Genomic DNA, 53,017 nt, shown 5'->3' with positions numbered 1-53,017 from the left:
GCTAACAAATAATTTTACCATTAGGCTACTAAAAAATTGCCTACCATTAGGCTACTAACAAATAATTTTACCATTAGGCTACTAAAAAATTATTTCTGGGGTGAGTCTATTTGCTATGGTAACCTAGCAACCTGTGTGTGTGTGTGTGTACACGTGTGCGGTGCGTGAGGGAAGATGAGGGTGCATGCGTGTATAAGAAGGGGTTCTTAAGCTTACTACTTAAAGGAGAATTCCGGTGTGATATTGACCTAAAGTGTATTGAAACATGATACCGAGTGTGAACGTATGTCTCATAGCCCATCTCGGCTTGTCCCTTGCACTCCAAAATCTGGCGATTGAAACAGTGATTTATTTGCATGGCTAGCCCGATGCCGAAGCACCACTATTGAAAAAGCTGTTGGTAGCATCGGCTAACTAGCGCCAAATTTTGGAGTGCAGGGGACAAGCCGAGATGGGCTATGAGACATACGTTCACACTCGGTATCATGTTTCAATACACTTTAGGTCAATATCACACTGGAATTCTCCTTTAAAAACATCAAAGCTAAACATTATCGGTATATCACGACATCGCTACAAATACAGTATGTGATTAAAATCAGCCAACATCATTGTAGGCTATAGGCTACGCAGATAGGCTAGATAGCCTACTTTATTGACGCTTGGTGAAACAGCATGGAGTGGATGTTTTCGGTTCAGATGCTTGTGTTCTTTTCCTTTTTGAGTATGTAAAAATCCCAAAACTTTACTTGAAAACTTTAGACATTCTCTGCCATTTATGGACATCTTGACTCCGCCATCGCGCCAGCTAATTTCAGAATGTATCACGATTCACGCGCTAGTGGTGTGCTTCCTGAACAACGGTCCTTGTGGTACAATCAAATCCCTGCGTGTATAGTGCGCGTCATAGGAATTTAACGAGGCTTGGAGGCAGGGTTTTTGCCTCAAGTAATTTTTGTAATCGAGTTATTCGAGTAACTCGATGAATTGTTTCAGCCCTAATGAAAAGTGTACATCAGTTCCTGTATGAAAAGTGTATTGATTCCCAAAGTTCAGTTCCTTGAATGTGTGCGGATATGACTACTGTGTTGAGTCAACAGTGTGGAAAATCTTATCTGGTGTTCGATGAACGAATGAACAAATCTTGGGTTTCTCTGAGACAAATCGTACGGTTGGCCACACCGCTTCCACGATTGTTCTCAGTCTCACTGGGCTGGGCTCGCCATCTGGGATCCGAATCTGATCTGGTCGTTCAAAAAAAACAATCTACACAAAGTGCAGAATAATAAGAATTCTGTTCTATTTTTATTCTTCAACATGAGACCTCATTAACTTCTTTCTTTCTTTTAGAACATCTTCTAATGTGTAACCAATTAGGGGTTTGCACGGCGTGTCATCAGATCTGGACATCGCCATATTGGAGATACTCGCCTCATTAGAAAGCATTAGGCACTGAAGTAAATCCCTAACATCGTCAAGGAAAATGGTTAATTATTGCCGTGTTTTAGGTTGTACCAATAGGTCAGACTGAGAAAAACATCTGGTGTAGGTATCGACTTCCAAACGTTATTAAAAAAAACAGGGAGAAGGGACAATAATGCCAGAAGTTATCAGAGGAAGGGGGGCGCTTGTGGTTGAACTTGGTACTTCGTCTCCCTTACCCAACTCATGGATCTGCGCTGGCAATAATTTCTCGAAATATCGCGCCTTTTCTTGTGGTCCAAGTCCTGCCCTATATGCCTTTGCATCTTAGACGCATTTTGATGAGCTTTTCTGTTGTTTAGACACGCTACAATCACGTAAGATATCCAAGGTGCATAATACTCCATTGTACTTCATTCACTGAGTATCGCCAATATGGCCGCGCGTGCTGGGTTACCATAGTTACCGGCCAGAACGTGACGTTGGTGCAAACCCCTAATAACTAAGGATGCACTTAAGATTACATTGAGATGACTGACTTACATCACAATAAACAATACAAATGAAATATAAGCAAATACATTACTTACAAGCATGTACTTTCAGTACAAATAAACAAATTGCATAAATGAAACAACAATATTATTTTTAACATCATTAAGCAGTGTGCTTATCTATTTTACACTTCCATTTACTAAAACATTTTCCTTTTGAACCTTTTCAAAGACTATTGTAACATATTGCATTGTAACATGACTATGAATTAAATATTACAACTAACTTATTCAAAATATACATGTGAAACTCAAAAGCTATGCATTTCTAATGCATCTGTATTATAACTCATTAGCATCCGCTATTACATCAAACTGAATGCTAAAATGTAAACAAGTTAAGCGCCACGCATCTTGCATGGTTCAAAGTGCTACTAACGGCTGGCTGACTAGGCTACCATGCTGTGCCAGCTAGTTAGGGCGTTAGCTATGATTTAACATTGAGCACAATGACACGGCTTGTACCAAAGTGGCAGGAAACATTAAGATTCTCGTCAGAGATTAAACATTCTATTTAACTATGATATGGCATACCAAGGTTTCATACAAACATTGAGCATTGTCTCACTCATACTCCGATTGTTTTTTATGAATTACATCCTTTCCTAGATGGCTAGTAAGAAACTAGCCAAACGAGCTTTACTCACCGGAGTTCCAATTTGCTGTAAACTCGACAGAATCACTTTTCTTTCTTATTCAAAGTTAAGTTTGAGGTAGACTAATATCTTATGGATATAACTAGATGTAAAGTAATGGCTTTTCAGAAGTATTTCGTTATTATTTATCTTCTAATTCGGGAGCTCTTTCAGGCGCACATTCACAGGAAATATATCGCTGGTAGAGAGAATGTTTGCTAGTAGGACGCTCTAGTCTTCTAACACATAGAGCGCCCTCCATAGGAAGATACATGTAATTGCATCTAGATCAGTAGCCCTAATTATGACCGCTGCTAGCGAAGGGATTGTCAAAGTTTTTTTTTTTTTTTTTCGTCATCTACTTCCTGAATTTTTGGTCAACGATACCCGACACCGAACCACCGGGCCACTCCCCCCCCCCCCCCTCCCACGTGCTGGGCCCCCCAAACCGCAAAAAAGCAGTTTTTCCTAAATAACTACCTGAACCGTGGCACTGAGGATGAAGAATATTTTATGGTATGTTGGTCTCAAGAGCCCACATCAATCTGGCCCATAATCACTCATTTGTGATTTGCACCCCCCCAGTAAAAAATGAAAATGCAATATTATTATGCTTTAATCGCCCCTATCTTCAGTTAAGATGTTCAGAACTGCACCACATTTTATGTGTATGATTGGCCTGCCATTCTCTGGGGGTATGCCAAGTTTCGTAGAATTTCATCCATGGGGGGAGGGGGGGGGGGGTCTAAAAAAAATTAGGTTATGTGTACATTTAGTGACTGTACACTCATTGGCCTGTAGATGGCGGTGCACACATATACACATGCACACACACACAGGCGCCCACATACTATCGGTATTAGAACGGCCGATACATAATTACAAATTCAGTAGGATTAAAAGAAAGCCAAAATAAATATTCATCATCATCATCATGGCTGCATTTCCAGTATTGGCGATAAGTAGTCGTTTGTCCAGTAGATGGCGCGTCGTTGCAGTGAGACGTAATTTTGTTGGAAGTTAAAAGTGGGTTGGAAAAACAATCGAAGCTTCATACAAGGAGTGTAGTTTACAGCAGAGAACGTCTAACAAGGATAGGATGATGTTCACATGAAATGTAATTTCCATTTCTTCTTGAAGCCGAAATAAATCTGAGGATGTTTATCGGACATGCTTGGTTTTACTGCAGGTACGTTAATCTTATAATATCAATAAGGACCTAGGTAATGTTACCGTTAGCGTTGGTTGAGTGATGGAGGCCAATTTGATTGATTGCATTTGTAGAAAACTATAAATGCGGTTATACCAAGCAAATTGATAGCAGCACTGTAATTGTATCTTTCGACTGTCATTTGTTGCACGTGCTACAAAAATCATTCTGTGCAATGGAAGATTTACACCGGTCTGATAGGCTACAGTTTTGCCTATAGGCCTACATGCGAGAGACTGAGACGCCTGTTTATTTTGTTTTAAGTGCGTGCAGGATGTGAGAGGGGAATCGATGTGCTTTGATTCCAGCTTGGTAGTTGTAGTCTGTGAAATTAAGCAGGTGTGTGTGTGAAGTATCCAATGACACCTTCATTTCATTATGGCTGCTTTAGCAACACACCTTAAGCTACTGTGTAGCCTAGTGGGTCCCATTTAGAAGTGGCTACTTCATTCGCGCTTTCCTTGACTTATGGTGCTGCGTGAATTTTATTACAACTTTTCGCCACGATATGGCAGTTTATGTCCGCTTGATAGGCCTACTGTAAGGCGTAAGCCATTGCCTAGATAGCAAACATACACTGGGACGGAACTGGGCCACACCTACCACAACGTCCGGCACGGATCTGCATAATGGACCTGATCCGGCGTCCAAACGCACATCGGTCCAAAATTGGTCTGGATCCGTTTGACGGATCTGGTACCAATAAGGGCTAAGACTGGCCTAGTTCCGTATGGTAGTCTGTGTTAGTGATGTGTTCCAGATCTGTTTATCATATGCAATACGGGTCCGCGTGTGGTACGGACCCGTTTATCAGACATCAGCCGGCTTTATTTGACATGTGAAATGTGATTGGTAATTAGGGCTAATTATCCTGAAAAATCTGTTTGCTACACATTTGCTAACAGGTTCGTTATAGGTTCACCAAGGCTAAAGTTCGTAACGTTTTCCAAACAGCTCAACTGATAAACATAAGCTAGGCTACAAACACAAGGGGGGTAAAAAAAACTTTACACATAAGTGTCTTATTATTTTTTTTATTCAACAACCTGGCTGTAGAAGTGCAATCCCAGACAAAGTTTAAGTCGTGTTAATTCCACTGTTCCCATCGATATTCAGGCTGTCCTCCTCAGTCATCATGGTCAATCTGAAACAACACAAAATAAACATTAGCCATTTATTCCTTTTTGCAAATAGGCTAAGTCACAATTACACTCGTTTTTTTTTATCATCAGTGATCCTGTTAGCGTTATCACTGTTTTTTCCAAAATAGTTATTGTGATGGCTGTTTGCTTAAGTTAAGCTAGTTGTTGTTGCTGGAAAATAATAGTAAAGTTATCAATCGCTCGGTTGCTTGTTGTTGTCTCTGAATAAACCAACAGAGATAAAAAGCAGATAGCCTACTACCTTGAAAAGTTGGGCTGTCCTAGTCCAACCCCAGGCTGGCAAATCATGTCAAAAGATTGATAGTGAGCAAACCAAAGATCCTTGATTAACATTACTGCTTGGACTTCTGCATGCGTGGCAAGAATATGGGGTTGTTTCATAGCACTGTTAGATCTGACACAAACAACAATTGACTACTTTTACCACTGCTAGGTAATAATAAAAATAATGAAACGAACATATGATCAATATTGAGCCAACTATATCTTCTTTTCCAGCCTTACTGTAGAAATGGGCCCATGGGAACATAGTGCACCCCCATGGTTTCTAAATTTGTGCCAAAATACCTTTTTTTTCTTTAGCAGCCAGTTGACAATGAAGTAGGGAAAGGACAGTCAATTTAGCAGAATCAGCACCTTAATTAATATCATTACCACCTGGGTCTGCTGTGAAAAAATGGTCCTTCGGCTCATATCCGTATCACAGGTTTGGGCCAAATCAGTGTTTTGTTTAAACGCATCTCCTGACTTCCAGTTGAGTTGCGGAAATTGGACCTGGGACAAATCTGTAAACCGGTGATAAAACAGCATTGCTAGCAGAGCTGAAACCTGTATCAGGAGTAGACCTGGCCCACAGTCAGATACCGTATGTCCGCTTCAGGCGGATCTAAAGGCTTTTATGCGGATCCGGCCCAAAGGAAATTGCTATCTGGGTGGTTTCCAAAGGAGATTTTATTTCTGTCGCCAGCATAGCCTATTGACAATTTCAATTTATGTTGTAAATAGGCCTACCTTATAAGCCTACCTGTAGCCTAGGGAAGCTAACAGCTTTCTATTAGGATCTAGTTTGTTAGTTACAGTTTTGCATTTAATAGCCAGAGCGTGGATATCTCAATCGGAAAATTAAACAATATCGGGTGCCTATGGACTAGGCTGGGTGAACCCAGCCTGATCTGCCCGCTATTTATTTTTTGATTTCTTAAAAGATTGAGCTTGGTCTGGTGAAAGCCAGACTAGCCATGGACCTCAGTTACACAATGCAAGGGAACATGAATCAGCCTATATTTGCACGAACAATAACGGACAACAGCTCTTCAACTTTGGCCCGTTAAAATGTGTATGGACAGTCTAGCGACGCATTTCATCAAGGCCCATGTCAGTTATTTGCACCACTGGTTAGATGTAAAACAGCATTTCGTTTCAGACTACTGTTACTTTGTGCATTGACAATAAAGTATTACATGAACTAAAGATGACTAAAATCTTATGTAGAAGAAGAAATATTCACAAAAAATCCATCCATCCAAAAATGACCTTTGTTTTTGATAGCTGTTGAAAACGGCATGGAACTGACAGAGATGTTTTTGTTTATAAATAAATAAATAAATAACATTATGCTGATACCTTTTGCTTTTCCCAAATACAATGTAGCCTACAGGTGTAAGTGGCCTTTCATCAATCCAGTTGCAATGGATGAACTGTGATGAACGGCCCTACTTGTGATTGTTTAGAGATTTTAAAGGTTTTATAACAATGCTACATCTTCTTTGGCTATTCTACAGTCTATTCACCTTTTCAGCACCAGTAGGCTACTTTCTGTGCATCCGCACACACACACTCAGGCATGTCAAACAAGCATACACAAAAGTTTCAAGAGTGAGGATGGAGTAAAATATGGAGACAAATTGAAGTGTGATTTATTTTCGCGGAACGGATGTACAGGACTGAGCGGCGGTCATATTTTGTACCGCTATGCGGTACATCTAGTTTCATGAGGGTTACACAGGCATTGTACAACGGGGGCCCCATATCCAGTATTCACAGAATCATCACATATCCAGTTCATAACAACAATTAAATTAGATATAGTCACCTACAAATGAAACAGAGGGTGCTTGTTTTATTGAGCAGGTCTTGCATAGAAGCCATAATAAGGCCATATCTGTGTATTATTTGAAATTTTAGGCTATGGTATGTTCATTTTTTCTTCACACAGGATGTTAGTGTGCCGTGGGACATTTTAAGTGTCAAAAGTGTGCCGTGGCACAAAAAAGGTTGAAAAACACTGCTCTACAGTAATGTAAAGACATTTGTGTCAGAAAGGTCATTTGGACATGGAATGTTGAATACAGCCACAATGCAGTATCACTTTGATGTTGGACTGTAGGCTGTTTAAACTAAAAGGGCCGTTGTGTATCAGGGGGTAGAAATGCTCCTGTTGGTTTAGTTTTAGGTTATTCTATGTCTGTGGTATAGCGTACTGTTCAGCTTAGCTGACATCCTGTTGTGGATATTTCTCCTCAACAATGGACAGGTTCATTGCTCAGGCATTGCTTACAACTTTCTATTCAGTTTCTAAATTTAGAGGCTTTAGATAGAATAGACAAAGTAAGCCGTGGTATTAACTCAGCATGCAGACAGCTGCTGAACAGACAACGTTTGATATATAAAACTGAGAGTATACAGTGCTATACCTATCAGTACATATAGGTACTGCTTGGTACATAGCTAATGAAGTAGTTATTGTTTATGAAGTGGTAATAGCCAAAAACGGCTTACACAGTTACTCAGCTACTGTCAGTGTGGTAAAATTGACCTCAGGAATGACTCATGGGAAGTCATCACCTAACCAACTTTTCTGTAAAGGTAAAGAGTAAAGAGTCAAGACCATATGAATAAAATAAATATGTTGCACACTCAGCAAACGATAAGCAGATGTAAAACCAAAGAGAATGTCCTGTGTGTCTGGTTCATGGCGGTTGAAAACGTTTGATTGGAACATATCCACACACAATTTAGAAAGGCTAAATAAACTTTAACATTATGTTATTACTTGTAAACGTAAAGTTGCCCAGAACCCATACAATATGTACCATCACATTCTACTGAAGATGTTGTCTTCTAAGGTGGCTTACTGAAGAAGAAAAAAACAGGTAACAATTTTATACACAATGATTTTATATATGTATATATTTCATATACTATACACTGATCTGAAAATATTTCCATGCAGATATCTGACAGATGTTCACAAGTGCCACAACATGATTACATGAAAATAGACAAATACAGTTGCACACAACATACCGGTAGGTTTGGTGGAACAAAAACAGGAAAACACCCCAAGATATGCAGCATGCATTTCACTCTGCTTCTGCTTAGCTTACAAAGTACACATTCAATACTCAATATATTTAGCTTGGTGCAGGGCTCCACAAGTGACAGCAGTCCATACAACAATTTAAAGTACACTCAGACGTATTGTACAGTAGACATGTATACAGAAATGATTTTTTAACTATGAAGTAATTTTCTTCAACCTGACAATGATTCACTATTAGAGTAATCAAAGTGATTAACAAACCACCATAACAGAAGTTTACAATATACTGTATGTACCAAACTGTACAGAGTAAATATGAAGGAATGTAATCAATGCTCTCTCATAGGCAGCAAAAAAATACCAAAAATGTCCAGTAGTGATTTCTGTAAGTATACGTATAGATAAGTATAACCGAATGGCAGTGTAAGACTACAGCTAAAGGGTAGAAATACCATCTTCGCCTCTGCCTGCAGAGAAAAACATGGGGGACTCTTCACCCACTGATACAGTGTGTTGCAGTGTAAACATGCTGGACAAACACCACAGTCATGGGTCATCTTCAGCTAAGGGATTCTCAGATGACTTAATGCCCCTCTGTACTCTGAGAATGCCAGAGTGACATTTTGTCATTTAAAAGTTATCTGTGTGAAAATACATTATGAACTATGACAATACCTCTATTAGATCTGTTAGACTCTCCTTGCACTGCTCCAAAACTGACGTTTTATAACTGCAAACTATATTGTAACCGGCTGAAGATTGCTCTTCAAGCCGTTGTCAAGGCATGTTTTTGTGGATTAGCTCCTTTACCACTTACAAATTCATTACTTCACCTTGCTGAATTCCAATCCTGTTGTAGGCCTATCTCTGTTTTTCCACTCTGATGAAATAGGGGAATGGATTGAAAAATCAATGATTATACTGCTTCTGTTATATGAGAGATATGATGACTTTCATGAAAGGAATATCAATATTGTAGAAGGTATAACACATAATCCCGCAACTCATCTCGGCTGAGATGGGAAGGATGAGATGCAGCAAAGCTTCTGCAACTCCGAATTGAATTCACAAAAGGGCAAGAGGAAGGTTAGATGGAGCCACTCCTAGTAAGACTCACATATCTTATCTAGTCAACCAGCTCCTCAGCAGCAGCAGGAGACCCAACGTCAGCCTCGACACACACAGTGTACGTGAGGTGGCTGGAGAGGGAGAGAGGATGGCAGTGTCTGTCAGCTCACTGCACGTAGGCTACTTCCACCCTCTCCTGTCTTTGTTTCTGGGTCCGAACGTTTTAGCAACACAAGCAGGACGTTTCAGATGATGGCCGAGCTGGAGGAGGAAGAGGCGGAGGATGAAGAAGGGTTGGTTGGCGAGGGCAGGTTCCAGAGGACCCACTTGCGTTTGCTCTGCCGTCTCTGGTACAGATAATCTTCCTTTTCCCGCTCTTTCCTTGCCCTCTGATAGTGATCATCCTCCTTCAGATACCAAACGGGTGGCCAGCGATGCTTCTCAAAGTAGTCCAGGTTTTCTAAACGTGCACAATCACCCACATACACACATGGATATTACCAGGTTCTGTCATTTTTTAAATATTGTAGTACTTGGATGTTTTCAGAGTTGTTATCATTTAAAGCATGCCATTGTGTGTGTGTGAATCTGTGTGTGTGTGTGTACCTGCTGACATGGCCCTCATGTCACGTGGGAACTTGCGGCAGACATTATTATAGTTGGTGCAGATGTGGTGAAGGCACCAGTCGGTGAGCTGATAGGCACAATGGAACTGCGGACAGACAAAAAAGTGAACAATCACAAGGCAGCTCTCATTTCGGAGGAGATGCTACCCTGGCCTCACTTGACCCCTCCAGCAGCTGGAATTACTTTCCCCCATCCCGTGATGAAAACAAATACTCTGGTTGCAAGATTTATGGCAGCTTTGCGAGAACATACCATAAAAACCAATAAAAAAGATCCGAAAAGAAAGCCCCTCCTTTCATTAAAGTCTAAACAAACGACAATCTATTAAAACTAGCTCAAAAAGATTCCTTGAAAACATCCCGAGGGAAGCATCCCACCGTTTATGAGAGCTGAACAAATCAATTAAAGCCTTTTTTTCCCAGTGCTCTCTACTCTACTACATGCGAATTTTGTCCCCTGCATCTGATTAAGCCTTGGCCACAACTGAGTAGACAGGGCATGAGTCAGCGCAAGCGGCGAGGCGTGACAAATGAAACCACATGAGCTGTCAAGAGCGCTGCACAAACCCACGAGAGAATTCCCCTCTCCGTCCGCAGAGTTTAGTCATGCAAGGGTTAAAGTATTCAACCAACCTGTGGCATTGGATACCGTGGTGCAGATTCCTAGAGCTGAACTCAGCGCTCGTAAAGCTGCTAAATGATGCCGATGAAATCGCTGGAGTCGACCAAATACCTCAGCTTCCTTATTACAGTCAGTGAGCTCTACACTGTTATAATAAGCCCCGTGTCACACGGCTGCTATTTCCCACAGAAAGCTTAGGTTAAAACTCCTGATCACTAGGACTATTAAAAGAGTGACTATAAACACTCTCTTTGGAAAAATAACAGGATAGGACTGTTACTGTGTAGTCTTAGATAATATCAGATTCACATTGAAAAGGAAAACAATACCCTCCTCCAGAGCGTAGGTAAACATAATCGTCTTACCTGGGCCATCTCCAGGTAGAGCAGTACGTCTCCATCGATGTCCGTTCCAGTGGAGGCGGTCTCTTTCAGAACAGTCACTGTGTAGAGTTCTGTGGGTACAGTCACTAACTCAGTCTATTCTCAATGTACTCCTACAATATCTATTAGCCAAATTAGCATCGGTCATCATTAAAGCGCTTTGGTAACAAGTTACAACTATCAATATTAAGCATCAAACTAGTTATGGAATAGAGGCCATATATTGACTAACGTCCTAATATACTATTGTCGTAAGTGTAAGTTGGTCATAGTGAGCTCAAATGAACATGAGTAAACGAGGAGATGAGGGGGACAGATGATGGCAGGGTGAGATGGGCTTTTGCTGCAAGGTTTACCTGTGAGGGCCACCAGGTGAGGCAGGCAGAGGCGGTTGGCCAGGACGATGAGCTCCATGGCGTCCAGGTCGAGCCTGGAGCAGAAGCGTCCAGTGTACAGGTACTCCAGCACCGCCTGCATGCTGCTGCGCGTGGTGTTGGGGAAGAGCACCTGCAGGCACCAGACGCACAAACACTCTCAGGCACTATTTCACTTCTTTACTCTCATGTGAATACTGTGATGCAGTGTCACAAGCACTGAGTGTGTGAAATTGGATATCTATTCCCATAGCAGCCACAGCTTGTGTCCATGCTTAGGGCTCCTACCAGTCTTTTAACGCTCACATGTAACGCTCACGTGCTTCACTGACACTTTCATAAAATTTACTCATGCAACGTTTTATTACAGACCACAAATTGCACACTGCATCCAATGTGGCTTGCATAACAACATAGCTAGCTTGAGCCATTGTGCTGGTGATTTACTATGAAATGAGCTCCCATACCAACAACAGCAGAACAAAATCATGCAGTGTGAAACAAAACAGCAGTACCCAGCAATGGTAAAATAGACAAATAATTAATTTCTTAAGGGAAATGTCTACTTTATATTGCGATTATTGCCATCAGCATATTATGCAATGTTCAACACTGCTGGGGAGTTTAGTGCTGTTGGCTCTGCATTTTAATGAGAATGTGTGTGTGGTGAATTAAAACTCCTTCGTCACCACCCACCTCCTTGGTGCAGCTCTCCACAAAAGGACCCCCAAACATCGCTGCCATCCAGTCACAGCTGGATATCAGCAGCGGTTTGTGGGCTTGCACTGTGCCATCATCCAGCTTGAACACTACGTCTGCAAAACAAGCGATGCCACAGCAGCTGCAGTCAGTCAGCAACCAGTTCATGTTGCACAACTTCCTTCTGCTTTTTTGCCCCATGTTTACTAAGTGGAAATCTCAAAGAACACAATCAACCATTTTAGCTTTCACTGACACTAATAATCACCAAGGACTATGGTAAGAATGTAATTCAAGACATCCACAATGTAATTAGAAGGATTAATAAGAAAATGAAATACCTTAATTCAGTTTTAAATCCTAGGGTAATATTTCTATAATGCCATTCCGAGTGGATGTTTGATGTCTCTGCATTAACTATGGATCATATCTGTCATTAGAGTCTGGGCAGCAATTCCCAGAGCTTCTAGTACAAATCAAAGCTAAATATGTGGTTTCAGGTGGATGTATGTGTATCATTAACATACAGTATGTATCTTAAATGGAATAGTAATATTAATTTTAGGTTTATAGCCTTTTTTTCTGGTCATAACATCACAGCAGATAAAAATCATTTATCACCTGAAAAGGTCCCTTTGGCGAGACACTCCTTCACCCTATTCGTCCGTCTTACGTGGAAAGCCTTTGTGATTTCTTGGTTCATGAAAGCCTCATTATTGAGAATGTTGGCCACCATCATGCGCAGGTCAAACACCTCCAACAGCTCTGCAATGTGTGCAATGTGCATGAGGTCTCGTTCATGCTCGTCCAGCTGGCCTGTATACAGGTAGCGCAGAACCACTCGGAACGGACCGGCCAGCACCGACGGGTCCATGCACACCACCGTCATCGGCCGAGTCATGTGAGTGATGGGGTCATCCACCATCTCCCTCTGGATGCCCACAAAGGCCCTCCCCCAGGATGACGGCAGGCGGCCTGAGTGTCCTGCATCCTGGTCCGCGTCCGAGTCACCCCCGATCAGGGTCCCATCGCTAATGCAGGCCCTGAGGCCCACGCGGCCTGCCTCCTCTCCGCTCTCGCACGCATCAAAGCTGGCCGCACGCGTCGGGGGCTCCCGCCCGGCCGGCTGCTGCCCAGCCTCCCCCTCGGCCCGTACGTCGGCCAAGAACAGGTCGTAGAACTTGGAGGAGGCTGTGGCCAGGTAGACCTTATGGGCAAATATGCGCTGGTGCTCCTGCAAGACCAGCACCACGTCTGCGCACAGCGGGTCCTCCAGCAGGCGACCGGGGTGCTCGTCTGGGGTCGAGGGGGGCGCGGGGACGGTGATGAGGGGTGGTGGCGGTTTGGGGGGAAGGAAGGGTGCTTGCAGGAGGGGCCTTTGCACGTTGCGCAGGTGTGACTTCCAGAATTGCAGGTGGCGCCGTGAGATAAGCGCTGCACGGATGGCGTTGTCGAACACGTCCTTCACACCGAACTGCGCCACCACACTGGTCTCATAGTACGGCACCCCCAACTCTTTGGCCACTTCACGACCTTTTTCTGGGGCAAGGATCTCATTTGATTTGATTGGTCTACAACAGACATAAATGGTGATACATTGATATCAGTATGTGATAAACAATGACATGGTGGACATTACCATGGTGGACATTTGATTAATACTGACATATTTGAAGAACACTGATGAGTTTGATAAGTGAATAAGATTCAGTGATGCGAGGCATGCATAAATATGAGCAATAATATTGCTCAACAATATTATATATATATATATATATATATATATATATATATATATATACAGTATATGTTGTTATATATAATGATTGTGTTATCAATAAAATAACAAAAAGGAATCAATAATTGTACTTCAAAAATATCTCACCTGGCAAGAGGGCGTCGAGCCCTGTTGACTGCCTCCAGATCTGCGTATCGCAAGTCTAGCTGGCACCCTACCAAAATAACAGGAGCGCGAGGGCAGAAGTGTTTGATCTCTGGGTACCACATTGTTTTGACATGAAAAAGAGAGTTTGGGTTTGCAGTGGAGAAGCAAAGGACCACCACATCTGACCTAGAGTGAGGGGAAGTAAAGAGCAAATCACTTTGGTTTATAACGGTTGTGAGCCACAAGCTTTGAAAAACTCCATTAGTATTTCTATTCTTGATAGAAATTGACAGTTTCATTCATGTTAACAGACTCAATATTTCTTGATACCTAAGAATGAAACAACAAACATGAACATATTTTTTATTTCTGATTTATTCTGTTAATACATGTTTGGTTGGTAATTTCAGAAAAATATTACAGTGTTTTGTGACTTAATTTGGACTCAAAGCATGCTTCTCTAAACAGCTCTAGAGATTAACTTTCAAGATATATTAGATCTATGCTTGTCTTGGTGCAGTGTGCATATCTCAGTGTTAAGTTGTTTAGGTACTTCAGGGGTTTCTTTTAGGACAACCAGTCAGTCAATTCCTCTTTACCTTCCATATGCAAAGCGACGGTCTTTGTGGTGGTCTCCAAAGGTGTCCCACAGACGCAGAGACACACTAACATCATCCACCACATCTCTAGAACGTTCCAAAACCTGCAGAATGAGAGAGAGAGAGAGATACAATAAGTCGTAATTCAAACAGTCATAACAATTAACAAAATGAATAATCTCCATGACAGTGTATGGTGGCTGTGGCAGGCTCACCTCCTGACACACTCGGTACTGGTCAATCGCCCACACTGTGGGCACATGCGTGGCCAGCAGCTGGTACTGTGTCAGAGTGGCATTGCAGGCCCTGGCACAGATCAGACGGGTTTTCCCCACCGCATTGTCCCCGACCACTACACATTTGATGGTCTCAACGTTTGGTCTCTCATAGTCCATGTCAGAAGTAGTAAACTGGGAGCTGGAGAGGAAATAGGTTTACAAAACACCTGACAGTCTGTCTTAGTGTTGACATGTTTCTACAGTGTTTACGGCAGAATACACCAGCGATCTTGGATTTATAGTAGTTGTTATCACATCAATGCTGTGAACTCTCTCTCTCTCTCTCTCTCTCTCTCTCTGTGTGTTCGTGCGTGCCTGTGTGTGTATGTGCGTGTGCGTGTGTGTGTGTGTGTGTGTGTGTGTGTTTAGCTCAGTAGCAGGTAGCATGAGAAATAGAGTGTCAGGCCAATATAAGACACACACATTTCCCTTAGTGCAAGGTTTAGCTGAACACAGCGAAAAACACTCTGGACGCTGCTCATAATGTATGACTACACACAAACTTATGTAACACCCTACGTGACCACTTTGTTACAATGTAACTATAGGCGAAATTGCCGTCATAATGTGAAACACTGATTGAAAAAACAGAACATTATATATATATCTATAAATCAGGTCCTACCGTAACGAAGTAAAGGGATGCATCGGGGTGGCCAGCGTTGTAGACTGAAACGACGAAGAGGTTCCTATTGGATGCAGCTTGCACCTGAAGCAAGCTGGGGTTGCACTTCATTTTCCCGGCAGACGAGCGATGGGGGATACAGTAGCTTATTATGTAAGCGTTCTCCCGCTGCAGTAACTGAGTCTCGCAAACTAGCTCATTTTGTCACGCAACGACATCATATGGCTAAATTCCCTTATCTACGAACGAAGATAATAGCAGGGAAAAGGCCAGCTTTCACTCGAGTCTTCGACACGAACTCTAGGTCGAGCGCTTTTCGGCCGCCTCCGTCGCAGCTTCCGCAATGTTTTGCCCATGCTCATTGCCCACTCACCCACACAGCCTCACCAAACGCCAGGCAGTCGGATCCTTCTGACGCATAAGACACAGTCAAAACCTTTAGAGCCCATAGGTTTCCCTCTCTATGGAATTAAATGTAATTGACTATGTTTGCCCGATGTTTTGATTTCATAGGTCACAGTGTAATTAAATGCTGAAAGATATTTCCCCTTCTCTTAGTTACAGTTATTTCATTTGAAAAACAAACATCCGATAAGAACAGATAAAAAGCTTGAGCTTTATCTTGGGCCAAGTAGTAAACGTGTAAACTTGTTAAAACTTATATTATTGAAAACACAGGCATTCATGGACAGAATAAAAATGAATGTTTGAATCAATAAGCAATAGCCTAGCCCACCGTGCTAATAAACAGCAGGCGCACATTCAGTCTGATAATAAAAAAACAGTAAGCCAAAGCTGCGTTAGAAAGTTCTACCTCTCAGTAAGCTGTTTTGCTGTTGTATCAGAGCAATAGGCTAATAATAGCTTTGGAGGCATATTCTGTTTAGTAAGGACAACTATCTAAACTATTTTGCAGAGTCTTCTGAGATATTTTTTTTTACACAATTAGGCTAGCCTATTCAAAACCTTTTATTACGGTACCAGCCAGTGGACAATATCCTATTGGTTTGGCTGCTTCTTCCAGTAGTTAATTGTGACTTAGGCTACTGTGAGAAATGTATTTATAGTTTCAGACCACAATATCATGATGAAATAAATACAACACTCAAAAAGGTATGTTGTTTATGCATGCCACAATATATCCAAAATGCTTGCTAAATGACAACTTGTAATACCTTGTTTTAGCCAGCAGAGACTCCCAAAACCAGTTGCTGCACCATTGTTTCAATAATTCCATATGAGCGCCAACCAATGGCATGGTCATCCTCTTTACATACATAATAAAATGTTAAAAGTTATTATAGGTCATGACGTTTATAAGATCATTTACTTTGGCCAAGTTGTTCAAATGGCATTTATGGGGCTTGATTGAGATGGCCTGCCCTAGAAAGATGGCTTGTGACGTGAAAACCCCATCCTTTGTCTTATTGTGTCAACCAACAACCGACTGTAAACAACTAATTGTGAAAAATAATTTTCCCACTCGAGACATTTATAGTTTCTCCTACATTCATCTTAAGTGCTAGAGAGAGTCTTCACATGACCAGAAGGCGTGAAGCTGCCAAGGACTTTTGCAATGTGCACTGGCCTGTAAAATATTTTTAGTCATTATTGTGCCAAATATGCCATGTTCTGACCTCACTGAGTCTTTATAACAGAGTGGAGATATTTAAACTTCAAACAAACATTTGAAATTATCTTTGATGTAGTTTTGGTGCTTCGTATAGCCGATTCAAATGCATCTTCATCCTGATTCATTCTTCAATGGCTGTGTGACAGTTTCATTCATTTGATGTTTTCAAACAGGTCCAAACAAATCCACAGTGTCAATGGGCTTAAACCTTATGCAGTGTGAAAATAGGTTTTCCAAGTTTCACTGTGTCTCCATACATACATTTAGTTTAACTGTTCATTTAGACATTCTACTCCAGGAAATGAGCATGGTTGACTCTGTGAATTATCCACCAAATGCAGCTGTCCACAAAGTCTGTGTGTAGGAGCGTGGGAACAAAGGTAATTAAACAAAAATAGCACTCACTTGTCCTAAAACAACTAAGCTCTTTGATCATTATCAGCTTAGTGCTTTTGGAAAGCTAGGTGTTTATGGCAATGAGGTTCATTATGGAAAACAGTCAACTTCCTCCCATTTTTATTGATTTTCCATTGGTGCAAACAATGAAGATGCACACAACACTGCAATTAAATGTTTAAATTAATAATTTGAAGAACGTTTCTCATAATTATCATAATAATTCATATATGGTTGCCACATATTTAATCTTCACAGCCTCTGTAATAGGCTGTCAATGGTTAACTTTAACTTTGAATATTTCAGTTTACAAAGATTCCGTTTTGTTTAGATTATCTTGGTAGGGATTTGAAGAATAGCTTGACAAGAGGTCCAAGAGAACCAGACAAATATTGATGTTTCTCCTAAAGCGCAGAGAGAACCCTTTGACACTGCGGAGAAAAGCAAAAATATAGTTTTGAAGTCCTGAATAAACATTCAGATGAGCTGATATTCTTCGCAGGAATCAAATAGAATACATCATATCATCTATCTGCCCCTGGGGATTAGACAGAGAGGAGCCGTACAGTCTTCACTACTTGGTCTCTCCTTCAAACGCAGAGGCATTTGGAAATGATAAGGACATGCTCGTTTTACAATGTTCAAGTTCATGTGTCAGTCTTTCTAGGTAGCCTATCCTTCTCATTGTCTCCAAGACACTGACGCATGGGGGGAACTCCAAATAGTTATCAAATGTTTCAACTATTAGGTTGCATGATGATAAGATAACCTGCAAGTTAAAACTTAGGTATTTCCAAGGTCTTACTTTTTTCTATTACCCCTTCACCAATATGTTTCTGCAACGACTGAAATAGCAGCGGAATGCTAATATCATGAATAAATATGAGCGCACGGAAAGTTCTGTAGTGGAAACTGTCATTTGAAAAAGCCCTCTCCAGGTTGGAATGCTGTGATTGGAGACCGAGTGATATGCATGACTAAATTTGAAAGTAATCACTGCTGCAGAGATGCTATAAAAACAACAGTTTGTTCCCTGTCCAGTATTGTCTCGCCTTGAGAAGCGAAACAAGGGCGTTTTCTGGACCGTTTCAAACCTCTCAGCAGCCTCGTAACATCTATTTTATTTTGCGTGTAGAGTTGAGACCTCACAGTTGAACAAAATGCTACACAAAAGTGTGTTTCTCTTGTTCGTCGCCCTGGCCGCATCTGCCTATGACATGGACCAAGAAGGAAGCTCGTCCAGAAGAGCGCGTTTTTCATCCAACAGTCCATGTAAGTTCTTTATCCTTAACATACAGTCGTTCCTCTGGTTCGGAATTACTGTTTTCGTGTAAACATGTATGCCTATTTCACTCCAGACTGGAATGTTTAATTTTACCTTTAAACCCAGCTTAATTGCGACTGAAGAGTGTACCAGCCATACCTGTAGACTATTCTAGACTGCTTAATTATCAGGCTCCACATACAGTATATACAGCGTCTCTCTCTCCCTCTCTCTCTCTCACACACACACACACACTTTCTCAATTGGTCTCTTTCTCTCTTTCAGCTGATGTAGCTCGCTGTCTCAATGGTGCTCTGCAAGTGGGGTGCGGCACCTTTGCTTGTCTGGAGAACTCTACCTGTGATACGGACGGCATGCATGAAATTTGCAACAACTTTTTTAGTGCTGCTGCTGTTTTTAACACACAGGTATGCAGACACTTGTAGAGTTCGTTAATAAAACAGAAGGTTAACAAGAAATAACAAGAAATAGTTTTCTGTATATAAAGCGATATAGTCTATAGGAGAAGCTGAAGCCTGGTGGCTGATATTTTGTTTATATTCTGCAGGGTAAGACTTTTGTGAAGGAAAGCCTGAAGTGTATGGCTAATGGCATCACTTCCAAGGTCTTCCAGTCCATCCGCCACTGTCCATCATTCCAAAAGATGATTGCTGAAGTGCAAGAGGATTGCTACAGCAAGCTGGACATCTGCAAGGTGGCTCGCACCAACCCAGACGCCATCGGAGAGGTGGTCCAGGTGCCCATGCATTTCCCTAACAGGTACTTCTTCACCTGAGATCCTTTTTTCCTCAGTAGGAGTTACATAAAACAATAGTTTCTCCACAAATTTAAAAACACTGCAGTTAATGTTACATTCATCACAAAGAGTAGTGATTTTGGAGTCTCTTCAATAATACTACACATTGGTGTGATAAATTGGGAAACAGTGTTACAAAAAACACGTCATACATGATTGCATTTCTGTATTGCGTTTGTCGTAGGTATTACAGCACTCTCCTGCAAAGCTTAATGGAGTGCGACGAGGACACCGTGGCGACTGTGCGCGCCGGCCTGATGTCCCGCCTCGGCCCCGACATGTACATCCTCTTCCAGCTGCTGCAGACCAAGTCCTGCCCCTCCGACGTGTCCGCCGGCGGCCACGCAGGCATGGAAGGGCGTGGAGGCTACCGCTGGGCCATGGCCCCCATGTTCAAGATCCAGCCCAGCCTGCGCACCCGCGACCCCACTCACCTGTTCGCCAAGAAGCGCTCCATCGAGGAGAGTCCCTAACTCTGAGGAAGGCGTTGTGATGGCATAGGCCTCCATAAGATGCATACATACATGAGGTCACCTCCCACACACACACACACACACACACACACACACACACACACACACACACACACACACAAACATACAGACACCACACATTCTCAGAATGCAGTTTCTCACTTTTGTCATTATGCACACTTCTGCTGCAGTCTTCCCATTTACAAAAACAATCAAGTAATGTATTAATGCAGCCTTCAAGCACAGATGAACAAGATTACTATCTCAAATATAGCATCTAAATCTGCAGAACATCTGAAGAATATAGTAATGTGAAGCTACATCAACATAGAGCACTTTACTGCATTAAGTGGATGCATTCATTTGTGTTTGATTCCCCCACAGTAAGCCATTACTGTTGGATTTACTTAGAAACTGATCTAAGGCTAACCCCATGTTAAACAACCAAGAACATATTTAAATGCGCTTATGGTATTCTATTGATATTTATTTTCTTACCAAATGTAATTTATGCCATAATATTATATTTTATTGTTGTTGGCACAACTGTATCTTTGCAGTGGAACTATAGAATTGAGGAGCATCACAACAATGTCAAAAGCAAGGATGTGCAATTCCATGCTGGTCATGGGTTTTATGCATGTTGAGAGTTGTCACTGCTCAGAATTTCCACTCCCTATCTTTGGGCAATATTACTTAACATTTTGGTGGATGGGTTTTTTTCTTTGATAGAATCTAACCATGATTTATTGTCAACAAGAAAAATGATGATTGAAGAGCGGAATTGTTCTGTTCTTTTTTTTCTTGTTCACTGTAAAGTGTCTATTTCACTTAAAGTGGGACAACTGCTTTCTGAAAAGAGATCTAATAAACAGAATTGCTTTAAGTACATTTGTGTATACATTTGTTCACGTTAAACAATCTGCCACAGCAGACTGTTTACCCTCTCCACAGGGCTCACGATTGCAAAACCTTGAGGTGAAACTTCAACAAGATTAGGAAAGCTTTTAAAGGCAGCCTTTTTGCTTGGTAGAGGTAGAAAACATACAAACATCAAACTCATGAAATTCTACTGGAACACAAAGGCTAAGTGAGGTCTTCATCACAACAATGAAAACTTTGTTGACTGAAATTTTGACAGACATTTCTTGAAACTGGGTCATGGAAAAAAAAACAGGAGGGAGGGACTGTTTTAAAGCCAAGTATGATCTTCAATGTCCAACTTCATAAACAGTGTTATATGCTACAATCTGCAGGCTATCCATAAGGTGGCAGCATGCTCCATCCTCTTGGTCCAGTTAGCAGAACAGAGTAAGCATTTCTTACATGAAAGAAGAACCATATAGTGCTCATTAAGTTTTGGTGGTTCCATGTAGAACGTTTAAATTTACTTACATAATGGTGATTAATTCAAATTCTTGATTATAGAGTAAAATGTACAATTTTGCATACTAAAAGTACAGCAAAGAATAATGAACATCTATGCAAAAAAATAGAAATAGGGGGATTAGCAGTGATCTATGTAGGAAAATGCATCACTTCCACAGCCGATATTGCACATGGATGCTTGCCTACATGTCTCTGGTTCTGCTCCCACTTACTTGAATGGTCTCATGCAGGCATATGCTACCTCCAGACCGTTGCGCTCCACAGACAAACAACGTCTAGCTCTGCCACTAGTACGCTCAGGCCAATCCAAACTTTTTTCATCTGTTGTTCCTTGTTGATGGAACTCACTACCAGTTCTAGAGCAGGGACATCCCTCTCCATCTTCAAAAAACTCCTGAAGACGCAGCTCTTCAGAGAACATCTACTCTCATAGCACTACTTACAACTAGTCTTGCTGATCCTAGCACTTACTGTACCACCTGACTAGAACTGACTCTTGATTGTTTAAAAAACAGCACTCACTGATGCACTTATTCTTATTGTACTAGACCTTTTTTTAAATTGTCCTAGAATTGTTGTGAAAATTGCTTTAAAAAGCTTAAACTGTTAACCATGTTGTTAGTCGCTTTGGTTAAAAATGCATCAGGCAAATGTAATGTAATGTAATGTAATGTAATGTAATGTAATGCAATGGATGATACCATCTGATAATTTAACTATACTGCCAAAAAGTATTTGAGTCAGCAAAGATTAATTTAGTGTTTGAGATATACGGACAAAAACAGCTATACACAGAAGCCCCTGGTATGCCTTACATACCCTTCTCCATCTCTAATTGCGCAGCCACACATAATTAAGCTGCACCTCAAAATCACAACTTGCCACCTCACAGTGGGCCGCATGGAATTACACAAACCCCATGTGGGAAAACAGCCAGCCAAAGCAGCTTGGGGGCAAGTCCCTATGCAACCTCTAGGGGCCCCCAAAGCCCTCTTCCTCACGACATACAGTAGAACCCCACTCCCCTGATGTCCTCCTCTACCTGCAGATGGAGTAGAAGGAGAGCATGGCAGGGCTGGTTATTGTTGAGCAGCCAGCAGCAGTTAGCCTGTCCCTCATCTCTATGCAAACACTAAAGACAGATGTGCAGCAGTTAGCCTGTCCCTCATCTGCACGGGCAGGCTGTTATTTACAAGGTGGCTCAATCTGGCAGGTGGTGGACCACACAGATAAGATGCACCTTTCACAACAACGTTTTATGGTCTGATGCATGTGATTTATGCCGTTGATAAGCCTAGGAACCACAAACAATCTAAAAGCATAACATTGAAAGAAAGGCGGAGTGTATCTAAAATATTATAATATAATATATATATATATATATATATATATATTTTTTTTTAAACCTGAGGGTACAGATTTGTTGGAGGATGAGAGTAGGCCTGACTGATCATGTCAAACTTTAAACAAACAGAAAATCAAGCCGCCCACTCTTGGAGAGCAGGTTGGATCTTGAAAAGTGATTTGATTTCCCAACACCACTTTCTCGAGGAACAGAAAACAGGAGGAAATAATCCCACCATTCCGGTCATCCAATCGTTTCGTCACAGGATGCCGTGTCATTAATCAAGAAAGAAGAGTAGGAGATTGGAGAGAGTGCCAGAGAGGGAGATGATACAAAGGGAATAACTTTCCTTGATTTGTACATCAACTCAACCACAGACCCTCAACTCTCAGCATTCATCTTTTTAAAAAATGAAACTGCTGGGAGGAATTAAGATAACGAAACACTAGAATCCTGCTCTCCAGGGCTGGTTTTCTAGTGCTCACTCTCCATAATAAGACATAACGTCTTTATTTATGAGCTCTTCCAACACGATTACATCAACTTTAAATTATTAAATCCAGTTGGTCCAATAAAATGATTATTTATGGCCAATGAAATAAATTCAGACTGTTACTTTATACCTCAGCTGACGGTGTCTTATGAGATCCAGTGTCCATCCTGCAGGAATGCCTGCCAGGCATGACGCACTTCAGAATGAGTGTGAAAAATATGCCCCATTCTACACCAAGTGTGTCCAGTTTTTGTGGTGAGACAGAGGAAGCACTGCGATAAAAAGCTGGCTGTGTTTTTAAAGGGCATCAGCTCCAGTGTGGTCGTCGTGGTGACTGACAGCTACGGGCTCTCGCCTCACCTCCACTGCCAGACAGGAAGCGTTGGTGCTGCACGACCACCTTCCAGTCGCACGTCGCTGGGCACGCAGACAGGACTGGTGACCCATTCACACACTGGCATTACTCATGTGTCATTGACATGGTAGCAAAGTTCTCTCAAAGCAAAATAGTGGTGGAGGTGGCAGAGAGGAAGCAAATACAATGCAATACCATGGAAATATACAATGTGCCGTCATAATGACACACTATTATGTCTGTATGGCATGACGTCATGTCTAAATAAGGTCTTTATATAATTTGAAGTTAGTCTGCATCTCCTGATGTGCTTGTGTTGCTGGTAGAATCAAACTATTTGCATTAGCATTCCAAATATATGGCTGCTGCACTGCTCTCCTGTGTGTCATCTGGTAAATGTGCCCCCCATGATCAAGTACCATTGTGTGCATATTCAGAATGGAGATATGGCCATACAGTATTTGTTGTTGTGACAGTGTGATGTTTGCAATGGCGTATGTAGAATGCATAGAGTGCATGTACGGAGCTCCTGGTTAATGTATTGAGCTTTTGATTACATTGATGATGTTGATGGTTGATAGCATCAGGGATAAAAGGGCCCTCTTGTGGAGCAACTGACACACTGACACAAGGAGTAAAAGCCTCCCTGTCCTGCAAGATAAGGCTGGAATGTTCCAGATCAAGTCTTATCCAACGCGACCACCCATCAGCTCTTTTCCTTAGGCGTCCGTGGTGTGTTAGGGAACACCCTTTCCTGGGCTTTGCGCGTATCCTGCTCGCTCGGTGGGTGATGGACAGTAGCACGTAGTCTACTGCAGGCTGATGTCATTGCTCCTGCCACCCTCAGACTTGCAGAGACATGGCACGGTAAACACCAGGGTGACAACATGTCCTGCCCACCCGACAAGCAGCCAAGCCAAGCATACGTAAGTAATCTGTCAAGTTTAGAGGAGAGAATATTGCATATGTGTAAATATATTCTTTCTCATGTTCAAGGAAAAAAACACAAGAGAGCTGCTTGACATGCCTGTGTTGCAGTGCATAAGGTACTAAACGTCACGATAACTTGGGAGGAAAAAATTTGATCATATATTGTTTTATTGAAATTAAAACTAACAGACTGCTGCAGAAAGGTGGGCACAGACGATAAATGAGTCTGGAGGAGAAGCTCTCCTGCAGAAGGAGTTAAGTGAGAGCAAACAAAACGTCAGCCCAAGGCCATATGGATAAACGTGACTAGGTGCCATGTTTGCTCTTGGCCAAACTTAGCCAACGGGATTATGGAACCCAAACAATAGCATTTGTTTGGACAAATGTTTGCCAGAGAATCTCAGACGTGGCCAGAAAAAGGTGTCGCAAAGTGCCACTTGAACTCCTGTTTGTCCACAAGGCCTTCCTGGGCCATCTGTCTGAGGCGATAATGGAAGGCACTTAATTGCACCTCACGGCCCATTAGTCCCTCATAAAGCCAGGTGTGCAGTCTATAGATAGGTTTTACTGGACATCTAATGGCAGGCAAAACCAGGCAGATGTCACTTTTAACAGCCACCTTTTCCAAGGATTAATACAATTATGCTCTGCCCTCCCAGAAATGGAGGCAACTCAGGGGGTGTTGAAAAGTGGTCGGAAACACAGGACACTCCACAGAGTCCAGTCTCAGCCTCGCAACCCGTGCATGGACCTGGAATTTCAGGAAGGTCCAGCAGGCGCATGTCTCCACTTTTCCCAGTGTCAGCAGGACAATGCACACTCTGTGGTTGCATTTACATAGGGCTCTCCCACAAAGTCTCTTTTGTCACTTTTGTTTTACGGCTGGGTAAACATTTGTGGTTGCAGAACGAATGTCAAACGCACATGCACAAGATAGCCATAAAAACTGTGGTCCAAGCAAAAACCCTGGAGGAGGTTTTTTTTTCTGTTTCGTGACGCACACACTTTTTCCCCAGTCAATTCGAACAACTTCCCTCCAGTGCACTTCAGCTGTCCGCCTGGCTCAAATTAGGCAGCGAGCAATTTGATCTTGTCAGCAGCGGGAGTCGGAGTGAGGCGCAGGTGATTTGTCTGCTGCTAGCGTGGGGACGCTCGATGGCGTGGGCCCGGCGGAGGCCAAACGCCTGCGTGATTGATGGCGCACTGGTGCGGGCGAGAAAACACTCTCTTCCCACCATAAATCACAGACCCTCACAACACAACGACCACTCACAGTCTCTCTGCAGCACTGGACATGCGCTTGGAAGTCAACAACCCATCACAACTGTCCTCTCTGTTGTCCCGAGCCTGCCTCTGGACAAACACTCCGTTTGGATCACCTACTGTTTCTACTATTACACCTGTTCCACCCTTGATAAACACCAGAAAGGAGGACCAGAAAATCAAACACACTCAAAAGTTCAAAGTCCATTTTCAGTTATGTTATTAATATTCCTTTAATAAAGGTGTTTGCCATCATGGTTGGTTGAGTTCCAGTTGTACATAAGTGCACAGCCACTATATAAATATTAACACGGCATATTAATCAAAAATAAGATGTTATCAACATGAGAGTCCATACAATCTTACAATGTCATTGTCCGCAGCCCTCCAACAATCATTAACCAGTTGTGCCCTACATAAACAGATACTTATGTTAACAAAGAGTATTAAAGATGGCTTAAGAATAGAAATCAGGCAGTTGAAACACTAATTTGGCAGATGAAGACAGATGAAAACAATATTTTTTAGATGATTGTCAACACTAACTGTCAGTTAATCCACATCCAAGGAGCATTTTTGAAAAATGTGCTTGATATAATTTCAAACTATTCTTAATTTTGGGCTATGGAACAAAAGCTTTAAGACAGTATGTACAGTTATGCATGTACCATTAACAGCAAGGATTGGATTAATTTAGGATTAATCAGACATTAAGCAATTGTTATGTTTAAAATGATATTCTTTGATGAGATTAAGGTCTTTTAAGAATCTACATGTTCATTGTGATGTTCATATGGAAACATGGCAATGACCCGAAAATGCGGTCCATTTGACATTATTGGTATAGGTTTATTCTGCACAAAATATTATTGTATGCATAAGGATAGCATAAAGAATCAAAAGCTGAACACCTATTAATACAAACTGGCCTGGATCAGTAATAGCTTATTCTCTTTCTGAGAACCCTTACCTCAACTAACTCTTTCCATTAAAAACTATATTTCATTGACTTGGATAGAAATGAATGACCTCATACAAAAATAATTAAAAAGAAACAATAGAGTAAATATATATAATAATAATAATAATATTTATACAATTTAACTGTATTTACAAAGACAGCCAGAGCTGTTGGCTAACGTATTATAGAATACTTTTTTTCTGAGATTTGGTCTCAGATTTTTGAAAAAAAAAAAAAAAAAACGGCATACAATTACTCTATAAAAGGTATGGTGATCAACTTGAATCACTTATCGAATGCCAAGGAGAGCCTGAACTTTCGGCTCAATGCCTCCTTTGGTTCAGTTCCTATTAGGCATGATGTCCACTCTTTTATAAGCCCACACCATTTCTAATGCCTTTCAGAGCCTTCACGTCAAGCGCCTGCTTGAAAATGCACGGGTCCTTCTACAAGGCCAAAAAGATGAATGTGTTTAGAATGCAAAGACGAAGCAACAATGTCAGCTGAATATGTAGAAACTGTCTCTTCCAGCCTAAAGGCCTTGGGTCCTCCTCAGAGCTGTGACAGTCCAGCCAAGAAATCCAGCTGCTCGTCCAGTCACTCGGTCACCATCAGTCATTCCTCACGCAGCTGACGTTGGCCAATTGTCCATAGTGAATGTGAATGGTCCGTCAGATGCGAACCCTTGTTGTCATGTGCTGGGACGAGGTATTTGAACTGGAGAAAAGCTGCTCGGTGAAAGCAGTGAGCAAACCCTTCAGTTTATTTTCAAAAATCTCTGATTTTCCCATGAGGCACTGCTCTAGCCACAAGTCCTTCCTCTGTATCAGATGCCAGGCTTGAGAGTGACCATTTCTGTGACACTGTGCATTTATGAAAAGGACGCAGAACCTTTGCCTGGAGATTAGCGTGGAACCTGGGAGAAATGGGAAAATTTATTTGGCAATTTCAGAGGGGCCTTCAGTGCTTCCTGAAGGTCCGACTGGTGGTCTGGGAATGGGGGGCAGGAAGGCAGGGCTCTTCGACCCCAGCATCTTGGGAGAAGACTGAGTCCACCTCAGAAGAACACGTAGAACTACGGGTATCCAGGACGACCTGGGAGTAGGGAGCATCCATATGCTCGGAGAGGTCCAGGTACTCCTACAAATGGAATCACAGACAAGTGTGAGACGGTGTGAAATTCAAACTGTCACTGGGGCTCCAATACCACAAAACTTAAGGAGGGAGGGGAACGAATTTCCTGGCTTCACTTTTGCCAGAAGTACAGTAGGTTAACCATATGTTGCTGTCAGCATTTTTATTTATGGTAGCTAAGGTGTTTTGCTAAGACAGCGATTCCAGTAAATCTAAAAGTCAGAGCCAAGATTTACAGAGTGAAGGCCAATATCTATGACACCTGAGCCAATATCTACAACTGTGGGCGTGTGTAGACCCAGCGTGCTCACCTGGTTGGCTGTCATAGACAGGATGCGGTCGAGGTCTTCGACGAGCTGTTTGAATGTGGGCCTGTAAGTAGGAACGGCGTGCCAGCAGTCTTTCATCATTAGGTACCTGAGGAGAAGAATGCCCCATTTATTGCAGCAGTAAAACAGAGTAGACCGGTACACAAACTTTTTTAGAAGCTGAGGTGGAGGGTAGAAAAGAGTAAACAGTTGCTAATGGAAACACAAACAACTTTGGTAAAGCCGGGAATACTGAACTAGACCAAATATACACATGCACAAATAACCAAATATTTATCAGAATATTTCTGAAGTGAAAGCTACAAAATCAGCCTAAATGGCGTGCTGTGTGGTGACACCTACAGCTCCTGCGGGCAGGCAGACGGCCGGTCCATGCGATGGCCTTCCTTCAGGAGCTTGAAGAGCTCCTCCACAGGCACCCCTGGGTATGGAGACCCACCGAGGGTGAAGATCTCCCACAGCAGCACCCCAAAAGACCACCTGCGACAACAATCACGAGTAAGCCTTGGGCAAGCCACACAAATGATTTCCAAAATCTATGTTGATATGACAGATTCCGACATCTGGTAACGGTAAATTTACTGTATGGAAATAATGCGGAGGCACTTTCCAGACTAAGATTTATAGCAGTCACCAAAGATTAATACATTTGACTGTGAAAATAAACACTTCTTTTATCCCTCCCAGCCGACACTGGCATACGACCAGCTTGGTACACAGACCCAGGGAGGCATTAATTAATCACTTGAGCTTCAGTGATGACTCACACATCGCTCTGGTGCGTGTAGATCCGGTCGAACAAAGCTTCCGGTGCCATCCATTTTACAGGCAAACGGCCCTGGGAAGCAAAATAGAGCCTCTGTTAGCAATCACTCACATCAACACAGCAGAGTGCAGCGACCCCTGAAGTAATATATACTCTAAACAATAGAAATTGTTAACCAAATCAAATATACCGGTAATCTTAGCACACATAATAACTTACATCTGTAAATGGATTGAACAATGATTTCATGCTCACATTTGTTGTCTTCTTGTAGTAATCTATGTGATGAATGTCTCTGGCCAGGCCAAAGTCTGCTATCTTCATCACATTGTCTTCTGTGACCAAGACATTCCGGGCAGCGAGATCTCTGTGAATACACTAACAAACACACACACACACACAAAAGAAAGTAAGCCCAGCTGCAAAACATTCACAAGCTTTTCAGTAGAAACATCGGATTTCTCCTTTAAGCTAACTACAACAAGCCAGTCACAACTCAAAGTGTGTTTGCCAATCTCACCTTTTTGGATGCCAGGTACTCCATGCCCCGTGCCACCTGATAGGCACAGGAGACGAGGTCTTTGATGCACATGCTCTCCGATGGCACCTGGTCAGGGTTGTAGCAGTACTCCATGCCAGGAGGTCTACGGGCACGCAGATACTCCCTCAGATTCCCTTTAGAGGCGTACTCCACAATCACATACAGAGGCCCTGGGGACACATTTGGTAGGATGCCTACTTAGCGGAGACTCATTTTGACTCATTATTCTCATTCATAGTGAAAGTCATTCTTATTCTTATCGTTATTCTTAAAATTCTTATTCTTAGCAAAGTCCAGTTCTACAAGTTCTCTCACCGTCTTGTGTGCAGGCTCCCAGCAGGTTAATGATGTTCTTGTGTTTCCCGATGATCTTCATCATCTCCATCTCAGAGATGAGATCCGAGAGGTCCTTCTCTGTGGCATCAGCTGAAATTAAAGTCACATAGTTCCATGTTATGGCAACCAGTACTGTGCGGTTTGGTTGAGGGTTTATTGTTTGAGTGATCGTAGATGCATCATTAAAATAACTTATTGTTGTAGTGCAATAAAAAAAGCAACCAATCTTCTTACAAAACAGACAATTCCACTATTGTCTAAAACAATACAATAGAATAAAAGTCTGTGGTAATACATTTTGCTGAGTAAACCCCTAACTCACATTTGAGCATCTTGACAGCCACTTTGGTCACACGGTTGGGCTTCTCCTTGTCCAGCCCCAGGGCCTCCCCCATAACCACTTGCCCAAAGCAGCCCTCTCCCAGGGGCTTCCCAAGAACCAGCCTGGGGACACAACAACCCACACAACAGTATGTTAGAGATCACACAGCAGATTATTCTCTTTCACACAGCAGATTACTCTCTATCACACAGCAGATTACTCCTCTATCACACAGCATATTTTCCCTCTATCACACAACAGATTATTCCCCAACACACAGCAGATTTTCCCTCTATCACCCAGCAGATTATTCTCTATCACACAGCAGATTTTTCTATATCACACAGCAGATTTTTCTTCTATCACAGAGCAGAGTTGTCTCGACCACACGTCTGATTTTCTGCAGTCACACAGCTGATTTGACTGCCACCCATGTGAGTGGTGGTCAGGCCTTTACCTTTCCCGGAAGAACTCCCAGTGAGGGTCCTGCGGGAGCTCGTACTCGGTCACACCGGGCAGCATGGGCGTCCCGCTGGACGAGAGGCGCGAGGGGCGCACCAGCATCGCCCCGGAGTTCAGAGAGGAGCTCGAGTCCACAGACACCTGCAGGCAGAGAGAGAGAGGTCAGACTCTGTGCACCCAGTGACGCAGGGTGAATGCAAGCCAAAGCTGATTGAAAGAGAAGAGCAAGCTGTATCCTGCTTAATGGTACTCTTTAAGGCAGCAAGCAGAGGCCATTGTAATCTTTTGATGGATGAAGCAAAACTACCTAAAAAATCCAGACTAGAAAACATAGCTAAGGATGTTTACTTATTGCTTATTGCACATCCGCTTTTTTTAGCACTTTGCCTGAGTGTATTTGTCCAGAGCCACAGCCTGAAGCGGTGCAGAAAAAGTGGTTAGTGAGTAAAGCTTCAAACCCCTTATCTACTTTCTGTTACCTGCTTGCGGAGGGGAATGCTCTTGGCTAGCTTGTGGACGGCTAGCTGCCCGTTGAACTCGCTCTTCTTGGAGGAGCTGCGGATCTTGACGATGGTGGCCACACCGGCCATGATGGAGATGAGGAAGAAACCCACGCAGTAGATCAGGACCTCAAGGTAGGTCTGAGTGGGCACGTCGGTCGGGGGCATGGCTGGGGACAGGGTTCAGTGAGGTCAAAGGTCAGACAGCTAGCCCCACATCAGGCACTCACAGAACCAGCAGGTGTGACATCTCTGTTTACCCAGAGACAACTCCCAAGTTTATTTAGATCGTCGTGTCAACCATTCAGCTGCCACCCATTCATCGGAAGTGAACATGAACACACACACACACACGCACACACACATCGACACACATGCACACACACACAGCAACAAGGGCCCCTGCTTTATTTTCAACCAGTGCATTTGACACTATTGGCATTGAGAAGACAGCACAAACTCCTATTGTGGCACCATAATGGCTCCTTTGTGGCGTAGGATTTCGCCCCACATTCTCCGCCGGTGTGAGGCTGCAGCCGTTCCCTGCACAAGTATGAAACGGGCCCGTGTGCGCCAAAACACCCTGGGCGGCCACGCAGCGCATGTCTCCTTTCTTTTACACCAAACGCAGGTCTACAGAGAGAGCTTTCAGGTGTGCTGCGCAGAGGTAGCCATAAAGGCTTAGATCAATTAAACCTCTAACTGTCTCTTTCTCTTGGGCACACACACTCACACACACTCACTCACACACACACACACACACACACACACACACACACACACACACACACACACACACACACACACACACACACACAAACACTTTAAACACTTGGAACAAGGGACATGTTTAAGACATTATGAATGAATATAAATGTTGCATTTAGTGTTAATGGCACCGTGATAAATCAGAATTACATTTACAGAAAGATCACACAAGCGATTTCACTTGTGCTTGAAAGAAGACGAGAAGCATGATCATTATGTTCATGTGTGGATCATCCAGGAGACTGACAACACAGATGCAAATGATCAGCTCAAACACCATAAAACAATATACTGATAGGACATTTCACAGGAAGAAATGGCATCAGCATTATAAGTAGATAGGAAAATAACACTTCAACTGCAATGCCAAAGTCATGCTGATAAAACAGTATCCATCATAGAAGTACTGATGTAAACAGAATGTCTACTGAACTACTTTTGAAATTTTAAATGATACCTGTGTATATATAATTCAATATTTACATGTTTTTTCAGCCCAATATTGGCAAGCAGTGAATGTGCAGACTTATGAGTCAAGTCTAAAATGACCAACAAAACACTTTTACGTGTCACTGTAAAAGGGCCCAGTCTGTGTGTTCAATCATTGATTGGTTTTAGAAGATAAGATGTTTCTAGGTGGGCTTCATGTGATACCCATAATGAAACAATAATATAATGGGGAAAAATGGTCAGGCCTGTAAATGAATGGCAACCAGATTCAGAACAGTCAGGTCCACCCAAATGTACTATATTTGTGTATGGCTGTGTTATTTTTAACAAAATGAGTGTAACACACAAAATAGGCTCTACTACAACACAAGTGTCAGACACAAGAAAACAATCACTGAGGTAAAGACCCAGAGTGGAAGAAAGGTAGAAAAGCAGGACCAGAGGGAGACCGGAAAAGCACCGATACCTTTGACAACAGTCAACCATGCAGAGTGATGCGAGAGCCCGATAGAATTGCCTGCCAAGCAAGTATACTCCCCAGCGTCCTCGAAGGAGATGTTCCTCAGGAGCAGAACCTCCATCTCCTTATCCGTGGTGTTGACGCCGGCCGCCTGCGGGAGAACAGAGAGGCAGAGCCCACAGACACCCACAATGTCAGGAGGAGCAGGAAGGAAGAGACCACAGAGAGAGAGAGAGAGAGGGGGAAACAGCACCTGGAAGGGACAGCGGAGAAAGGGCTACCCCAGAGAGGGGGAGGAAGGGGGGGCAGATCCCACCCCAACCCCTCCTTGACCCGATCTCCAGTCCCAGTCCCCTCAGCTGAGAGGGGGACACATGAGTGGCTTCAGAGAGCAGGAGCAGAAGAAGCACCCTCACCAAATAAAATAGCAACCCCCCCCAAAAAAACCACATAAGAGAACCTGCGCCGTCACATCACCACCTAAAGAATGGAGGAAGCACACCTCCCCACCACCAAAAACCCCACAACCACCTCCATCTCAACACACACGCGCCAGAGATGGACCACATGGAACTTTCCATCAGCAACCTAGAACATTCTGCTTGCTAGGTCTGCTGGGAGGTTCCATGGCACAGTCAAGAGTCAAGAGAACGCAGGGGTAAGGAACCGAGAGACAGGAAACCCATGCTCATGATCCAGGCCCACAAGCGGGCCCGCAACGACCCATCTGAAAGGTTTACCTTGGGCCTTGTGCCTGAGGACCGTTAGCCAGGCCGACTGATTGGCCTCTCCTATATAATTGGACACTTTGCATATATACTCGCCCCCCTCCTCCTCAGTGATATTGTAGAGGGTCAGCACCTGGGTGTCCGAGCTATTGACCCCTGAGTGCTGGGGACCACAAAACAAAAGCAGCCATGAAAAAGGTGGTTCTCCCATGACTGACATTTCTTCTTTTAAGAATCAGAAAAATGTATATCATTTCATATTTCATCTCATGTGATATGTCATGGTTATATGATTATTTTAATGATTAACTTATTATCATCATCCATACGCCAAGTTAAAAGTTAATGCACAAAGACGGACTAACTTTCTGTACTACTCATAAAACATTTACTACTGAGGAATAATACTTTCTGTTTATTGATGACTTGAAAAGGGCCTTACGAGTTTACGAGCAAAAGGCACTCCTTGGCAAACAGAGGTCACTGGTTCTTACCTTGAGAATGCGGACGAAGGGCAGGCCGTCAGGCCCCACTCGACTCCCATTCACTTCGATGTGCTTCAGCCACTGGATGTGCGGCTGCGGGTCGCTGAATACCTTGCACACGAACTCCACGTCGCTGCCCACCACGGCGGTGCGGTTAGCGGGCAGACCCGCGTACAGGATGGGCCGGTGAGGAGAGCGCTCTGCGGCGAGCACCAGAGAGGTCGAGAGGTTAAGAGAGAGAGAAACACAACCCAAACCCACTTAAAGAAATCCAATCGGACAGCTTGAACAAAGTTCACTTAAGTGGATGGTGCACAGTTGTACAGCCCGCCATTCCGCACACTCAATCAGAGGCTTCTCAGGTCACAACATTAGTGTACGTCTAGTGAGAATTATTCACAAATGAATAATGAAGTGACAAAATAAGTTTGAACTGACCTACTACATCCAGTTGGTATGTATGGTTGATGCTGCCGTACTTGTTCTCCACCAAGCACGTGTAGTTGCCCTTGTCTGAGGGCACCACTGACTCCATGATAATGGTCCACATATGCTCCCTTAGCTAGAGAGGTCAGTAAGGAGGAGAGGGAATTAGCACATGTGGAAAACTGAAGGCAGGAGAGTAAACATCATATCTACAGCGGCTCTATGCGATAGTGGGTGAATGGACAGAGCTACAGATACTGTAGAGAGTTGTAGATACATTTGTCTCTTTTCCAGACTGTTTATCTAAATCAAAATGGCCCTTTCAAACATGCACACAGAGCTTGTTTCCTTTCAGAGCAGCAATCTATGATAACCTGTGACAGCTTTCCTGGTTGGCCAAAGGAAGAGAGTAACCCAAGCCTGTCGTGGTGTTTGTGTGTACATTCTAATCAGGGGGTGTGATGGCAGGGTGGGGGGTGGGGGGCGGCTCAGGTGGCTTTCCCTGGGGGCATTCCCATTTAGCAGCTCACACCTGCCCATTGTGTGGCGAGGTGTCAACTTCTCGCCTCACAGTCAGGGTGTAAACCACCCCTCCCCCAACCCAACTCCCAGACACACATACACACACATACGCACACACAGAAACCTTGGCTGGGATTGAATATTCAGCATAGGGATGATAAGACAGTATAACGTCTCTGTTAGGACTGATCGCGACTGATCTGGTGAAATGAAGTGAAGACTATAGCTGTAAAGTGGTGGTGGATGCACCTTGAAGCCACCGATGCGATGGTCCCGTTTGAACTCCCTGCCGTTCTTCAGCCAGCGGAGAGAGGGCGTGGGGTTGCCATTGGCCTGGCACCGGAACTTGACCGTTTTGCTGGCAGGGACAGCATGCAGCTTCTTCTCCATCTTCTCAGGCTGAGCCCACCTAGGTGCCATTGCTGGAGAACAGGACAGGATGGGAGGAGAAGTTCTAGAGGTTAGTTGAGCTAACAGGAGTGTGCAAATAAATGAACGACTCAGAGCTACAAGTTGCATAGATGGGATTACATTGACAAACGTACATATTTGCTCTACAAACAGAGAAGTGCATGTGTATTTAGACTTACGCAGAAGCTTCTGGCTGCTTGAGAGTTTGTTCTCTTCCGAGGAAGACTCATCATCATCCTCATCTTCAGACGATGCCACTGCATCAGCTGCAGATAAAGAGAAGAACATTTAGTGTTTAGTGAAAAGATATTCTCACTTCCCTCATTACTACAGTAAGATGCAAAGGTTTGCAAGGGTAAGGGTTTGCAAAGGGAAAGATACAAAGCATTTTGACTAATTCACATATTCGTTTTCAACCACTAAATGTTTAAAAGACATCTGTACACTTCAGAAAACATACAGTAAAAACAAACATCATTTTTCAATTAAATATTTGCTTTGCAACACAGTAAAAAAATGATCCTTCAAACACTTCCTGCCTCTCCCAGCTGTGCCCTCAGTGGAGAAGGGCCTGGCTCTGAGCACTGACCACTTGCGTCAGTGGCGTATGCAAACTCAAACGACGTGAGTCACCATCAAGGCGTCTCTCCAAGACGCGGTTCAGGCTCATGCTCACACTGCCTCACTGTGAGGCGATTCATAAGGAGATGCCTGTCAGAGCGCTCAGAAGCTCGGGGGTTCAGAGAGTCCACCTCTCCAGGCTCCAGGCTCTGGGCTCCGATGGTGCCTTCACACGAGCAATCAGCATGATTCACAAATGCATTCCATGCAAAGACTATTTAAGTAAAGTGAATTATGAAGAGAGCCATCTAACCTTTTGTCGGCTGCTCTGTATAAAAGCATCAGCTAAATTAATAAATGAATGAACCAAACATAGGACTCCTTACACACCCCGAAGGGGGCAAGCTGATACATGTCTGTGTTGTTTTTTAAATTCTTGTAGCCCATTAAAATAAATCCTTTTTATCATTTCAATCCACTTGTGTCTGGATTTGGATGTGTTATGCCAAGAACTTTTTTGACAACATTTGTTTACCATTTATGCTCTTTAGATAGATAGATAGATAGATAGGTAGATAAATAGATAGATAGATAGATAGATAGATAGATAGATTGTTCAAGAGTTGTTTAACTTTACAACTTTATAGTTGTTTACCATTCATACTCCTTATAGTTGGGGGAAGGATAACTGCTGTGCACTTTCACAGCCTTTGACCCTGTGACCTTGTTCATTGGCTTTCCTCCATAAAGGTCATTCACACATACCTCCACCAGAGCATGTGGCACATACCTGTGATGTTCACTGCGAAATAGGCGCTGTGGTTGCCCCGCGGGCCGTGGCTAAAGCAGCCGTACAGGCCCGAGTCTGCCGGCTCTGCGGCCTCGATCTCCAGCACGCGGCCCTCGCGAGCCACCGGCACCCCCTGCTTGGTCCACCTGACCTCCTGCTGCGCCTCTGCAGGCTCGAAGCATGCCAGCACTAAACGCTCTCCCGGGAACAACGTGTACAGCTCCATTTTCACCTCCGACTGGACTAGTGGTGGACGAAACAACAAACAAACAAAAAAAAAAAAAAAATGGCATGCATTTGGGTGTCTGGGGCTTTGGAGACAACGAAAAAAGATTTTATATTTTTTTCCCCAAGACTGGAGGGACAATAGCTGCTAAAGTTTTTTTTCCGAAAAAGGAAAAACCGCCACCAAATAAAACAGTGCACCAGCCAATGAAAAGCCACCGCTGACCAGAGACAGACTGAAGAATCCCCCAAATGTGAAAGCAGAGGGTAGACCGACAGGGGCCAGAGAGGACACACACATAGAAGCAGCCCTCTGTGAAATAAATTCTAAAACGTACACATATTTACATCATTGAGGCCTGTATATGAATATTCCATCAAACTGTGCCACTGGGAGTCGCTGGGTTTAATGTGAAAAAGGAGGAGGACTTTAGATGTGTATGCAAAAGTACCTACAACTGTGGGCCACTGTGAATAAGGAAAGGAAACAGTTGAAAGATTAACTTCTCTTATTCATTAAAGGCATTTGAGATTGAAATGAAGTCAGCCCCTCTTCATGTAAACACAAAAGCCAGAGAAGCTCTGATGCTATAGAGGTCCAAGCACACATGACTTTTGTTTCTCAAAATACTCATTCAAAACCAAAGCAGCCGTCCTGCTTAAGGTCATCGTAATTGTCAAACAAACCAATCCCCTTCCTTTTGTCTCAGCAACATGTCTAACAATGCAGGAGGGTCCCGTGGCAAGTGAGGGGGTTGGTGGGGTATCCAGGGAGTGGAGGGGGGGGGGTATGTTTAAAGACAGGCAGGGAGGCCTGTAGCAGCAGGTTCCCCTGCCAGTTGTCATGGAAACCCTACTTGAGCCAAGGGGAGGTATTTCCTGGATCACAGGCCCCTTAATCCCGGCAGGAAAAAGGGCTAAGGGGGGTAGGATCAGCTTTCTGCTTAAAAACCCAGCCCTGAATGAAGTGCAGGAGGCTATGGAGGGAAGCGAGCTGCGTGAGGGCACGTCTCCCCCAATACGAATTCAGATCTGATCTCGAAACAGTGCGACCCCCTCTACCCCCCAACCAACCCTCCCCTTTCCCCAGCTCAATTCCCGTACGAACCCTCTCCCTCTCCCTGGGCTGATCTCGAGCCTGTTACCTCGTTTCCTCCAGACGGTCCTGCTGATAGAACCGCTGGTAAACATTCCAGTGACTTATCAGAGCAGAGAAATCAGTGATGGGAGTGCGCATGCTTGGGTCTACACGGACCTAGTCGTTTTGATAAGCACAGTCAATAGTGCAGTCAAAAAAATCAATGTGCTTCAATGTGCACTCTTGTTTCATTTTATTTACTTAGCTATAACTTCTTCCGATTTTCTCTTTATCATCGGTCTAAGAGCCTGAGCAAACAGGACAAAATACACACCCTACTCCTGAGAATATAACAAATGTATCTTTTCTCTCACAAAGTTACACCGAGTTTTGGGTAACAGGCATCTAGAACTATGGGGTCTGACCTAAGGCCACAGCCCCTCTTCATAAATTACCAACAAGGCATTGTAATTAAGGGTGCGAATGGGCAGCAACCCTCCCTGTCGGTCTGTGTAGGCCTGCATTCAGAACATATCTCTGAACATAAGCACAGACCACTGGAGATAGGACAAAGACAGGGCAGCCATGAACAACAAACATAATCTGTTCTCTCTTCAAAATTGGAACCAGTCAACAACACGTTGGGAAAGAGAGAGTGATGCAAAGGGAAGGGCATAAAATCTCCAGACGGGGTGGCAGAAGGGTCGGAAATTCGTAGCAGCTTTTGTTTCTGGAGCCCCGCCATGACTTAAAAAAAAAAAAAAAAACGAACCTAAGTTCAATTTAGATGTTTTTGTGCACTGACATAAAACAGGACGTTGTGGGATGCAAAACAAAAAGGTATTATATACATGAGTTCTTTTGACAGAAAAAGGCAACAAAAGTTCAGCTGTAAAACAGATGGTTGCATGTGTGAAGCTGAAAAAAATGCTTTCATGGGAGGAAAGGGGGAACTCGGTCTGAAAGGAGTCAGGTTTTTATTTGGGCTATCATGTAATTCCAGAGCCAGCCTGACCAACCAAAATATTCTGCTCAAATTCACAGACAAACATCGCGTCATCTCTGCCCAAGGTTCATCCTAAAACTGCAGGTCTCAACTAGTCAGGCCCTGAAAAGAGAGGATTGAGTTTCAGCCCCTATTCAGCAGGGATAATTCAGACCATCTGATTTCCTAAAACTCTTCTCACAAAAACTCCCAGAGCTATGCCTGCCATGTTTTTTTTTGCTCACAACCCCCTTGTGAGACTTAACATTTTCAGACTACGCTGCACAAACTGCGCTCTACTGCAAAATGCAGCTAGTCAAATCGTGTGTGACAGTGTAGTTAATCTACCAGATTTGGTGTTCGGCATCGAACTTGGCCGAGGTTCCACAGAGGAAGCAATCGGCCTAGTGGATTGCTGTTGGGATTTCCTGCCCGAGCAGTAAATAGTGCTGTGGACTGCCAGACTGCAGCGTCCAGGTCTCTCACTGAAAAGTATTCAACATTGCACTAAGAGCAGGAAGGAGAAAGGACAGAGAAAGAGAAAGAGAGAGAAAGAGAGACTGAAAGAGAGGAAAAGCTAACAAAAACAAATCAAAGGGGAAACATGTGGAAAGTCCGTGGCTGGGTTATTTCCCTGCCAACCCACGAGTCATGAAATTAGGCTGTCACTCAAGCTGTGACCCAGTGAGTGCAAAGCATTGCATCTGTGTGTGTGTGTGTGTGTGTGTGCGTGTGTGTGTTATGGGCTGATGTGCCACCACTGCAGCATATGTGCCGATACGTTGTGGGAATTACAACCACAAACACCCCCATAAGGACTGCAGTATGGACAGGGGAGGTATCAGGCTCAGGTTATCCCAGAGAAAGACTACACTTCTTCACACTAACTAGTTTGACTACTCCCTGCGCCCTTGGAAGAAAAAAAGATTCCCATGATAACTAGCCGGGCTGCTCCCATGGCTAAAGCCAACCATCAATCCCTGTCCCTTTGCTCATTCTGCCGAAGAGAACTCCCATGATTCCCAGAAACATGATCTCCAAGGTGAACATCGGCCTGAGGGTGGAGACCCAACCTTTTTTGTTTTGTTCTCTTTTTTTGGCCACTGGTACGTTAATTTATAGTTTCCCTGGCAGATAGCTCTTCCCTGCCTGACACCAAATACCTCGACAAAACAAAGGGAGGTGCACAGGAGAAGACCCCCCCCATCTTCCACAAAAGACGCCCAGATTCCTACACTTCCATATCACTGACTTATGATAAAGCCCTTCTTTCAGCTATCCCACACACATACACACACTTTCACACACACACACACACACAAACACACACACACACACACACACACACACACACACACACACACACACACACACACACACACAGGTGTGAGCACATAAGGACATAAGCACCCTCCAAACCCAGACAGAGGGAGCTACCCCTGAGACGGATATTTAAGCGCAGGGTATAATTCTCTTGGGCTTTGTTTAGGCAATTGCACTCGCTTAAGTTTCTTAATTGCAAGCAATTTCAGCCACGCCGACCCTCGCTAGGCTGTGCTTGCATCAGACATCCTTAGGAGTGATTAACCCTCCCATTTGAATGAGAACACTACACACATTTGACTGAATGTGAGGACTATGGTCGCTTACCACCATACTGTGGAATACCAGTGTAATGCTAATCGTGTCTGCATTGCTCAGACAAAAAAAACAGACAGAGACGTGGAAAAGGCATTACTGTAAAATTCTTGTCAAATGGGAAGAGCAGGGTATACACTGTGTATCCACACAAAATAATCTGAAGTCTTATTTCATCTGAGACCCAGACGCTTTCACATACTGAGCTTATCCTTTCAAGTCTATCGTTCAAAGATTACATAGTCTGTGTAATTCATACATCACGGGAGGCAAACAGAGGCCTTGTCCAACTTCTCAAGAAAAGCATGCACAACAACAAAAGCCAAGGAACGTGTGAGACAAAGAGAGAGAGAGAGCAGGAAGAGAAAAAAAAAAGGAAAACTGCTAGTCATTAGCATCTGGAACGTGAAAGCGTAAAGGGGCCTGATGAGTTCCAGCCATGCTAGTTAACTCCACATCAAAACAGAGCTGGCAACAGCCGAAGGAGCCGAGACGCCAAGATGGCTGCCATAGGAGACGGGGTCCTCTGTTCGCTTCACATCAAACGACCCCCATATCATTTTTGACCTAAGTCATTCCAAGTGAGAGCCAGACCATCAATCACTCATAAGCAACCCCATGCTCAAAGAAAATTATCTGGAGCCTATGTTATATTATAAAAATAATGTTTATATGACACAGCTCAGTATTAAACACACCCATATCTATTACGGGTCCTAGTCTTGGCTTAACAAACAAATATCTGAGCATCACTAGCTTGTTGGAGAAAATTAATGTTTGGATCAAATTTATTGAAAGAGCTGACAAAGATACTGTCATCTTATACAAGTGGAAAGACAAACAAGAGGGCTGTGTGTGTGGAATAATGAAATCACAGCACCAATTCCAAGTTTCCAGCAGATTCTGATCCAGCAGAATAAAAGGTTAAACCACACAGTGGATGTTAACCAAATCATAAAGTGGAATAATGATGCCAGGGAAGGCAGGATAACAAAGACGTCATTTCTGAAGCACCCGCAAACTCTTGTTATGCTGAATTGTGTGTGTGTGTTTGCGTGTGTGTGTGTGTGTGTGTGTGTGTGTGTGTGTGTGTGTGTGTGTGTGTGTTTGTGTTTATGCACTGGTTTTCAAAGAGACGGAAGTCCTACACATTCACATCTGGCTAATCCCAAGGAAAACAAGAAGAAACTCCAGGCAAAAGGTAACAGACGAGCACCAGAACAAACCCTTCCGACCCCCCCCCTCCCCACACACACACACACACACCCACAGGTGGCTGAGGCCTTAGGCATGCAGGGATGCGTCAGTGGGTACCTTGATCGGTGACGGCCGGTCTCGCTCGCGCCCCTGTCGGCAGCTGGGTCAGCACGGTCCACAGGAGGAGCAGACTCCATGACAGCAGCATTCTGTGGGTGCCCATTCCACTGGCAGAGGCAAGGCACGGGCGACGTGTTCAGACAGACAGCTGGGGGCATCAGCACAAGGCCATGTGCTCCGCTGCAGGTGAGCTACCTGTCAAGGGGGAGAGAATATGTAAGCATCAAACAACCAAAGAGACCACATCATAACATTAGACTTTGGAGAAGAGTGGGTTGAAAGTGACCGATTATTTTTTTCCCCCATTGCCTCTCATGATGTATTGAATCCAAACTGCTTATATCCAAACTAACATTGAGTTCAGTGAACGTTTATTTTGAAGGGTTGTGTTCCCTCAGACAGCTGACCCACTGACCCTGGGATCAAGCCTGCTGGCTGATCTTAGGCTACATTTTTCCATTTCCCATAACTCATAACTAGGGTGCAGTTCATGTCTGTTCAGCCACTCCTTGAGACAGCCGCAGTGAGCGTCTTCTCCTGACCGTGTCCACTGACGACCAGCAGCCACAGCAGCAGCAGCAGTCCCCCCATCCATAAAGCTCTTGGTACAAAGACCAGATCTATCTGATTGGCTAAAACCATAAAGCCACCCCGTTATAAACTCCATCTGGTGGGCACTAATGCTTCCCCTTAAACCACAGTCCCTTTCAGTGTTTATTAAAGCCGAAGAAGATTAATGAGTTTTTACAGTGCATCTTTCCAAAACATACACACAAGGGCTGGACCCAGAAGTGAATTCAATTCACCGTGTATAAAAACACTCTCGCCGGTAATAGAAAAATAGATGTGGTTTCAGGCATCACCAACCTTTTTCACAAAGAACACTTTTTAAGGAGTTATTTACTTGTAGAAGTTTATTTCTATTCTGCCTGAAAGAGCTTGAAAATAAGTAGACCTCCTTAGGGGGAAGCTCATAGAGCAATAGCTGTTAGCGGTACGGCTAAGAGCAGCTGTGAGGAGGTGTTGAGAGGTGGTCTATGAAGTGTGAAGCACACATCTGTTAATGTTATCCCCCCCAGGGATTGCCACTTGTCACTTGTTTCCTCTCGGAGGCCAACAACGCCTCAGACCCAGCCAAACGTCCCACAACAAAGGGCTGGCCATCCCAGAGTTGTTTTTAATGCCACCCTCCTCCGACCATTAGGCAAATGACCATTTGCTCCCACTTGTTCCCTGCCTCTCCAAACTCCCCTGAGAGAAAGCAACACACAGAACTCCAATTATATCCATTTGTTATGCTTTCTAAAATAAGGGCAGTGTTGCTGACTGGCATCTGACCAACTTGTATCCCTTCCATAAGTTCTCCTTCAATACCTATATATATACTATATCTAAAACAATATGTTTCACATATTAGATTGTCTTGCCTCTCAAATCCATGTGGAAGAAAACTAAATCTCTTTAGGAAAATGAGCATGAATGCAGAAGCTTTTTATATTTCCAGTTTTCTCCTCTATTTAGCCAAATATATGAGCTTGGCTCTTGATTCTGATGTCCTCTCACCAAGAGCATGCCTGTGGCCAGGGCTAAAACAGGCAGAACTCCTGTCAGGGCACTGCATGGCGCTTGGCTACTCAAAGTCTATAAGGCTGTAAAAAGATTCTGGACCCTCAGGTCAGCTCTCCATGGGGACATGGTCTAATTGACATACGTCTTCATGTCCTATCATGTTTTGGCCTCAGCCCGTCCCCTGCTGCTTCTGGACGGCAAGAGAGAGGGGAAAAAATACACTTCCTCTTTCTCTGCTGTGATATCAAGACTGTGTTGAGATGGACTCGTAAAAGTGATGAATGAAGCGTGTCCATACATTATTGGGGTCTGATTTTACGGCCTAAACGGCAAAGTGTTCATCACACTATAGGTCTTCGTCCTTCAGGGTTTTTCCTGCAAAGCGATAAAAACGCCGATGCAGGCTCCGACCCTTAAATGAAAAATGCCGAGCGGCCACGTGCATCAGGTTTATGAAGATATCATTAATGCAGTTCACTTCATTGAGGGAGCCTATAACTCTCTCCAGCAGTAAACTTTAAAAATCTCTTAAATTAATGAGAGCCTCCACAAAGATTCATGAAAACAAAAGTTACTGCAGTGACTTTCCTGTGAGAAATCTCAGCACCTTATATGCATTTCTGGCAACACGAGAAATATTAAAATAGACTCTACAAAAGCGAGACTGCATTAAGCAAAGTTATGGGAATGGCAATAAATGATTTAGCCAACAAGCCTGAGGTCAATCAGACATTAGATTCATTCTTGCCTTGATTTGTTTACCTCTCCCAAATGTACATTCAAATTATGTGTCTCACAAATAGTTGCATGGCCACACATACAGATTTCTCTCTCTCACTCACTCACTCACACACACACACACAGTCCCTATGTTTTAACACCAGTGTGACCTTGCATGATGGGTGTGTCAGCAGGAGAGAATGCCGAGATCTTTCTGGAAGATGATTAATTTCTCTATCATACACGAGGGATTAGCAGAGGAGTGCCTGTGCCCAGCATTTGCGAATAGGAATATTTTTTTTTTCATTCGCGACTGGCCTTGTCCCATGAACCCCCACAGATGGCTGCCGTTTTTGGGAAGCAGATTCAACTTTTCGACTCACAGCCCTCAATGTTTCTTCTCGGAATGAGATTCCGTCTTTCCTGAACTTCCTTTCCAGAGAGCCTCACCTACACACCTACACCTACACACAGACACTCACGCGCGCACACGCACACACACACGCACACGCACACGCACACACACACACACACACACATGCTCATGACTCAAAGTAGGCCTCCCACTCCTGCCGTCATGGTAACACAGTCAGCAACACCTGTACAGCTCTGTCAAAGTCTATTACCTGTGAGGTGGAAAATACCACAGGAGCTACCTCACAACTATGGATACCGAAAGTTTTACTGCTTGTTTTACTACATATCTCAAGCCAGAAGTGAATAGTTATCTGTCCAAGATTTGAGGGACATTACACTGAGACAATGACTGAAATATTGAATAATCTAACAGACCAGAGGAGGAGAAATTCTGTAATGGAGAAAGCTGAACTGCTTACACCACCAAGAGAAGTTTACAGGTTGATGAAATTTGACAAGCACAAGTGAGAGGTTACAACACTTCATGCCAAATGGTGTGCAAAACACTAGTCACTATGAAAACAATAGGTATGTTAGGCTTATATTTGGCTAAATATTTACCACCCAGGCACACTGAATCCTCTTCTTCCTACCTAGGCTTTGGTGGGGGTAGCTGGGGGTAAAGCCAGTGAATAAGCCCTTTGTGATAATTAAAGGTTTGGGTCGACTCTCTACCCCCCTGTGAGCTGAACCCTTGCTCTTAATTACTGAGCTCCTGCATCCATGCATGACATTCCTCAGCTCTGTGTTTGTTTTCCGAGACAGGGACCCTGTCTCTACTCAGTCTTAGTCTCTCCCCACCTCATCCATCCTCCTCCTCCTCGTCTGCGATGATAATTCATCCAGGCGCCTTTCACCTGTAGCTGCTAAGATTCCCACGGAAGTCCCCTCAACCCACCCATGAAGTGGCACCTCCAGGCTTAAGGCCCCGTCCTTTTGTTGGGGAGTTGAACTCCTCAGAACTATTATGAACAATCGCTCAAACAGGCTCAGTCTAAATTTCAATGTTAATGTACATACAACTGGCATTTTCAACAGGCATTTTATTCTATAGTTGTGGTCTGTTCTGGGAATAATCAACAACACATTGTGTTGCTAATATAAACAGGTACAAATGTAAACATATAAATGGCAGCTGATGCATACATCATCTACAAAAACCCATTATGAACAATAACCAATGACTATTCCAGTGACCCAAATGAGGTTAGAGATGTCTTCTCTCTCTCACCAGAAGCAAGAGAGCCTTCTTGGAGCTACACAGCCAACTCCCTGAGCTTGCCCAGGAATGGCATCCCATTCCACTGCTCTTATCAGAGCCCAGAAAATGACACGGAGGCAGCATTAGCGGGAATCAGCACTCCCAGGAACCGGCAGAGGTAGTCACAGTGGCTGCTCTGGGGAAGGGGAGGGGGTTGACGGAGAAATGGTGGAGAGCAACACAGCCTGACCAGGTGCAGAAACCGAGCGGGATCCTCTTTCAGCGCAAGGCAAAGTTAGTCATTCAATTTGGCCTTCCTCCAGATGCCAAGGAAGGGTATGCCACTTAGCTATAACTCACAGACTGAGCAGTGCTGAAACGGCCTGGGGCTTGTGCCAACACTTTCACCTGAGGCTGCTGGAGCTCTAGAGACAAAGAGAGAACGCTGCCTACTAAATCACTAGTCCCAAATGATTAAGTCCACCAAAACTCAAAGTCATTCCTATATTTAGATAGTTTAGTCCGTTCTCTGTGCAGCAACACTGCATGGAAAATATCAATCAACCTGTGTCAGTGGGGAAAATACTCCTGAATAGAGGCAAGCACCCCAAGATGAGTATTTTAAACATTATAAACACCAGTAGAGAATTGAATTTAAGTTTTAGACCTCTGGAACACTGAACTCTGACCTGTGGAACACTGACATAGCCTATGTGAACTGCATTGAGTATTGAGAGATACAAGATGTTAGGCTACATATAGGCCTACCATGATAGTGAAATTACATAGTTTTCCAAACTATAGTTATACTACAACTTCTCTGTTTTTTTTCCTCCAAAACATCAAGGCACCTAGACCTATCAACAACCCTCGCATATTTAAAACGTCACGAAGGCCGAAGGGCCATTTTCATTTACATTGGTATGCAAAATAACCACATGCCAAAACAATGAGGTATTCTAATGCCATTCCTCAAGCTGCGAGGAGACCTGACCGAGGTTAATAATTCATTTCGAACAACTGATTAAAGGAGCAATAATTGGACTATAGGCTCAAATTAGAGAACCGTTAACTTCATACCAAATCAAACTCTCCACAGATGGGCTAACACTGATGGCAAGTGGTGTAGTTTGCGACAAAATGTGGATTTTATGTGTAGTTTTTAAAAGCTTAATCTTGTGTGGGGATACTCGGAGCACATTCTAGAATCACCAGCTGGTTGAATTCATAAACCGCCTCTATATGAATTCTGATGTTTATGTGGAGGAAACCGCTGGGACCGCATGCAGCAGACATTCACACCCTAAAACTACCAGTGACCAAAATGGTTCATTATGCTATTTCATTACAACCTGATAGAGTCAAAGATATGCAACACATTCGGAAACAAACTGGGAGTTGGTGTAGGATACAATGTATCTCCATTAGTCAACTAATGTAATACTAGTAGCCTACACTAGGTACATAGTAACTACAACGTTTATTTGCATTCACTGGGTAGGCTATATGGATTGGATGAATCTCAGGGCGAATTAAAAAAAAAACTATGCAGTCTACACAGAGTAACATTGGATTTCTGATATTGATGTAAGGTAAATCTTCAGTGTATTTTTTTATTCGAGGAAGAAAAGGCGAACAAATGCAAGACTGGTAGCCTACAGCAACAAATCACATCAGCTCTGGCCCACCTTTTAAAGGTAGGCTAGCCTAACGTTATTCGATAAGAAATGTTTGCAACAGTAAACCCAGCATGGTTGCAAGATGAACATAACAGCAGACGAACTTACCCGATTAGCCTATTCCACGTATATTTACTGTCAGCAAAGTGGGGTAACGTTGTGCGTTTTTGTGAAGTGCTGCAGATCCTAAATCCTCCAATAGTTTGAGTGGCAGAAGCTGGGCGCCACAATGCGTCCAGGAATGTCCATAGAACGAAAATCGAGTTGCGCGGAGTGAAATCTAAAGTCACCGTTCAAACATCACTCGTGAATGCCCCTTATTAAGTAAACTAACAAAGCAAAATGGTTGCTTAACTAGATAATAAAACAGCATAAATTAGCATTAAACTGAACTATGCGCATTTCGACGAACCTGATCTTAACAAAACCGTGGGAAACTCTGCTTTATTGTTTCGGAAGGGGGATGGCGACGTGTTCCCCCTCTAAACAGACCAAAAAGTTATTTTTTTTCTTAATAAGGCTAAGGTCTGTCTCTTTCGCTAAACAACTTTCCAGCACGCACGCTCATATGTTGGAAAATGAAAAGTGTAGCCACCGATTGCTTGTCTTCCAGCTTCTCTCCGCTTTCAGTCCTTCGTTGTGTTTCTATCCTGCCTCATGCGCCTGGCTGGCCGTGTGGTTGGTACACTGAAGAGCGCTGCTGTTAGCCTGCACGAAGAAACCTCCCACTTGAAAGAGTTCAAAAAGTTTTAACCTGGCCCTCTCGCCCCCATCTAAGCGACAGTCGGCCTACCCAGCCATCTGAATAGGTATGTTGTCTCCAATGTAAACACACATATGATTAAAAAACAATCATAAACGGATGTCATGATAATACTTATTTATTAATTATTATATAATAATTAATTAATTAATGAAAATTAAATAAGTTTTTTTTTTTTATTTAGGCTAACGTATCGATTGCATATTCTAACATTATTTTTTTTATTCTATTATTTAAGTTAAGAACAGTCGGACATCTTGGAGAGACAAGGCAAGGATGGAATAATTTCCATCAAATACTAGAAAGTCTGACCCATAATGATGTTGCCTGACCCCGTTTGGTTACTAAACATCGATAAAACAATTAGACTGGCCCACAGTTTCTAGTAAATTGATGCCGATGCCTTTGCGGAGTTAAAATTATGAACCGCAAAAACACTAAAAGGTGCATTAAGGATAATTAGTTGACTGTGCTCTTATTAGATAATTGGATTCATCAGTATCCCCTAAGTGGCACATAACCCAATTGTTGACAATAATTGCGAGGCTCCTCTTTCCCTAAATAAAAACAGTTCCCCTCAACATGGGTTTGAAACCCATAACCAGACTTGCATCTGAAAAGAGGGTTTAACCATGTAAATGATAGCCTGTTGTAGGAAACAGTGAATCCATTGCTTTTGAAAGCATGTTTGAGTATTCTAAAACCATCCTGCAGGCTAATACTAGGCTACATTTTGTATACTGAAGATAATTCTACTAATGCCTATAACACAGCAGTTTACCACTACACTAAATACATTACGACAGGCCTGCTTCTGTAAATTGAACATATTATGTATGGAAGCTAATAAAGTTGAATAAAAACATCTATTTTTATGGTCTACAAGAGAACTGTCATTATCAGAAAATGTAGCTTACAAGAAAGTCCCCCTGGTTTAGGAAGTCAGACTTCATATGGGTTGTTTTCATATTGGGACCACTATTGGAGTGAACAATTGTGCTCCATGGAGGAAAACAACATTACAAGTTCAAAGTAGTGGCAAAAATAGATGTGATCTAATCAGTTACAGAAAGATTAGCTCAAAGCAAATTTATTGTTTCTGTGCATTAAATGGCTTCCAGTGCAAACCCTATCACCATGACTGACATATCTGAAAGCCCTAATAGGGGTCTGATAACGCTCCCCCGCCAACCTCCTGTATGAGTGTATTTGACTTCCTCCAGTTTCAGCAGCTCATGTTTACAACTTGATACAGAGAATCCTGAGGTGAGCACGTGAAACCCAGGACAAATGGCGCAGTCAAGTCACCTGAACTTAAGGAAGGAGATATCAGGTGCCAGGAGTACCAGCCACCCTGGTTAATGACAGGGCAGCTAGCAGGATTGCATTGCTCTTAACTCAAGTCGCAATTTGAAAAGTAATTTATGCAAACATTATTTAACACTGCCACGACACTTGACAAGGTCTGATTGTCTGGTAAAATAATCTTTCCTAAAGGATCCACACTACACAGTAAGTAAGCCACCTGTTTTTTTATATAGAGTTTGATGTGGTAAATGGACGTCTTTGAAGGCAAAAAAGCTCCTAGTCGGCTGTTTGGGAGACGCCAGTCGTTCACATCTGCAGATCAGCTTTGCTGTTGCTCTGACAGGCTGTGCATGGGGGTGGGGGGTTATTGGGAGGCCCTCAGCATGATTTTGTGTTAATGGCATGAACATTTGAGAAATCTCTGGCCCCAATTACACTGTGTCCTTTGAGAAAACTGCACGTGTGAGCTATTAATTGCATGTGAGAAAGGATCAAGACTTGACAGAGAAGCAGCCACACAATGGTATTTTGTGCTCTAAACTGCTGAAATCTATACATAAGTAAAGTTGCCTGCATTACTTAATAGAAATTCATAATAAAAAAATAATAAAAAATTACCTTTGTTACGATTTAGCATAAATGACACTCTTGGCTTGACACAGTTAAGTCCAAGTTCTGGTTCTTATTGGTCATGCCCAGATGGTCAACAACAGTGGAGTAAGTTCTGGTTTTGAACAAGCTGGAAGTAATCTTGAAGGAAAGGGGTCTAAACATCAGCTTATTCACAATGAAAATGAATGCAACATGTATATCCTCTACACTTGGTACATTATACTATTTACTTCAGCAATAATCCCAAGTGATGACACATTATGTGAAAATAATAATCAAGTTCCTGTGCATTTTGGTTACAAAGGCCCTTTATTTACAGTTTATTTACATTCCCATGTTTATGGAGACAGTGTAAAGCAATTATAAGGGCTTTTTCCTCTCGATTTCCTGAAATCAATAATGCCTGTAACTCTACAACTTTGGACAAGCTCCCACTCTCCATTTCAAGAGCAGCTCAGGGACATTTATTGGCTCATGCAGCTGAGTGCAGCTATGTTGGCCTACAACACTGATGTCCAAACAAGTATAACTCAATTTCAAGGTAACAGTGACATTGACTACAGATTTTATGCAACAGTACCAAGACCACTTGAGGGGTGATCATGTTATTTAAGGAAAATACCATAAACACAGGTAATATAGTTGTGTTGCATTGTTGAATAGTCTCTCATTTTCTATACTAAGACATTTATTTGCTTATAAATCTGCACAAGTGTAAGTGCACCTTCTTGGCATAAATATAAGGTCAAGACTGAAACCATAGCATGGGTGAAAAGAAGCTTGGTATTCTGAAATAGACATATGCCCTCAGGATTCTCCCAAGCCCCAGACAATGCCTTAGTGTCAGTCCACTGCACCTTCCATGGTATGGCCTTACGTGTGAGTGTCAAGACCGGTAATCTGTTTTTGGCTTTGGGCAGCCATGGCTGTTTCAATGGGAGCATTTTGTTGGCGGGATTAATTTCGCCATCCACAGTGGTGTCAGTACCTGTCTGCGTGTCTTGAGTGTCAGGGTGTGGTGAGATTAGATCTTCGCCCGTCTACAAACTGGAGCACTACGGTGAGGATTGGACATCACTGTCGTCATCTGAAAATTCAGCTTACAGTGTCCAGGTCCTCTAATTTACACTGACCACTGATGACATGACATTTTGGTGTGGTTCCCCTCCTCTGTCCCAGATGTTTAATTTTAGAGAATGAAATGTCTTTCTTGCTTTCCAACAACTTTGTTTTGCTCCTCTGCAGCAACCCGCACGCCATCGTTATGAGTTTAATTTCAATTTTTATAACAAGCTGTTTGTTCATCTTGGCAAGCTAGTTATGCTTCTGAAATTATATTATGTATATATAACCCATCCCACCCAGATGCAAGCCAAAATAAAATAACAAAACAATTACACAGAAAGTCTGATGCAATGTTGAGAAGTAACTGGAGGAATGGGGACATCCATACCAGACTACCACTCTGGACCGAGCACTTGCCCCTGTGACCACAAGCAGCAGCATTAGGGCTCTGGAAAGAGTAGAGAGGTGTTCAAGTCACCATCTGTCACCAAAATACATTTTCCTTAAGCGCAGGCTGAGTGCATTTAGGGGCATAATGGCTGACATGATGCCTTGATTGAAACCAGCACAATCTACCATCAGTTACAATGCAACAGCCGGGAAGTTCAAATCACTGCTGTGGAAATAGGGAACTCTGACGATGCTTCAGGGAAAAACTCACTTAATTTTGGGTTAGGTCATGTCTAAAAAAACAAAAACAAAAAACAAATCAAATGTATTTCATTATCCGAATGAAAAACTGCGCTGAAGATCCATGCAGAAGAGTGTGAATTAACTGTGTGCAGTATGCATCATATATAAAATTGCTCACCCATCAGAAAGCTACAATAAGGAGGGATACATTTACAAGGAGGAAGAATGCTCCTGAGAATCTTTGAAGCTAGATTAAGGGCTAAGAATATCAAAGACAAGACGAAATAGAGGGAAATTCCATTTTATGACAGCTGCACTGTTGACTCAGTATGAAAACCTATGCATGTGCATGCATGTCCACTCACTGTCCAAACCACATGTGTTGTGCCACACACTTTTTATATACAGTTTTTTTGGTCCGGTTTCGTGAGCGTGTGTTGAAATGTGACATGTAAACCCTTAAAACTCTTTTTTACCAGCTCCACTATAATTCTCACAGTTTTATTCCTTTGCCACAGACCAAGAGGAACATGTCAACCTCAGTGATTAATCGGTAAGGTTTCAAATGTGGAAAGTTTATTACACGTATCCTCCCATGACCCCTAGGCCTATGAAGGAGGCCCCTGGACGTCATCAGCATACAGGCTAGCATGTGTGTGTGTGTGTGTGTGTGTGTGTGTGTGTGCGCATGTGTGTGTGTGTGTGTGTGTGTGTGTGTGTGTGGCAGAGGAGGACTCGACAGGCCTTCAGCCTCACCCCTTCAGCTTTCTGGAGACAGACAACATCTGACAAATGTTAGCATACTGTCCCCCCGAGACAGACGAGACAGGCATCAGCATACTATTGGAGTGAGGTGGAGGACCACTAAGCCAATGCAGAAGCAGAAAGCCGCACAGACAGGGAGTGACAGAAGGTCATGACGGAGAAGACACCAAACACAAGGGTCTCCCCGTCCGTCACTGAAGTCATTGAACAGCATCTGTTTACAATCTGTCTCCAGGAGAGAAAAAAAAGCACACACACAACATTTTG

The 53,017-nt window shown here is 43.2% G+C and overlaps 3 protein-coding genes across 10 annotated transcripts; 1 reads left to right on the top strand and 2 right to left on the bottom strand.

Annotated features, from left to right (window-relative positions):
• Window positions 1-8,140: 8,140 nt before the first annotated feature.
• Window positions 8,141-15,801, bottom strand: rhobtb2b (Rho related BTB domain containing 2b). Its single transcript, XM_042059059.1, has 10 exons — window positions 15,466-15,801; window positions 14,778-14,979; window positions 14,563-14,666; window positions 13,964-14,149; window positions 12,700-13,649; window positions 12,076-12,194; window positions 11,362-11,512; window positions 10,988-11,076; window positions 9,981-10,086; window positions 8,141-9,834 (listed from the first exon to the last, which is right to left on the bottom strand). Exons 1-10 carry the CDS (start codon window positions 15,486-15,488, stop codon window positions 9,620-9,622), a joined length of 2,145 nt encoding a protein of 714 aa, XP_041914993.1. The 5' UTR covers window positions 15,489-15,801; the 3' UTR covers window positions 8,141-9,619.
• A 2,759-nt stretch (window positions 15,802-18,560) lies between these two features.
• On the top strand, window positions 18,561-40,372 carry stc1l (stanniocalcin 1, like). 2 transcript variants are annotated; one of them, XR_006021501.1, is made up of 5 exons: window positions 18,561-18,766; window positions 19,044-19,186; window positions 19,327-19,538; window positions 19,760-20,861; window positions 40,339-40,372. XR_006021501.1 is itself a non-coding variant. In XM_042059060.1 (4 exons), the coding sequence occupies exons 1-4, from the start codon at window positions 18,655-18,657 to the stop codon at window positions 20,046-20,048; spliced, it is 756 nt and encodes a 251-aa protein (XP_041914994.1). In that variant the 5' UTR covers window positions 18,561-18,654; the 3' UTR covers window positions 20,049-20,897. The 2 variants fall into 2 exon arrangements, 1 of the variants encoding a protein (XP_041914994.1); XM_042059060.1 differs by lacking the exon at window positions 40,339-40,372 and having other exon boundaries at window positions 19,760-20,897.
• fgfr1b (fibroblast growth factor receptor 1b) lies at window positions 26,320-48,272 on the bottom strand. Of its 7 annotated transcripts, none has more exons than XM_042059052.1 (18): window positions 47,713-48,272; window positions 42,016-42,213; window positions 36,776-37,018; window positions 35,604-35,690; window positions 35,263-35,435; window positions 34,504-34,627; window positions 34,075-34,265; window positions 33,593-33,743; window positions 31,148-31,344; window positions 30,670-30,815; window positions 30,213-30,334; window positions 29,870-29,980; window positions 29,534-29,724; window positions 29,269-29,391; window positions 29,015-29,085; window positions 28,590-28,727; window positions 28,230-28,335; window positions 26,320-27,924 (listed from the first exon to the last, which is right to left on the bottom strand). In XM_042059052.1, exons 2-18 carry the CDS (start codon window positions 42,119-42,121, stop codon window positions 27,745-27,747), a joined length of 2,460 nt encoding a protein of 819 aa, XP_041914986.1. In that variant the 5' UTR covers window positions 42,122-42,213; window positions 47,713-48,272; the 3' UTR covers window positions 26,320-27,744. The 7 variants fall into 7 exon arrangements, with proteins under 7 accessions (XP_041914986.1, XP_041914987.1, XP_041914988.1 ...); XM_042059053.1 differs by having other exon boundaries at window positions 31,154-31,344; XM_042059054.1 differs by lacking the exon at window positions 33,593-33,743 and adding an exon at window positions 32,859-33,003.
• Between the last annotated feature and the right edge of the window lie 4,745 nt (window positions 48,273-53,017).

The sequence above is a fragment of the Alosa sapidissima genome, chromosome 13 (assembly GCF_018492685.1).
Source record: "Alosa sapidissima isolate fAloSap1 chromosome 13, fAloSap1.pri, whole genome shotgun sequence".
Taxonomy (NCBI): Eukaryota; Metazoa; Chordata; class Actinopteri; order Clupeiformes; family Clupeidae; genus Alosa; species Alosa sapidissima.
The sequence above is the reverse complement of the archived record's forward strand: the minus strand, read 5'-3'. Positions and strand labels throughout refer to the sequence as shown.

Excerpts from the sequence above, each read along its gene's own strand:
- rhobtb2b (XM_042059059.1), bottom strand. The coding sequence starts at position 15,488 with ATGCATCCCTTTACTTCGTTACG. Across the intron at positions 11,513-12,075 it reads TGGAGAGCTGCACCAAGGAG|GTGCTCTTCCCCAACACCAC; the intron begins GTGGGTGGTGAC and ends TGGTGCCTGCAG. Across the intron at positions 10,087-10,987 it reads TCTACCTGGAGATGGCCCAG|TTCCATTGTGCCTATCAGCT; the intron begins GTAAGACGATTA and ends GTCTGTCCGCAG.
- stc1l (XM_042059060.1), top strand. The coding sequence starts at position 18,655 with ATGCTACACAAAAGTGTGTTTCTCTTGTTCGTCGCCCTGGCCGCATCT. Across the intron at positions 18,767-19,043 it reads TTTTTCATCCAACAGTCCAT|CTGATGTAGCTCGCTGTCTC; the intron begins GTAAGTTCTTTA and ends TCTCTCTTTCAG. Across the intron at positions 19,539-19,759 it reads CCCATGCATTTCCCTAACAG|GTATTACAGCACTCTCCTGC; the intron begins GTACTTCTTCAC and ends CGTTTGTCGTAG.
- fgfr1b (XM_042059052.1), bottom strand. The coding sequence starts at position 42,121 with ATGGGCACCCACAGAATGCTGCTGTCATGGAGTCTGCTCCTCCTGTGG. Across the intron at positions 34,628-35,262 it reads ATCGCATCGGTGGCTTCAAG|CTAAGGGAGCATATGTGGAC; the intron begins GTGCATCCACCA and ends TGACCTCTCTAG. Across the intron at positions 34,266-34,503 it reads ATACCAACTGGATGTAGTAG|AGCGCTCTCCTCACCGGCCC; the intron begins GTCAGTTCAAAC and ends TGCTCGCCGCAG.